This window comes from Nicotiana tabacum, chromosome 23, assembly GCF_000715075.1.
Source record: "Nicotiana tabacum cultivar K326 chromosome 23, ASM71507v2, whole genome shotgun sequence".
Classification (NCBI taxonomy): Eukaryota; Viridiplantae; Streptophyta; class Magnoliopsida; order Solanales; family Solanaceae; genus Nicotiana; species Nicotiana tabacum.
In genome coordinates this window covers 75,598,797-75,670,885 of record NC_134102.1, presented here as the reverse complement: position 1 = coordinate 75,670,885, position 72,089 = coordinate 75,598,797, and the positions used below count along the sequence as shown (strand labels likewise).

The window sequence follows — 72,089 nt, the reverse complement described above, 5'->3', positions numbered from 1 at the left end:
GTATGCTAAGTTGACCAAACTTTTTGCCTTACGACTCAAGGCATCGGCCACCACATTGGCCTTTCTGGGGTGATAGAGAATGGTGATATCATAATCCTTAAGAAACTCCAACCACCTTCATTGCCGCAAGTTAAGATCCTTCTATTTAAACAAAAGTTGTAGACTTCGATGATCGGTGTAAACCTCACACTGGACACCGTACAAGTAATGCCGCCAAATTTTCAAGGCATGAACAATAGCTGCTAACTCAAGATCGCGGACTGGATAATTCTTCTCATGTACCTTTAGTTGTCTGGATGCATAGGCAATCACCCTACCGTCTTGCATAAGTACTGCGCTGAGACCAATCCGCGATGCGTCACAATACACAGTATAAGACTCTGAACCTGTAGGCAACACCAATACTGGAGCTGTAGTCAAAGCTGTCTTGAGCTTCTGAAAGATCTCTTCACATTCATCCGACCACCTGAACGGAGCACCTTTTTGGGTCAATTTAGTGATAGGCAATGCAATAGACGAGAAATCCTCCACGAAACGACGATAATAATCAGCCAAGCCGAGAAAACTCCGAATCTCAGTAACTGAGGATGGTCTGGGTCAATTTTGAACTGCCTATATTTTCTTCGGATCCATCTTAATACCTTCACTGGACACTATATGTAACAAGAATGCCACCGAACTAAGCCATAACTCACACTTAGAGAATTTGGCATAAAGTTTCTCCTCTCTCAGCCTTTGTAATACAATACCCAGGTGTTGTGCATACTCCTCCTGGCTACATTAGTACACCAGAATATCATCAATGAATACCACGACAAATAAATCAAGATATGGCTGAAATACACTATTCATCAAATGCATAAATGCTGCTGGGGCATTGGTTAGCCCAAAAGACATCACAAGTCTCGCACGACCGGTACAGAATCAATAATAGAAGCACCTACATCAACATCTCTCACAAAGGCCAAATATGACAAGCATCCCTTTCCAACCATACGTTGGGCCTTCAAATAAGAAATTACCCTACTAGGAACAAGATCTAGAAAACCCCTCCATTCAACCTTTGGCAACCCCTGTATCGTCAACGTCATGATTTTTGCATGACAGTCTAGAATAGCATGACATGGAGACAACCAATCCATACCTAGGATTACATTGAAATCACCCATACCGAGTAATAAGAGATCGACTCTAGTCTCCAGTTCTCCAATAGTTACTACACACGACCGATACACATGATCCACAGTAATAATATCGCCAACCGGTGTAGATACACAAACAGGTGAAACTAAGGGCTCACAAGGCATATCCATATAATGAGCAAAGTAAAATGATACATATGAATAAGTGGAACCAGGGTCAAATAATATAGAAGCCTCCCTGTGGCACACTGAAACAATACCTATGATTACTGTGTCTGAGGCAACGGCATCTGGCCTGGCAGGAAAAGCATAGAATCGAGCCTGCCAGCCTCCTGATCGGCATCCCTCTCTTGGGCAACCCCTAGCTGCCTGACCCCCACCCCGAGATGGCAGGGCGGGTGGTGTAACTGCTGGTGCTGGTGCCGTCGGTCGAGAACTCTGCTGTGAAACCCCACTCAACAGCCTAGGACACTCTCTCTTGAAATGACCAAATTCTCCACACTCGAAACAACCCTTCCTCTGACGGAACTGCTACTCCTGATAACCCGAGGGATGACATGTAGAAATCTGTGTGGACGAGGAATGATGCGAACTCTACGCTGGTAGTGCACTGAATGAAGACTGGCCTGAGTGAGCACTGTATGAACCATGGCTAGCTGATGCACCACGATGAGCTGGACGACCCGTCTGAGCGTGTCTGTAAGAACGACCCCTACCACGGTGAAACTGACCCCCTGAAGGAACACCACTGTAATCACCCGGACCACGAGGCCTCTTAGCCTCTCTCTCTCTATCCACGTTCCTAGCTACGAACCTTCTCTATCTGCCGAGCAATGTCCACTACCTCATCAAAAGTAGCACCAAATACTCTCTCCCTAGTCATAAGTAACCACAGCTGATATGCGAGGCCAACAATGAACCTCCTAATCCTCTCCCTATCAGTAGGAACCAACCAGACTGCGTGACGAGCCAACTCTAAAAATCTCATCTCGTACCGCATCACGGACATATCACCCTGGCAAAACTGCTCAAACTATCTACGTAGCTCTTCTCTACGGGACTGAGGTACGAACTTCACCAAAAAGACCACGGAGAACTGATGCCAAGTAAGGGGTGCTGCGCCAACAGGCCTACGTCTTTCATAAGTGTCCCACCATCTGAGTGCAGACCTAGAAAACTGAAAAGTAGTGAATGGGACCCCACTGGTCTCCAGAATACCCGCTGTCTGAAGCATCCGTTGACACCTATCCAGAAAATCATGTGCATCCTCTGACTCAGTACCGCAAAATGGTGGAGGTCAAAGCCTCTCAAATCTCTCAAGTCTCCTCTGCTCATCGTTTGCCATAACAGGAACTACCGGGGCCTAAGCAGCTGCAACCGGCTGGGCTGGTAGTGCCCCCGGAATCTGAAGTCCTTGTACTACCTGGTCTGGAGTACAGGCAACGGGGGTATGAGTACCTCCCCCAGCCTGAGAAGTGGCAGGTGCGGCTTGAGCCAAAACCACCTGAGCAAGACCAGTGTAGGCTGCCAATATCTGGGCGAAAGTCTCCTGAATGCCTGCAATCTCAATGGGTACAGTTGGTGCCTGAGCTGATCTTGTCGGCTCAACTATATCTGGAATCTTCTCCTGAGCTAGAATAAATGGTGGTACTACAGGTGTTGTTCCAACTGTGGTTCGAGCTATACCTCGACCTCTACCTCGGCCACGGCCCCGACCTCTCACGGCCTTAACTGGTGGCACTGGTGGCTGACCCTCTGATCCGGTAGTACGTGTCCTCACCATCTGTGAAAGAATAAAATAGCAAAAATTTAGTTTCTAGAATAAACAAATTTGCATGACAGAATACAAAAAAGTGAAATTTTCCTAAGGGTTCTGCAGCCTCTCGAAGATAAGTACAGATGTCTTCGTACCGATCCGCAAGACTCTACTAAACCTGCTCATGACTCGTGAGACCTATGTAACCTAGGCTTTGATACCAACTTATCACGATCCAAAATATCATCCATCGTGATGGCGCCTATCTCAATACTAGGCAAGCCGAAAATCTCAACAAACCACAATTTCTCTCAAGATTGAAAATATAATATCTAAATACAATACAAACACTTCCCAAAACCTGGTGTCACTGAGTACATGAGTATCTAATAGGAATACAAGTCTGAAAAATATTCATACTATAATAGTCTGAGACCAAATACGGTAAACAAAGAGATAGAGAAGGAGAGACAAGGTCTGCGGAACACGACAGCTACCTCAAAATCTCCTGAAAATCAACCGCGCAAAAGGATCAAAACCCGCTATATCCGGGAATACCTGGATCTGCACACGAAGTGCAGGGTGTAGTATGAGTACAACTAACTCAGGAAGTAACAATAATAAATAAGGAATTGAAGATAGTAATGAGCTACATAGTTATGGTTCATTTCCAGTAATTCCAGCAAAGAATAGACATGCTATCAAATCTGGCAGTTTAATGTCAAATCAATTTTTATACAGTTCTTGTTCATGTAATCCGTATATCAACAATCTTTCAGAGATTTCACAACAATGACAGATAGCAACTAAGTGCAACAACAAATGAAAATCAAGTACAACCTCTTAGGACAACAATCACTCACTAGGCTCCCAGCCCTCATCACTCTCTCAATGGGTACCCGCGCTCACTGGGGTGTACAGACTCCGGGGGGGCTCCTTCAGCCCAAGCGCTATAATTTGCACAGACAACTCACGTACCATAATATAATATAAGGATCCGCACGGCCAACTCACGTGTTTCATGGCCAACTCATGTGCTATAGTATATTATAAGGATCTGCACGGCCAAATCTGGATCCGCACGGCCAACTCACGTGCCATAATATAAATATCTGGATCCGCACGGTCAACTCACGTGCTGCACGGACAACTCACGTGCTATAGTATCAATATCTCATAATCAGGCCCTCGGCCTCACTCAGTCATAAATCTCTCCAGTCTCTCGGGCTCTCAATAATCATGAAATCAGCTCAAACAATAATGATATGATGTATCAATAATAATAACAAAGACTGAGATAAAATGTGCAAGTAAAAACTGAGACTGAGTACATATAGCCTTTAGCCAGAAATTCAACAAGTACGCAACCTCTGTGGGTCCCAACAATACTATCACATAGCCTAAGCATGATTCCTAACATGATTTACAGTCAAATTTTATCAACACATAGAGAGTAGATAGCTAACAACAAATTATTCAACTTTACAGTTTCTCGGGACGGACGAAGTCACAATCCCCTCGGTGCGCGCCCATACGCTCGTCACCTAGAATGTGCGTCACCTCTAAAATAATCACATGATACCAAAATCCGAGGTTTAATACCCTCAGGAAACTTACATCAAGCCGTGAAATTCTTATTCTGCAATGTCCTTTCCTCGTGAATTGGTCTCCAAACGCCTCGAATCTGGTCATAAATAATTCGTTTCAGTCAATAAAATTCATTGAAATTAATTCCATAAGAAAATAATGATTTTCCATAAAAATTCAAAAATTAGCTCAAAAATCGCTCGTGGGGCCCACGTCTCGGAACTCGACAAAAGTTACAAAATTCGAAAGCCCATTCAACCACGAGTCTAAACCTACCAATTTTATAAAAATCCGACCCCAACTCGGCCCTCAAATCTTCAATTTAAACCAAGAGGGTTTTCAAATTTTCCCAACTCAATTCACCAATTAAATGATAAAAACAACCATGGATTCAGGTAATTTAACCAATATTGAGTTAAGAACACTTACCCCGTTGTTTCCTCTAAAAATCACCCAAACATCACCTCAATCCGAGCTCCAAATTGTCAAAAACTGAAAATGGGACTAAGTCCCATTTTCAGAACTTAAACTCACTGCCCAGGTTTTTCTTCTTCGCGAACACGATCAGTGCCTTGCGTTCGCGAAACAAAAAATAGCTCCCGTCCAAATTCCTCCTTCGCGAACGCGACATCACCCTCGTGTTCGCGAAGCACAAAATGCCTCTGCCTCAATGCCTTCTATGCGAATGCATTCAACCCATCGCGAACGCGATGCTTCATTCCCCCTCACTACGCAAACACGTACACCAATTGCCTGGGGTCCTCAGCTGCTTCCTCTCCTCTTCGCGAACGCATAACACCTCTCGCGTTCGCGATGCACACCATGTCCACCCTTCGCGAACTTGTTCTTCTCTTCGCGAACGCGAAGTGCAAATATTGCCAGCCTCTCAGTTCCTCTTCACGAACGCGATGAAGGAAACCAGATGGTCCATCAGAAAAATTCCAGCAGAGTTCCAAGTCTAAAATCCAAACCGTTAACCATCCGAAACTCACCTGCGCCCCTCGGGACCTTGACCAAATATACTAGCAAGTCCTAAAATATCAAATATTGCCAACCTCGGGACATTGTTCTTTTGTTTTAAATTTTGAAGGTGAAACAGCCGACTATATTAATGTTGGAGATTCGGACAATGACTCTAGATCTGAAAAAAGGGAAGTAACATTTAATGATTTTGAGCTGCCAAAGAACTTCTCCCAGATTGTTAAGTTCGGCGAGTTTAATGAAGATGAAACAAGGCAGCATGGAAAGCACAAGGCAGCCTGGAAAGCATGTCAGATCCCTCTTTCTCCCTTTTTACAGTTCTGGGGGAAGCACTTCTGTTGGACCTCCAATTTTCCTCATCAAGCATCCATTTACTGGAGTTATTGGCGATGATGTTGATCCTGACTTGTTGGAAAAATTCAATAAGTGGCTATATTTTGTTACCGATACGGTTTCAAATAGGTTAGATTATACAATTTTTTCATATTTTCGGGTGCATTCAATTTTTGGATTTCCAGTTGAAACTACATATTAATTGTAATTGCTATGTTTTTAAATAGGAGAAAGGTGCTTTATTATTTAAAAGATAACCAACTCAAGCCGTGGTATGATCTTGGATAGGAGAAAGTTGATAAAAAGAAGTGATTTTATACTTTGGTACATCCCGGACAAGTTGTAACAACCCGACTTATCGTTTTAAGAATTAACGCCCCATTCAGTGGCTTAAAGTCTCGAATAGATTCGCAATATGTATTATGACCCGCGGGTGTGGTCGAGTTTGATTTACTGAAGATTCGAAATTTAATTAAAAGAGCAATTCTTATTTAGAAGCTTAAATGGAAAGAGTTGACCGGAGAGTTGACTTTTGAGAAAACGACCCCTGAATAGAATTTTGAGGATGGAAATAGCTTTGTATGATAATTTTGGACTTAGGCGTATGTTCGGATTTGGATTTGGAAGTCCGTAGGACAACTGGACACATTTTGGCGAAAGTTAAAAAATATAAGATTTTGGAAAAGTCCGATCAAAGGGTGAATTTTTGATAACGAGGTCGGATTTTAATTCTGGAAATGGGAATAGCTCCATTAAGTTAATTGTGACTTGTGTGCAATTTGAAGTCATTTCGGATTGATTTGATACGTTTCAGTGCAAAATATAGAAGTTGGAAGATTTGAAAACTTATAATTCGATTCGATGCGCGATTCGTAATTTCGGCATTGTTTGACATGGTTTGAAGCCTCGACTAAGTTCGTATTATATTTTAGGACGTGTTGGTTTATTTGGTTGTGGTTTCGAGGGCCTCGGGTGGATTTCGGAAGGTCAACGGATCAATTCGAACTTGAAGAAAAGCTGCTGGAATTTTTGGGCAACTTGCTCTTTTTTTTGCAGGTGCGTGAACAGTACCCGTAGGTGCATGAACAGTGCCCGCAGGTGCGTGAACAGTACCCGCAGGTGCATGAACAGTACCGCATGTGCGTGAACAGTACCTGCAGGTGCGCGAACAGAGCAGCAACATAAGGACAAAAAATCAATCACTTTGTCATTTTCGATTGAGATTTTGGAGCTCGTTTTTTGGGCGATTTTGGAGGAGCTCTTCACGATTTTGACTTGGGTAAGTGTTCTATATCCTAAAGTGTTTATATTTTATGAATCCATAATTATATTCATCATTTAATTCAGATTTAAATAGAGGAAATCAAGATTTTTGCAAAATCTTTCAAAAACAAAAATTTAAGATCTGGAAGTTGAGTTGTTATTGGAATTTGATAAAATTGGTATGGTTGAACTCGTAACAGAATGGGTGTTCGGATTTCATGAACATTATGTCGGGTTTCGAGGGGCCGGCCCCGCGTTGACTTTTATTGATTTTTTGGAATAAATTTTTAAGTCGACATATTATTATCCGGAATTATTTTCGATGAATTTTAATGATGTTATACAATTAATTTGGATAGATTGGAGCGGTCCGGTGGTCAATTCAAGCAAGAAGGATATTTTGTAATATCGGCATAACTTAAAAAAAGGGTAAGTGTCTTGCTTAACCTCGAGTGGGGGAATTACCCCTTAGGCATCGAGTCTTATGTGCCATTTGTGAAATATGAAAAACCGTGTACGTGAGGTGACGAGTACGTACTCAGATTATATGTGCAAATTTTATTGAGTTAAAGTCTTGAGTATATTCTCTAGAAAATTGGATAATTATTGGCATATATTTAATCATCTATTTGTCGCGCCTAAATCCTTGTTGTTGAATCTGTTATTATATGATATTTTGATGTGATTGTTACTTGATTATATACGTAATTCCGTGAATTTGCTGGTTTGATAATTATTGGAATTTAATTTTATTATGGATTTTTCCTCTGCAAATAATTGATTAAATGAGTTTAAGAAGAAGTGTTTATATAATTATTGAAAATTCGGATTTAATGAAGACTTTGCTTTATAATGAGTAATTTTTATCTCTATTATTTGTTTTTGGGTGTTATACATATTGTGTGGAGCCTTTCGGCTATTTGTTGTGAAATTAATTGACTTAGTTGTATCTTTGAATTTTGGTTGTGGCCATTGGGCAAATTATGATATGAATTGATTTTTGTTATGTTGCCGTGATAATTTCTCATGTAAATTGTTGTGTTGTGTGATTTATTATTTTGAGGAGATAAGGGTGGCATTTCACCGATTGATATTATGTGGGTATAAGGGTGGCATTTTACTGTTGTTGTGCTTGTTGGAATATTGTCTGGGCGGAGTGATAAGGGTGGCTATAGGAGCGATAAGGGTGAAAATAGGAGCGATAAGGGTGGCTATTGATATTGTCTGGGCGGAGTGATAAGGATGGCTATAGGAGGGATAAGGGCGACAATAGGAGCGATAAGGGTGGCTATTGTCAGGGACGATATGTGATGATGTGGAGTTATGATGTTGGTGATTTTCATGTGATGTTGTGATTTTCTTGTGTTTATTTTTATACCTTATGTAATTTGTCTTGTTGTTGGTAAATTAATAACAATCTGATTTATGTTGAAATTGAGAGCCTGTGGCTATTGCCATGCGGATTATAAAATAAAATGTGGGCACGAGGTGCCGTGAGTAAATAATGAGGATATTGACACGTGAATTGTCCGTGCAGTTGTGATATGAAATGTGAGCACGAGGTGCTGTGATTAATGATAATAATATTGGCACGCGCACTGTCCGTGCAACTGTGATATGAAAAGTAGGCACGAGGTGCCAGAGAAATATAATGATTTAATTATGGGCACGAAGTGACATGGAAATATGTGAAAATGGGTTGAGACGCGTATTTTTAAGATTATGACCTGAGGTGTCACATGGTGACTTCTTAATTGAAAAGATTATATATTCAAAAATATTTATTTGGAAGGATTTTTACTTAGAAAGCATTATATGAAAGAATTGTGTTTGAAAGATATTTCTTTGAGGAAATTATATTTGAAAAGATTTATTGAAAGAATTATATTTGAAAAATAATTATTTGAGAAAATTATATTTGAAAGAGAGTTATTTGGAAGAATTATATGTGAAAGACATTTACTTGAAGGACTTAGTTTAATTGGGTGTAATTGTACTTATTAATTATTAAGTGATATTAATGGTATTCTTGTTGTCTGTTGTGCATATCACTGGTTGTTTCATGTTGCCCTTATTGTTATTTGTTTCCTATTATTTTGTATATTATATTGCACAAGTTATTAGACTAGTGTGTGTCCTGAGTCTACCTTGTCTCTACTCCACTGAGGTTAGTCTTGATACTTACTGGGTACCGACCGTGGTGTACTCATACTACACTTCTGTACATTTTTGTGCAGAGCCAGATATTGGAGATATCGGGCTTGAGCAGAGTTAAAGCGGGATCGTAATGATTCACGGTAGAGCTGCTTGGTCGTCGCAGTCCCTTGGAGTCTTTTTATTTCATTGTACTGTTAATTTGTAAGCAAACAGTATTGTATATTATGTCCTCGTGATCATTCCATGTATTCAGTTAGAGTTCGTGACTCAGTACTACCAGTCTTGGGAGGTTGTATGTTCATATTTGTTTCGCTGTTAGTTTTGATTACTTATTTAATTTAAAAAAAGACTTCAAAATGTAATTGAAATCGGCTTACCTAGTCTTAGAGACTAGGTGCCATCACGACGCCTGTGGTAGGATTTTGGGTCGTGACAAGTTGGTATTAGAGCTCTAGGTTCATAGGTTCTACGAGTCACGAACGAGTCTAGTAGAGTCTTGCGGATCGGTACGGAGACGTGTGTACTTATCTTCGAGAGGCTACAGAACTGTTAGGAAATTTCCACATCTTTCATTCCTGTCGTGCGGAATTTGTTGAATTTGGAATTTGAACCTTTGTATCTCCATTCTCTCACAGATGGTGAGGACACATACTACTGGGTTAGCTTAGCAGCATCTGCACATACTGCTAGGGCTGCAAGAGGCCGGGGCCGAGGTAGAGGTCGAGATAGAGGTCGAGGAAGGGCACGTGCTGCGACTAGAGCACCTGTCAGAACAACAGTGTTGGGGGACAGGTACCAGAAACACCTGTTGTTACCCCCGGACTTCAGGAGACCTTAGCACAGTTCCTGAGTATGTTTCGTACATTAACTCAGGCGGGATTGATCTCTGTTGCACCAAATATTTCACAGATTGGGGGAGTAGCTCAGACTACTACCACAACTCCAAAGCAGCAGGTTCACGTTGGTCAGGTTCCGAGTGCAATACCGGTACAACCTGTTATTCCGGTTCGGTCTGAGGTCAGGCAAAAGGTATCTGAAGAAGAACAAAAAAGGCTTGAAAGGTTTAAGAGGTATAGTCCACCTACTTTAAGTGGCACAGCTACAAACGATGCCCAAGGATTATTAGAAAATTGTCACTGTATTCTCCGCACCATGGGTATTGTGGAAGTGAGCGGAGTTGCCTTTACTACATTTTAACTGTCAGGCGCAGCGTATCGATGGTGGCAAATCTATGAAGAAGGTAGACCAGCCGATGCAACACCACCATCTTGGTCTCCATTTTCAAAAATGTTCTTGAAAGAGTTTGTTCCCCAGACTCTCCGAGATGCGTGGCGCATAGAGTTTGAATGGTTGCGTCAGGACACTATGACAGTGTCAGAATATGCTATCAGGTTCAGTGAGTTAGCCCGTCATGCACCGATCTTGGTTCCTACAATCAGAGAGCGGGTCCACAGATTCATTGAGGGGCTCGATTATGATATTAAAATATGCATGGCTCGAGAATTGCAAACCGATACTCCATTTCAATAAGTAGTGGAGATTGCAAGGAAGATTGAGGGTGTTTTAGGCGAGGAAAGGAAGTCTAAGGAGGCCAAAAGGTCTCGAAGATCTGGTGGGTTCAATGGATTTTACTCTTCATCTAGGACCCATTATAGTGGAGGCTCGAGCAATCATTTAGCTCAGTCCGCACATCAGATTACTCGGGTGCTCTAGTTTAAAGTGCACCACGACACAAGATTCTTACAGTGGTTATTCCAGTTATCCGGCACAGACTCAGTACGAGCAGCCACGACCTCAGAGGGGTTGTTATGAGTGTGGTGACACTAGGCACATCATGAGAGATTGTCCCATACTCGGGAGGGGTGAATTTTATCAGAGCACTCCAGCTACGAGCTTTATTCCAGTTAATACTCCACGTGCACAGTCAGCTAGGGGTGGAGGACATGCGGGTAGTGGGCGCCTAAGAGGTGGAGGCCTGACCCATTGATATAATATCTATGTTTTGGCTGAGGCCGATACACCAGATGGTGTTATTACAGGTACGATCCCGAATTGTTATAAAATAATATTTTCCCTAAGTTTGATTCAGATCTGAATATTGAGGTGAGTCCTCATATTGTGCTCTGCTTATTGGTGAGATTCGTAAATTTTTGACCCACTTATATGTTTATCCTTGTTGGGAGCTTTGAAGATGTGAGCCCGTGTCTGTCATTTTATTTTTGTACACCATTGAGGGCTATAAGTCCAAAAGTAATTTTTATTATTCATTACAGTGGGTTTAATGTGTTTCGGAATAATTGATTCCAATTTTTATGAATTATATACCCTACCGGTATGAGGGTTCATTATATGTTGTGATAACTGTTTATGAAATATAATGAAAAGAAGAAAGGAAGGAAATTAAAAATTTCAGTTGGCACAATGTGCAACATACTTGTGATTCGGAGTTGAGGACGAGATCCTCGCATTTTTACATGATGTGAAATATTTAAACCGGGCTGCAAGCTACGGTGGAAGTTATGTAAGGGCGAGGTCCTTGTGGTGAAATATTTATGAGTTTAAAATTTTTCCTTTGTGAAATTTAATTGTACAATAGTATTAATAGGGAGTCATGCCTGTTACGCTTATTTGATAATTCTTATATATTTTATGTGCATATTCAGCCATTTTCGTGTGGTAAACATTGAGTTTTAGCCTATGAGATGAGTGCCCAGGTGGCGTTAAATGTGACTCGTTAATCCGAATAAGTAATCATGAGGTCTTCATGCCTCACATTCTGCTGTCAGTGTTATGAAAATTCGAAATGAGGTGGTGGTTAATATGAGATTAATTGATGATGCTGGAATTAATTATAAACAACTTTTAAGACCAGAGATGTGGTGATGAGCATACATATGATGTGCTTCATGGCCTGATATCATTGTGGTAATGCAGTGCTTGTAATGCTGAGATTAGTGTTATTGATATATACATTGTGGTATTTTGTTGGGTTGTGGATGTGTTGTTAGGAGTTATTTTGGTATTACTTTAGCAGGTGGTTAGGCACAATTACAAAGGAGACTCTGCCGAAATGTCTGAAAAATTTGGGAGTTAGAAAAATTTGGAAGATTGATATGTGCGAAAGAAGAGATAAATTATGTTATGTGTTTGATGGTGAATGATCCTAAATGGGGAAGAATGTAACACCCTAGAAAAATTTTGAATTACTTCCACACTATCAAGAAAGCTGATGCGTGCGTAGGCACGAGTTGCTATAGCCGGTTGAGACTAAAATCGTGCGTTGTTGTGAAAATCAAGCCTTTTGAAAAGGTTTAGAGTGTAAGAAATTAGTCTTAAAGTTTACAAATATGGATAAAAAAAATAATCTCAAATGAGATAGTGTTGTCGGGCTTATCTCAAATTCGGTAACGTGGGATCAACCGTGAGTATATGTGTAAAAGTAAAATCATCAATTTGGTAACCTCAGAATAATTCTTAGAACGTTCGAGGACGAACATTTGTTTAAGAGGTGGAGAATGTAATGACTCGACTTGTCTTTTTAAGAATTAAAGCCCCGTTCAGTGGCTTAAGGTATCGAACAGCTTCGTAATATATATTATGACCCGCGGGTGTGGTCGAGTTTGATTTACTGAAGATTCGGAATTTAATTAAAAGAGCAATTCTTATTTAGAAGTTTAAATGGAAAGAGTTAACCAGAGAGTTGACTTTGAGCAAACGATCCCGGAATAGAATTTCGAGGATGACAATAGTTTCGTATGATGATTTCGGACTTAGGCGTATGTTCGGATTTGGATTTGGAAGTCCGTAGGACAATTCGACACATTTTGGCGAAAGTTGGAAAATATAAGATTTTGGAAAAGTCCGAACTAAGGGTGAATTTTTTATAACGAGGTCGGATTTTGATTCCGGAAATGGGAATAGCTCCATTAAGTCAATTATGACTTGTGTGCAAAATTTGAAGTCATTCCGGATTGATTTGATACGTTTCGGTGCAAAATATAGAAGTTGGAAGATTTGAAAACTTATAATTCGATTCTATGCGCGATTCATAATTTCGGCGTTGTTGGACGTGGTTTGAAGACTCAACTAAGTTCATATTGTATTTTGGGACGTATTGGTATATTTGGGTGAGGTTCCGAGGGCCTCGGGTGGATTTCGGAAGGTTAACGGATCAATTCGGACTTGAAGAAAAGCTGTTGGAATTTCTGGGCAACTTGCTCTTTTTTCGCAGGTGCATGAACAGTATCCGCAGGTGCGTGAACAGTACCCGCAGGTACGCGAACAGTGCCCACAGGTGCGAAACTGGGCAGCAACATAAGGACCAAAAGTCAATCACTTTGTCATTTTCGATTGAGATTTTGGAGCTCGGTTTTTTGGCGATTTTAGAGGAGTTCTTCACGATATTGACTTGGGTAAGTGTTCTATATCCTAAAATATTTATATTTCATGAATCCATGATTATATTCATCATTTAATTCGGATTTAAATGGAGAAAATCAAGATTTTTGCAAAATCTTCCGAAAACGAAAATTTAAGATTTGGAGGTTGAGTTGCTATTGGAATTCGATAAAATTGGTATGGTTGAACTCGTATCGGAATGAGTGTTCGGATTTCATGTAAATTATGTCGGGTTTCTAGGATCGGGCCCTGCGTTGACTTTTGTTGACTTTTTAGAATAAATTTTTAAGTCGACATATTATTATTCAGAATTGTTTCCGATGAATTTTAATGAAGATATACAATTAATTTGGATAGATTTGAGCGGTCCGGAGGTCAATCCAAGCAAGAAGGTGATTTTGGAATAACGGCATAACTTCAAAAAAAAGAAGGGTAAGTGTCTTGCTTAACTTCGAGTGGGGAAATTACCCCTTAGGCATCGAGTCTTATGTGCCATTTGTGAAATGTGAAAAGCCGTGTACGCGAGATGACGAGTACGTACTCGGATTATATGTGTAAATTTTATTGAGTTAAAGTCTTGAGCATATTGTGTAGTAATTGAATAATTGTTAGCATATATTTAATCATCTATTTGTCGTACCTAAATCCTTGTTGTTGAATCTGTTGTTATATGATAATTTTATGTGATTGTTACTTTATTATTTACGTAATTTCGTGAATTTGCTGGTTTGATAATTATTGGAATTTAATTTCATCATGGATTTTCCCTCTGCAAATAATTAATTAAATGAGTTTAAGAAGAGGTGTTTATATAATTATTAAAAATTCGGATTTAATGAAGACTTTGCTTTATGTTGAGTAATTGCTATCTCTATTATTTGTTTTTGGGTGTTGTACACATTGTGTGGAGCCTTCGGCTATTTGTTATGAAATTAATTGACTTGGTTGTATCTTGGAAATTTTGGTTGTGGTAATTGGGCAAATTGTGATATGAATTGATTTTTGTTATGTTGCCGTGATAATTTCCCGTGTAAATTATTGTGTTGTGTGATTTATTATTTTGAGGAGATAAGGGTGGCATTTCACCGATTGATATTACGTGGGTATAAGGGTGGCATTTTATTATTGTTGTGCTCGTTAGAATATTGTCTGGGCGGAGCGATAAGGGTGGCGATATGAGAGATAAGGGTGGCTATTGATATTGTCTGGGCGGAGTGATAAGGGTGGCTATAGGAGTGATAAGGGCAGCAATAGGAGTGATAAGGGTGGCTATTGTCAGGGACGATATGTGATGATGTGGAGTTGTGATGTTGGTGATTTTCATGTGATGTTGTGATTTTCTTGTGTTTATTTTTATACCTTGTGTAATTTGTCTTGTTGTTTGTAAATTGAGAGCCTGTGGCTATTGCCAATAATGAAGATATTGACATATGAATTGTCCGGGCAATTGTGATATGAAATGTGAGCACGAGGTGCTGTGATTAATGATAATAATATTGGCACGTGAACTGGCCGCGCAGCTGTGATATGAAAAGTGGGCACGAGGTGCCAGGGAAATATAATAATTTATTTATGGGCACGAAGTGCCATGAAAATATATGAAAATGGGCCGAGACCCGTATTTTTATGATTATGACCTGAGGTGTCACATGATGACTTTTTAATTGAAAAGATTATATATTCAAAAATATTTATTTGGAAGGATTTTTACTTAGAAAGCATTATATGAAAGAATTGTATTTGAAAGATATTTATTTGAGAAAATTATATTAGAAAAGATTTATTGAAAGAATTATATTTGAAAAATAATTATTTGAGAAAACTACATTTAAAAGAGAGTTATTTGGAAGAATTATATGTGAAAGACATTTACTTGAAGGACTTGGTTTAATTGGGTGTAATTGTACTTATTTATTGTTGAGTGATATTAATGGTATTCTTGTTATCTATTGTGCATATCACTGATTGTTTCATGTTGCCCTTATTGTTATTTGTTTCCTATTATTTTGTATATTATATTGCACAGGTTATTAGTCTAGTGAGTGTCTTGACTGTACCTCGTCTCTACTCCACTGAGGTTATTCTTGATACTTACTGGGTACTGACCATGATGTACTCATACTACACTTCTGCATATTTTTGTGCAGAGCCAGGTATTGGAGATATCGGGCTTGAGCATAGTTAAAGCGGGATCGTAAGGATTCAAGGTAGAGCTGCTTGGTCGTCGCAGTCCCTTGGAGTCTTTTCATTTCATTGTATTGTTAATTTGTAATCAAACAGTATTGTATATTCGGTCTTCGTGATCATTCCATGTATTCAGTTAGAGTTCGTGACTCAGTACTACCAGTCTTGGGAGGTTGTATGTTCATATTTGTTCTGCTGTTAGTTTTGATTACTTATTTAATTTTTTTAAAAAAAGCTTCAAAATGTAATTGAAATCGGCTTATCTAGTCTTAGAAACTAGGTGTCATCACGACACATATGGTGGGATTTTTGGTCGTGACAGAAGTCTTCAACGACACGGTAAACACATATCCCGGATGTAGTATTCTGTAATTTACGAAGTCTATAGTGTTTTGGTTTTAAAATTATAGTTAAATTGTATGAAGCATTGACAAATAGTGAAATCTATTTTTTTTTTGCAGCACATTGATGTTATTTTATACTATTTGAGGAAGAGAGGAAAGTATGGTCCTCAAAACAAAACACGGTTTACAACCACTAACTGTATGTTCAAGACTAGAATTGAACAAATTTATGAGAGGTACATTAATGCTCCTGCCGATAAGAAGCTTGTTGTTGTCAAACCCCAGGACATCGTATCAGAATACATATTGGGGTACAGGTTACTTACAAATGTTGCATGGGATAAAGTTAATTTTGTGATTATGCCCATAAATATTGTGGAGAAATTTCATTGGTTGTTGGTTGTGTTTGACATTACCGATAGGGTTTTATATATTTATGATTCTATGGTCTCTTCACGAAATCACAACCTTGTTGAATCTATTGTCAACAAGTTTGCTGTTATGATCCCCCTCTACTTGTCATGCACCGACTTCTATGGCAAGCGTCCAGACAACAACTACAAGAATACAAAGGCATACATTGAAAAAGGTGTTACTGACCCTCTTGACATTCAGTGGTTGGTCGGTGAGATACCCTAGCAGAAAGAGGGATCACTGTATGAAAATATTACTTTTCCTTTTATCTATTTAACAGATTTTATTTTACAATGAATGCTAAATCTTTTTCTCTAAGTTTTTTTTGCAGTGACTGTGGTGTATACGTGGCTGCATTTGCAGAATATGTCAGCATTGGAGAGCTAGCGATTTCAGAGGAAGACCTTTCTGATATTGATCAACACTGTAGACGCTATAGGGCGCTACTTTGGGATTATGCTAAGAAAAAGCAAGAGCTTGGTGAAATTAGTGAAAGTGAGGTGACTGGTAGATTAGCAAGAAAAAAAGGTACACCAGCTGTGAACGAGAAAACACAAGTCCAGAAAAAGAAGAATTAGTTGCCCTTTTCGATAGAAAAATTGCAGTTAAATTGTTTAGTTGTAGCTGGTTTGTAGTAAAGTTGTAGACAATTTATTAACTAAGAACAAGTCAGCTGCAATTTATTTGTGCTACAATTGTTTTACCTTTTGTTTTGTTATTTTGTCTAGAATTCTACTACTTAGAATAGAAAATATCTGTGGTTTTATTTTGGTGGAAAGTTGTTAGTACTTGATCTCGATATTATTAGCATATAATGAATTGTAGTTAAATTATTTAGTTGTAGTTAATTTGTAGTAAAGTTGTATGCAAATTGTTAACTAAGAATAAGTCAGCTGTAATTTATTTGTAGTAGATTTGTGCTATAATTGTTTTACCTTTTATTTTGTTATTTTGTCCAAAATTCTACTACTTAGAATAGAAAGCATCTCTGATTTTTTTTTGGTTGAAAGTTGTTAGTACTTGATCTCGATATTATTAGCATATAATTTCTTTACAGTTTAACTACAATTATGTCTACAACTAATATACAAAAAATACATAATCCATTCAATTTTAAGCATTGTTGTTAGGAAAGGCTGAAATAAATAAACTCAGTAATTGAACAAAACAACTACAAACCAACTGCATTAAGAGTTGAAAAAATTTCATTATACGAGATAGTCTTTATTCAAATTAACAATACAATTACACCTCAACCATAATTCTCCAGAACAGAACAAATACAACTTCATATCTTAAACTACAGATTATCTTCAACAGTACTCAAGAAAAAACAATCTTGTGACTATATCAATTTTTATTTTCTTTTGGGAGCATTCATACAAGATCTTTTGTTATGCCCTTCTAGTCCGCAGTTGCCACATGAAATCTTGTACTTCTTTGCATTTACTTCATCATATGGTTTGTATCTTTATTTTTGAGGTCTCTCTGGCTGTCTTTTCCCAATAGGTGGCATTACAACTTCTTCAACTATATGTTGTGGCACATTCCATTTGCTTTCATCAGGAAGCGGGTCTACTGATATATCATAAGTATGCAAAAGGCACTCCCTCGTGTAATAAGGAGAAAAATAGTTTTCATAAGACTCGTTCCTGTGCCTCAAAGCCGCCAAAGCTTGTGCACAAGAGGTATGCTTTAGGTATGATTTAGGTACCTGAGACCATATGTGATAGCCAATATCGTATAGGTATGCTTTAACATGCGTGTTGATCTCTTCAATCTGTGACATTCTTTCATTAAATTTATCAAGCGTGTATGATCGTGCTGTGGCAAAGTACAATTCGCTTAACTTTAGATGACCGTTCTTGAACTTTGACCTTACATTTGTTCAAATATGCCACATGCAAGCATAATGTGGCATGCCGGTATAAACAGTAGATGTTGCCTTCAAAATACTCTCATCCCAGTCCGAAACAACACACATATTTGATTTTTCACCATACGCATGTTTGAATGCTCAAAAAACCACGTTCATGATGCATCATTTTCTGAATCAACAACGGCGTATGCTAGTGGTTATATGTTACCTATCACACAGGTGGCAAAAAGAAATTCAATTTCTGTAATAAAACTTGAGAGTATAAAAAATACATACTGAAAAACAACTTTATAACAATATTTCTACAATTAATCTATAATATCTATTACATCCATTGTGCTAGCTATTAACATTATTCCCCTATATGCCGACTTCAAGAAGGTGCCATCAACTACTACAACTGGCCTACAATACTCCCAACCCTTGATGGACATACTAAGTGCAACAAATATGTACAAGAAATAGTCATCTTCAGTCTTCTGCAATTTAACTAATGACCCCGGATAAGTTTTCTCCAGAATATACAAATAACTTGGCAAGCGACTGTAGGAATCAACAGGATGACCTCTCAAAAATTCCAAAGCCTTTTTCTTTGCTCTCCAAGCTTGCATGTATGTTAAGTTCACACCATATTCCGACAACATATCAGTTTGTATGTCTTTTGGTGTGTATATTGTTTTAGGATCCATATATTTTGGTATAACCATGCTACCAACTACCATGGCAGTAAGTTTGCGTTGTATGTATGTATTGTCCATCAAAGAGCATGTGTGCAAGCTGTTAAATTTTCGAATCTTGAATAATGCTGATTCATTTATACTGGTGGACTTGAAGTGCCATGTACAATTGTCCCCAACACATACGAGGCAGTAGTTATAGAATAAAAATAATTTAAAAAATGTGATGAAAAATGTAGCTACAAAATAAGAGGCTGCTTAAGCACAAAAATCTTATATTAAATAATTCATATACAAACAAAACTACAAATTATATAAAATTTATATACAAAGAAACTACAAATTGTACAAAAAAAATACAAAAACACTACAAATTAAACAAAAATATGAATTTGACAATTGAACCATTCCTACCTTCTTGCGCTAGACCTTTTCATCCTAAATTGAAACTTATTCATGATAGAATAGTGCTTCATTGCACTGACAATTATTTTTTTGTCTTGGTAGACTTGGCCTACTTTAATAACATTTGGCGTACGTTCTGTTATGATGATACTTTCATATTCCACAATCGCCGGAGATGTTGGCCTATCAATCAACTTCACTGTTTCTGATACTTCTCCAATTTTATTACAATTGCTTGACAATTGAACCACGTTAGACATATGATAATCAGATGAACCTGCACTCAATTAAAAGTATCTACAACCCAGACCTAAATTATAGATAGGTTATAGTAAAATTGTAGAACATGTGAAATTAAATACTGCAATAGACATAACAGTTGAACTACATTTGTTGTGTAGTATCGTTGTAGATATGTTGTAGAAAAATTGTAGAACACATGAAAATGACAAAACATCACCACTGAAAAAATAGAGCAAACCTGTAATTATGCTCGAATTAGAGATACTGCATTCCAAATCGAAATCACGCATTGTTATACACAGCGGATACATTCCTAAGTTTTTGTTTTCCTTTTTTGTCTCCATGTATACTCGAACTTCCATATCATTCCCAATTTCCATTGGAGGATGACGTTCGTTGACATTGTATTTGATTTCACTGATTTTTGCGGAGGTATCGATCATTAGATGCTCTGCAATTGCATAATTCAATTGACTATAATTTGAATCCTCGTTGACTACAATTCCATCAACATTAAAATCTTTGTATCTCCCAATGCTATCCCAGTGACCATTTAGCTGAAGCATAATCGCTAATTTTGACATTATGTCGCGAAATTCAATACAATTGTAGATAATTGTTTGCAAATTTGTTTTCAAAACCTTCGCTTATGGAAAACTAGAGGAAACAGAGAAAATCAGAGAATAGAACTTGATTATGCTGCGATGATAATCAGAGAAAATTGGTGTTAAAGCAGGATTCTACAAATATATTGGCTTGATTAATGTGCGATGATTGCATCAATAAAATCTCTGAAGAATCCTACACGATCCCAAATTCCAGCGTCTAAAAAAGGAAGGCTACTGCAGAAAGGATTCTAGTTTAAATAAATGTATATATTTTGTAGATAAAACTTATTTAGGTAGGATAAATAAATAAACGTGGGCATTTTTAATAATAAAGTTTCAAATAGTGTATAGGACAGAAAAAATCTCATTTTTATAATCTTTTAAGGCCCATAAATCACTATTTATTGTTGTAGAGAAGGCCGAGCAGGAAGTTTGACAAATTAGCAACTCCAAACCCCGGCTGTCAATAATACCCATTGAGTATTGCATCCACCCAATAATTCTCTTTATATAAAACATAATAACTCACTTCCCATAGTTAAATTGTTGCTGCCTCAGTAAAATAAAATCATTGGTATAACACTAGGTCTAATTCATCGAAATTCTCTTTGTAAAATGGTCTTGTAGGAACCAAATTAATTATCATATAAATCAACTTTATTTTACTATAATCCGCAGATAAAATTTCAAACTCACTCGTTATTAAGAGCTGATCCTGTATCGCTCCTTACTATTTTGGAGTACCATTTCTCTGTGTCTATCCCATATGCACAAAAACTTATTAAAATAATAATAACTCGCTTGAGGAAAAAATAACTCAAATTATTTTTCTTCCAACAACTTGCAATAATTAGATGGAGTCTTTTAAACATAATATCTTTAAAGCTAACAAAATTTTATGGGCGTTACGTTCTTCCACTTAAGAATATTCGTCAAGTCTTACCCATGAAAGAAAAAGTGTGAACACTTCATCTTTACATGTTCTCGTCTTCCTATACTTCAAAACTCACGCGCCTCTTCCAAGCCATTTGGATCCAACCAACTCTCATTCCATTAATGCAATATATGTCTCAAGAATCTAATTCGTAAAACTTTAACGATAGTTCAATATAAACTGAGTGCAACTTTTTATGGTAAAATTTATATTTATCCCATATGAAAACCATGCTCATCTTATCAAGTCTCTCAAGCTTACCGAAATCTCAAAAGCATCTCTCCTGTAGTTGGGACTAATACCATTTTTATACATGTCTTATAGCAGCTAACAACAATATCCAATAGTCACAGTTACATAATATGGAGTTTTAGGCGACTCCAGGTGATCCTATTGTACGAAATTGAAGAAAAAAATCTGATTCAAAAGACCAATCTTCCGTGTGTTGTTTACATTGAGCTTTGCACATGTATATATTATACACTTACATATATATATTTATTCCTCCCACACTAACCCACTAACCTATGTCTCCTTATATTATAATTATCTTACTAACCCCATTAATTTATGTCCCCTAACCCATTAATTATGTCCCCTATATTCTAAACACTAATATGCATGACATTCTTCTCCATTCTTCTTCTTCTTCTTCACCCTTCTTCTATATGTCTAAGTAAATGTCCAGAGATTGTTAGAATTAGGATATTGTTTCTGGTTTCTTCTTCCCAACATCCCCCTTCAAGTTGGAGGGTAACTTTGTGACCCCTAACTTGCTCAAAATCTCGAAGTGAGAAACCCCAGAAAGTGGCTTTGTGAAGAGATCCGCCAGTTGGTCTTTAGATGGAACAAAAGAAAGAGTAATTAAACCGGAAAGGAACTGTTGACGCACAAAATGACAGTCAATTTCTACATGTTTTGTGCATTCGTGGAAGACGGGGTTACGGGCGATATGAATGGCTGCCTTGCTGTCAGAGTGAAGAGGTATGGGAAGACTTACTGATGCAGAAAGATCTTCAAGAAGTCAAACTAACCATGTAAGTTCTGCAGTTACTCTTCTCATCGATTTGTATTCTGCCTCTACAGAAGATAGAGAGATTGACACTTGTTTCTTTGATTTCCAGAAAATGGGTGCTCCTCCTACTGTGATGAAAAATCCACTTACGGACCTCCTAGAATCCTTGCAAGAGGCCCAATCAGCATCGCAAAATGCAAGCAAGGAGAATGAGTGTTTTGCTGAGAGAAGTATTCCTTGTCCTGGATCATAGCTCAAATATTTGAGCACTCATAAGGCAGCAGAGAAATGAGACTTACATGGTTTCTGCATGTATTGACTAAGGGTAAGGACTGCGAAAGAAAGGTCAGGCCGAGTGTTAGTGAGATAGTTTAACTTGCCAACCAGATGATGAAATACTGTTGGATATTGCAAAGGGTGCCCATCATCAGCTTGAAGCTTGGAGGAAGGATCAAGAGGAGAACTGACTCGAGGCAAATGAGATACGTCAAATTCCTCCAGCATATCTAGGGTAAATCTCCTTTGGCTTACAATAAAACCTTCTTTTTCTCGCAGAATTTCCATCCCTAAAAAATAATGTATGTCTCCTAGATTTTTTACCTTGAATTCACTGTTTAGAAAACCCTTGATATGCTGAATTTCTTCCAAGTCATCTCCAGTAAGTAGTATGTCATCTACATAGACAGCTAGGATAGAAATCAGGTTTCTTGTCCGTTTAAAAAATAGTGAGTAATCATTTAATGATGAAGAATACCCTTTAAAACTCAAAGCTCCTGCAAGCCTAGCATACCATTGCCTGGAAGCTTGTTTTAAACCATACAATGACTTACTTAGTAAACAAACATGCTTAGGACTAGGAGGTGTTAAGCCTGCTGGAAACCTCATGTACACCTCCTCTTGTAGATCCCCATGTAAAAATGCATTGTTGATATCTAATTGACACACATTCCAATCTCTTTTGGCTGCAATAGTAAGTAAACACCTTATGGTTGTCATTTTCACCACTGGTGAAAAACTCTCACTATAATCTATTCCTTCTCTTTGGACATCCCCCCTGACCACCAGCCTTGCCTTCAACCTTTCAATTCTTCCATCCAATAAATGCTTTACCTTGTACACCCATTTGCAAGGCAGAGCCTTATTTCCTTTAGGTAATTTAACCACATCCCATGTGTGGTTGTCTTCTAGAGCTTTAAGCTCTGAATTCATAGCTTCTATCCAACATGGATGTTGATAAGCCTGTCCAAAATTGTTAGGATCTGTGACAGTAGAGAGGGATTGCAACACATGTTGATTATTGGGTGACAGAGAAAAGAAACAGAATTCCCTAGGCTTACTTGGTTGAGTGAAACAAGCTGCTGCTACATTTGTGAACATGATATTACTGCATACATAATCTTTCAAGTAGGTTGGTTTATTGGAAACTCTTCCTAACTTTCTCAATGGTATAGGTTGCTTGGGTATAGAAACAGGCAAGGTAGTGTGTGGTGTATCTAGGATAGACTGAAAAGGAATTGGGGTAGTAGACAATTGGTGATGAGAGGGAGTATATGAAGAACTTGGTGATGGTAAGGAGAAAATATCACAAACTTCAGGTTCTAAAGAGATGGGTGAGGATTGATCCTGTGATGAAGGTGAATATGTGGGTTCTGTAGTAAATGTTAAGCTTGGGAATATAGGATGTTGTGATGTGCTGGTTTCAACAAAAGGAAAGTGCGATTCATGAAATTTCACATCCCTTGACACAAATACTCTTCCCGTGGACAATTCCAATAGCTTATATCCCTTCTGATGAAGCGGATAACTAAGCAAAACACAAGCAGTTGCCCTATCATTGAACTTGCCTCTTCCCTGGGATATTGTAGAAGCATAACAGATGCATCCAAAATTCCTTAAATGATCATACTTGGGTTTCTCTTGAAATAAAACCTCATATGGTGTCTTTCCTTTAAGGACACTAGAAGGCATCCTATTAATAAGACGTGTGGCAGTTAGGATAGATTCACCCCAATATTACATGTGTAGCTTGGATTGAGACATTAACCCTCTTGCAATCTCTAAGAGGTGTCTATGCTTCCTTTCAACAATTCCATTCTGTTGAGGGGTTGCTACACAAGACAGTTGGTGTAGAATTCCTTCTGAAGCTAGGAAAGCTGCCTCTTGTGTACCTTTTCCCAATTCTAATGCATTGTCAGATCTTATCATTCTGACTTTCACATTGAATTGCCTTTCAACCATAGACAGAAAAGATTTAAGCATAGGAAAAGCATTGCTTTTTGCACTTAATAAAAACGTCCATGTTCCTCTACTATAGTCATCTACTATAGTTAGGAAATATCTAAATCCATTATAAGTATTTGACTTATAAGGTCCCCATGTGTCTACATGTATAAGTTCAAATATATGCTTGGATTTTATGCTACTGATAGGAAAAAGATTCCTAGTTTGCTTAGCCTTATGACAAACATCACAGATAAACTCAAAATTTGGCTTACAATGAAGGAAATCTAAATGTTTCAGTGCTGAAAATGGAAGGTGTCCCAATCTTACATGCCAAAGTTTAACATCAGGAGTACCATTAATTTGAACTGGACTAGAAAAAGAAACAGACTTTGAAACAGAATTTCTTTCTTTCGGAATTGAAGGTACATTACTACTGAATAGCCCCTTAGACTTAAGGCTACTTAGTTCCAATAAGTAGAGTCCCTCTCTAACTTCACCAAAAACTTGTGGACTCTTCATTAAAAGGCCCTGCAACACACACCCAATAGATGTGAATAGGACATCATACTTAAACTGAACACAAAACCTATTAACTGATAATAAGTTATATTTGAAATCTGGAACATGTAACACATTGTTCAGGATATGACCTGGCAGAATAGAAATACTCCCTATATGAGTAACAATCACCTTGAAAGAGTTAGGTAAACTGATATTCAAAGGTACAGGAAGTGGAGTTAGAAACAGGAAAGAATTAGGATCAAAACACATATGCTCTGAGGCACCTTAATCAATGATCCAGGTGTCTAATTTTAGACTAGTAAATACTGAACCTGAGTATTTTAGAATAGTACCAGCATTTGCATTAGCATTGATTCCTGTATTTCCTGCTTGTGCTAACTTTGCCTGCTTATACATGTGCATCATTTCTGCAATTTGTTCCTTACTGAGTTACTGTCCAAAATTACTGTTGTTGAGCTCAGTGCTTTATCCTGCTGAATTCTCACGTTCCTCATGTATTAGAACTGCATTTCCTTTAATTTGAGTCTGCTGACCTTTGTGATTGATGAACTCAAAATCTTCTGGAAATTCAATAATTCTATAGCAATCCTCTTGTGTATGTCCTGCTTTTCCACAATAAGTACAAGACACATTTGGATTGTACTTCTTTTTCCCTTTAAACCTTTGTTGAAGTTTAATAAACTTTTGCCCTGAGTTGTTATATTTGGGTGATATGGCTGCTCCTCTTTGTATTTGGCTTCTAAGTTTCTGATAATTCTTCCCTTGTCCTGTGATCATAAAAGCTGCAAAATCAGCTAGAAGTTGTGAATTAGGCTGCTTGGCCTCTCCAACTGCCATGAATGATACTGATTCAGAATTAAAATGTGCATTTGCATAAACTTCTCTTTGATTTTCATCCTGCAAGAGAAGTGAATAAGCAACATCCATGTTAGGCAAAGGGTTCATGATGAGGATATTTCCTCTTGCTTGTGCATAGATGTCATTTAATCCCATTAGGAATTGGATCAATCTCTGATCCTCAAGAGACTTAGTCAACTTTGTCTTTCCTTCACAAACACAAACATATGAACAACATATGATAACATTTAAAGCATCTAATTCATCCCACAGTCGTTTGAGCTTAGTGAAGTATGCTGCAATGTCACTGTTTCCCTGTACTAAACCTGATAACTCCTTCTGCAGATGATAAAGCTTGGCTCCATTTGATCTCCCAAATCTCTGCTCCAAGCTGTTCCAAAGTTCTTTTGCAGTTTTGGAGTATACCACACTGTCTGCAATATCCTTTGAGAGAGCATTTAGGATCCAAGAGATGACCATGTCATTCACACAACTCCATTGTTCATGGTCTGGAGATTTCAGATCTGGAGATAGACATGCTCCATTGATGAAACCAAGTTTCTTCTTGGCTGACAAAGACAGGAGAATAGATCTCCTCCACCCTGGGTATCCTCTTCCATCAAACATAGTGTTGACTAGAGTCATTCCAGGTGAATCAGAGTTGTTGAGATGATAAGGGTGATTGGCATCATAGCTGACTGATTTTGTAGCATTACTCGTATCACCAGTATACGTGATGGTTGTTTCAGACATTTTAGGTTACTGATTATGATGGTGAATCTGATGTAAATTGACTTGATGGTTGGACTGTTGGATCGAGTTTATTGCTCTGATACCATGTACGAAATTGAAGAAAAAAATCTGATTCAAAAGACCAATCTTCCGTGTGTTGTTTACATTGAGCTTTGCACATGTATATATTATACACTTACATATATATATTTATTCCTCCCACACTAACCCACTAACCTATGTCTCCTTATATTATAATTATCTTACTAACCCCATTAATTTATGTCCCCTAACCCATTAATTATGTCCCCTATATTCTAAACACTAATATGCACGACATTCTTCTCCATTCTTCTTCTTCTTCTTCACCCTTCTTCTATATCTCTAAGTAAATGTCCAGAGATTGTTAGAATTAGGATATTGTTTCTGGTTTCTTCTTCCCAACACCTATACCATCATGCAACAGTTATAAGACTAGGACTTAAATAACGACATAGCACAAAGGTGTGAACATATATGTATGAACATTATTACAATCTGTGGCGTCAACACATAGAGTCTAATAGCCACATCTAATTTTCTATAATACTTGCCCCAACTTCTTGCTCATTATAATTGTTTTTTCACTTCAACTCTCTCAAAGATGAATGATTAGTTCAATTAAATATTTTCCTTCCAGAAACAGTCCTAATTGTACTCGTTATAAGCAACTTTACACTTAAAATCTCTGAAGCAAGGCATCTACATATTTCACATAGAGTAATTACCATGGACAGATGACACTTTGAACATTAAAATAATTATATAAGTACATTAGTCTCCAAGTTATCATTTTAAAAGACATGCACCAATATACAATTGCCTTTCCAATAAAGAGAAAACCAGTGACTACATCATCTACTCAATGAAGTCTTTGCAACTAATTTCACATCAGAAAAATATATTTACGCGTCCTATAGCTAGTCAGTGTTTGGTGCAACTTAATTAGTAATCATGAAATCTCTATACAAAAAGTCCTCTAGCCCATTTCCAGTATAAATTTAATGTAATGTTGCTATAGCACCACACTTTAATCCAACCTAAAGCACAATTGAGCGATCCTTTAACCATGCAGTTATTATCGACTTAATCTAATTCACTTTCCCTGTCACCTTAATGGGTTGTCCCCTGTAATAATATGCGGGCCTGATTAGACAAGATTATTAAATTTAAAGATGTCACCCTCAAAAAATAATAGTTTATGGAGGTACCTTTTTGAATGATTGAAGTTAACAAAAAGAACAATTTTCCTCATTTTCATGAACATGCTTTATGGATGCACATGAGTTATCCATCTTGGCTAAGTTTGTGGTCATTTACAGGACAAGAAGTTTCTGCCTCTTTTAACTCTTGTGGCATGGACATCGTCACCTTCCTTCCTAGAGATAGATTTGTTCAACCGTCACAAGATTTCAAAGATATTTGTGTATGTTCTTACACATGGACATTAATAACTTTCTATAATCTTCTTCCTCTAAACTGGACATGATCCTCCTTATTGGACCAATACCATAAAGGGATCTTACTAGGTTGAGAACTTTCCTTAAAAGGAGCAAGTAAGTTATAGGTATTCACATATACCTCATAGGAACGAAATTGAATTTGCAAAGTCATAACTTTATAATTTGAGTTCTTCTTGTTCATACTCCATATATATTTTCTCAAATATCGTTACTTGAATCGAAAAATGGTTTCCTTTAAACTTCATGTGTCATTCATGTTCAGCATCAATACATCTCACTACTAGAAATCAGGGAAAAACCGACCAAGCAATACCGACTAACGTTGGTCGGTCAACAAAAGCAACCAAAAAGCCATCCAACACGGACAGAAACTGCAAAAAACATATTTTATATATTTTTTTAAATTACATACCAACCAAAGTTGGTCGGTATATTGATAAAAAATTTGACCGAAGTGGTCAGACTTGCTTAGTCAAAGCAACTTTTTAATTACCGACCAACTTTGGTCGGTAATGTGTACCCACTTTTTTAAATTTTAATAATTATATTATTATTTAAAATATTTTATAAAATTTATATTTAAGTTTACCGACCAAAGTTGGTCGGTTATTGCATTGGAAGCATTTACCGACCAACTTTGGTTGGTATATTTTATGTGATGATCCAAAATATCATCTTTAAATTTAATAATTAATTCTGTATTCTAAGACCTCGAAAAGCACTATTTATCATTCCTCGACTTGTGTGCGCAATCCGTATAATTTTTCGGAAAGTTTTTATGTGAAAAATGGACTAAAATGTGAAATAGAGCCTTACTAAGTTGACTTTGGCCAACTTTTTAAATAAACGGACCCGGATCAGTATTTTAACAGTTTCGGTAAGTCTGTATAATGATTTGGGACTTGGGCATATGCCCGAAATTTAATTTGGAGGTCCCTAACTCAAATTATGGCCATTTAACGGAAACTAGAAATTTAAAGGCTAAAGATTTCCAAAGTTGACCACGGATTTGACTTTTTGATATCGGGGTCGGAATCCGATTCCGAAAATTGAAATAGCTCTGTTATGTCTTTTATGACTTGTGTGCAAAATTTGAAGTCGTTCCGGATTCATTTAACATGTTTCGGCACAAGATTTGTAAATTGAAAATTTTGAAACTCAAAAGTTCGAATCGAGGTGTGAATTATAATTTTAGCATTGTTTGATGTGATTTGAGGTCTCGACTAAGTTCATATGATGTTTTAGAACTTGTTGGTATAATTGGTTGAGGTCCTGGGAGGCTCGGGTGGATTCTGGATGGTTAACAGATCAAAATTTGGACTTAAGGAAAAATCTAAAATTTTGGCCTTCTGGTGTACCTGCGGTCCATTTTCCGCAGAAGCGGAAACTGCACCTGGGGTCATTTTTTCGCAGAAGCGAAAATCGCACCTGCGGTCCATTTCCCGCAGAAGCGGAACCGCAGATGCGGAAATGCTGGACATAACGATAAAATCGGGGTTTAGCCATTTTTACTCATTTTTGATTTTTGAGTCTTGCATTTTGGCGATTCCAAAGTGATTTTTCACGTATTTGAATTAGGTAAGTATTCTATAACCAAAAGTGATTATATTTCATAAATCCTTGTCTATATTCATCATTTATTTCGGATTTAAATAGAAGAAATTGAAATTTTTGTAAAACTTTCCAAAAATAAAAATTTATGATTTGAAGATCCATTTGACATCGGAATTGGATAATTTGTATATGGTTAGACTCGTATCAGAATGAGTGTTCGAATTTCATAAGTTTTTCGAGATTCGAGACGTGGGCCCCACTGTCAAATTTTAAAGTGAATTTTAAATTTTATCCGAAAAATTAGTAAATTCATATGGAATTAATTCATATGATTCGTATTTATTATATCGAATTGTTTGTGATTATATTTGAAGCTTTTGGAGACAAATTTATAAGGAAAAGTTGTGGTCGAGTAATTGATGGAAATTGCAAAGCGAGATAAGTGTCGTGGTTATCCTTGACTTGAGGGAATAGAACCCTTAAATTATTTGTTATGTGAAAAGCATGTGAACGACGTATAGGCAAGGTGACAAGTGTCTATATATCGTCAAATTAATTGTTTGCATAATTATTTGAAAATCCTAAATTGTTTTAATACACGAATTAATTATTATAAAAATTATTTTTCTCCTATTCTTTGTCAAATATTAGTTATTGAATTCCTACAATAATTGCTACATGCTTATTTGATTTATGTGCATTAATTGCTACTTGACATTTAACATATTGAATATTAAACTAATATCTAGCATAATATGTTGGACTTTGAAACTCCTACGTATAAATCTCCAACATATTATGCTAGAATTCTACCACATTATGCTGGAATTTCAAACATAAAAAATTTGAACTCCAGCATATTACATTAAAAAATATTCGAATTTTAACTAAGGGTAAATTTTATTTCACATGAAAAGTGGCTAAAATTTGATCAAATTTAAAACTATGGCTAATTATCAATGGGCAGTTGTAAATCAGACCAACTCCGGTAACAAAGTTTTGAGAAAACAATCTCACACCAAATTTTAAAGCATGCTCGCTAGAATTTCAGCAAGTTATGGTGATTGTCACTTTGTCAGATTTATGACAAAATCCTGACGATCACTAGAATTTTCAGCCACAATGTTAGAAAAATCTAGTGATCGTCAGAATTTTGCCACAAATCTTGAAGGATCACCGGTATTTTTCAGCATTATGGCTGAATTCCTGGTGCTTCAAAATTTTGGTAATTGCATTCTGACCGGCGTGTTTTAAAATTCTAGCCCGGGGCTTATTTTCCCCAAGACTTTTACACCAATTGATATGCAAAATAAGACTCGATTAAATAGAATAATCGAGCGGAGACTTAATAGAAGGTTCAATTGAATGCCATAGATACTTTTTGGGTAGGACGCAATTATATGCATGCCCTTTGTAAATAAAACCAAACATAATTAACGTTGATGCGGAAATTACCAGAGAGAGAATGAAACAATTTCCATATATATACCCCTCAAGAAAACTTCCATGCCTTAAAGTAATCAATAACATCAAATATTTTCAAAGAAAATACTAAGTGTAGCTACAAAATAATAAATTGTTATTTGTCATTGTTTGTTTCATAATTAAATCATTATTATTGTATGCTTGTTGTCTTATAGTTTTATATTAATTGTTGCATTTATTGGGGCAATTTCTTCTATAAGAATTGGTAAATAAATATATTGGAGGAGCGGGCTGTACGCCGCAACAAAATTGATTGAAAAGAATATATTGGGGGATCGGGTTGCACGCCCCAACAAACTTATTTAAAGTCCATATTTGGGGATCGGGTTGCACGCCGCAACAGACTTGATTAAAAGTTTATATTGAGGGATTGGGTTGCGCGCTGTAACAAACTTCATTAAAAGTCCATATTGGTGGATCGGGTTGCACGCCGCAATAGACTTGCTTAAAGTCGATATATATATTGGTGGATCTGGTTGCACGCCGCAACAGACTTGCTTAAAAGTCGATATATATATTGGTGGATCTGGTTGCACGCCGCAACAGAATTGAATATGAATATGAGCGGGTTGCACGCTGCAACGGGAATTGGTTGAAATAATAATTGGATATGATTGCTGAGTTGACTTCAACTATAAGAATGAGTTACCGGATTTATTTCTATTATTGTGGTTATTACTATTATTGCGTACAGGGTAATGTAAGTGACCTGCCTTAGCCTCGTCACTACTTCGTCGAGGTTAGGCTCGGCACTTACCAGTACATGGGGTCGGTTGTACTGATACTACACTCTGCACTTCTTGTGCAGATTTCGGAGTTGGTCCCAGCGACGTACCATAGACTTGCTCGGATTTCAGCTACCCAGAGGAGACTTGAGGTATAAGTGCACGGCGTTCTCAATTTTTAAGCTCCCGTCTACTTACTTTAGCTGTGTATTTTATTCAGACAACTATATTTTATTCAGACCTTTATTTGTATTATTCTAGAAGCTCGTGCAGTTGTGATACCAATTTTGGGATGGTATCTAGACACCGTTATTTTATGAAATTTTCATAACATTTCAGACTTTACTTCCGCATTTAATTTTTTATTATTAATAAATTTAAAAATTGTTTTAAAATGGATAATATTCTAACGTTGGCTTGCCTAGCAAGTAAAATGTTCGGCGCCATCACGGTCCAAAGGTGGGAATTTCGGGTCGTGACAGTTGGTATCAGAGCAATAGGTTACATAGGTCTCACGAGTCACGAGCAAGTTTAGTAGAGTCTAAAGGATCGGTACGGAGATGTCTGTACTTATCTCTCAGAGGCTATGAAGTTTAGGAACAATATCACTTCTTTCTTATTCTGTCGTGCGATATTGATTTAGCTTGAAACATATATCTCGTATTCCTTTGTATCTACTCATGTATGATATTGCGCACTCAGTATCAGTTGTGCGTCGACAGATCGTGATGCCGCAGATGGACTACAAAGGAGCCAGAGATGCTCAAACATTTCCTCAACGTGTGGTTCCAACTGAAGATGCGAACGCATTGAGAGATCACCCAGTGAATCATGGGGGGGGGGGGGGGGGACGTACCTTGGTATCTGGTTGATTTATACGAGCTATGAAGGTTAATATTATGCATCATCGGACATGGTGAACTATGACTCTGCGCCGAGTGGGGGAGTCCACTATCAATGGATGGATTGCAGGGTCATGTGTTATATCAGTTTTGGCTTGAAATGTATATATGTGGTACTAAAAGGTTTCCCAATAATTTACACATGTTTAAGGCCTGAGATTTTGTAGAGAATAAGGTGGGACTTGCGGTATGTCCGCTTACTTAATAATCCTATACTTTAGTACCAAAGGAGTTAGAGAAACAACTTTAAATTTACAGAAGGTCTACTCAGCGTTGACGTTATGGTTGTGAATTTTGGGATGCTTCGGAGGAAGTACAGTGGTTGACGAGATTCTGGACTAAGAATTGTTTGTATGGAGCTCTACTTTTGTGATCATTGTATATAAATAGGGGTAAAGGTTACCCCAAAAAAGAATCTAAGAGTATGTTAAGAAATGGGCCAGCTCAACAGTGTTGAATCAGTATAACAAAAGAAGAAATTGGCCTTGGGAGAGATAATTCTCCACAGATGTCTGTGGCCAGCTTATGAAGAGGGCAGACCAGCCAATGCAACACCGCCCACTTGGCTTAGTTCTCAGAAATGCTTTTGAAAGAGTTTGTTTCCCGGACTCTCCGTAATGTATGGCGCATTGGGTTTGAACGGTTGCGTCAGGTCACCGTGACGGTGTCAGAATATGCCATCAGGTTCAATAAGTTAGCCCGTCATATTCCTACTTTGCTTCTATAGCCAAGGAGCGAGTCCACAGACTCATTAAAGGACTCAATTATGATCGTAAAACTTTGTACGACTTGGGAGCTACAGGTTGATACTTCATTTCCGCTAGTGATAGAAATTGCCAAGATATTAGAACGTGTTCGATGTAAGGAAAAAGGAAACTAAGGAGACCAAGATGTCTCGAGGTTCTAGGGGATTCAGTGGATTCTACTCTGCGAGTATAAATCATTATGGCAGGGGCTCGGGTAGTCGGCCATCCCAGTTCGCACATCGGACTAATCGAGGTGCTCCAGTAAGTTCTTTTAATGCACCACTGATATGAGCACATACTCAGTATGAGCAGCCAAACCCGCAAATGGGTTGTTATGAATGCGGTGATACTAGGCACACCATGATAAAATTGTCCCAAACTTGGGAGAAACATATTTCATCAAAGCACTCAGGCTACGTGCCCCATTGCAGTTACTACACCACCCACACGACCAGTTAAGCGTGGAGGACAAGCGGGTAGAAGGCGTCCTAGAGGTGGAGGCCCAATCGTTGATATATTGTTTTATGGTATGGCGGAGGTCGCTACATCAGATGGTGTCGTTACAGGTACGACCTCAATTTAATATAAAGGAATAATTTCCTTAACTTGATCGAGTTCTGAGTATTGAGACGAGTCCTCTTATTGTGCTCCACTTATGAGTGAGCTTCGTAATTCTATAATCTACTTATATGTTTACTCATGTTGGGAGATTCTATGGAGATAACTACGCCTATCATTCCGTGTTGGTCACTAATAAGAGCTGCGAGGCTAAAGGTGGCTTTATGGCACTCATTTTGGTAAGTTTTGATGTAATTTCCGGATAATTAATTACGAATTATGAATTATATGCCCTACCGGTGTGGGGTTCATTATGTGTTGTGATTTTGTGTAACCGAAATTACTTAAAAGGAGAAAATAGAAATTTTCGATTGGCACAATGTGCATATTACTTGTGATTCAGAACTGAGGATGAGATTCTTGCATTTTAATATAAATTGATATGTTTAAATCGGGCTACGAGCTGCGGTGGAAGTTATATAAGGACGAGATCCTTGTGAGGAAAATTCTTGTATTTAAGTTCTCCCTTATTAAATTAATGTTGTACTATAGCAATAATAGGGAGTCATGCATGTTAGGCCTAATTGAAAATTCTTGTATGAAATTCTCTATGCATACTTGCCAAATTTGTGTTGTAATTATTGAGTTTTAACCTACGAGATAGGTGCCCGCCCAAGTGGCGTTAAATGTGACTCGTTAATTCAGGTAAATAATTATGAGGTATGGTTACCATCAGTTGAAGATTATGGCATCTGATGTCCCTAAGACAGCTTTTCGGACTCGGTATGGGCATTACGAATTCCTAGTGATGTCATTTAGGTTGAAAAATGTCCCAGCAGCATTTATGGATTTGATGAATAGGGTGTTCAAGCCCTATTTGGATTCTTTTGTAGTTGTATTCATTGTTGATATCTTGTTTTACTCCAGCAGTCGAGAGGAGCATGAGCAACATCTTCGGGGTATGTTTCATACTTTGAAGAATAATTAGTTATATGCTAAATTTTCAAAATGTGAGTTTTGGTTAGACTCAGTTACCTTTTGGGGGCATGTTGTATCGACAGAAGACATAAATGTGGATCCTAAGAAGATAGAGGCTGTTCAGAATTGGCCTAGACCTACTTCAATTATAGAGATCCGGATTTTCCTGGGTTTAGCAGGTTATTATCGTCGGTTCGTGGAAGGATTTTCATCTATAGCAAGCCCATTGACCAGACTAACCCAGAAAGTTGTCCCATTCAGATGGTCAGACAAGTGTGAGTTGATCTTTCAGAAGCTCAAGACTACTTTGACTACGGCACCAGTGTTGGTATTACCCACAGGTTCAGGATCGTATAGGGTATATTGTGACGCATCTCACATTGGGCTTGGTGCAGAATTAATACAAGATGGAAGGGTGATTGCATATGCGTCGCGGCAGTTGAAAGTTCACGAAACAAATTATCCTATTCATGACTTAGAATTGGCAGCCATTGTTCATGCGCTGAAGATTTGGAGGCATTACCACTACGGTGTCTCGTGTGAGGTATTTACTGATCATCGTAGCCTTCGATATCTGTTCAAACAAAAATATCTTAATTTGAGGCAGAGAAGATGGTTGGAGTTGTTGAAATACTATGATATCACCATTTTGTATCACCCCAGAAAGGCTAATGTGGTGGCCGATGCTTTGAGTAGAAAGGCTGTGAGTATGGGCAGCCTTGCTTATATTTCGGTTGGTGAGAGACCATTAGTTGTAGATGTCCAGACTTTGGCTAATCAGTTCGTGAGGTTAGATATTTCAGATCCCAGTCGGTTTTTAGCTTGCACAGTCGCTCGGTCTTCTTTATATGAGCGCATCAGAGGACGGCAATATGATGATCCTCATTTACTTTTCCTTAAGGAGACAGTGCGGCACGATGATGCCAAACAGGTTGTTTTGGGGGAATATGAAGTTCTACGATTGTAGGGCCATATTTGTGTACCTAATGTGGATGGGCTTCATGAATTAATTCTGGAAAAGGCCCATAGTTTCAGGTATTCTATTCATCCAAGTGCCGCTAAAATGTATCAAGATTTACGGCAACATTATTGGTGGAGGAGAATGAAGAAGGATATAGTTGCATATGTAGCTCGGTGTCTAAATTGTCCGCAAGTCAAGTACGAGCATCAGAGACCTGGTGGTTTGCTTCAGAAGTTAGAAATTCCTGAGTGGCAATGGGAGCGTATCACTTTGGATTTTGTTGTTGGACTCCCACGGACTCAGAGAAAATTTGACGCAGTTTGGGCCATTGTGGACAGGTTGACCAAGTCAGCACATTTCATTCTAGTGGCAGTTACCTATTCTTCAGAAAGGTTAACTGAAATTTACATTCGTGAGATTGTTTGCCTTCACGGTGTGCCCGTGTCTATTATTTCAGATCAATGTACGCAATTTACCTCACACTTCTGGAGGGCTATACAATGGGAGTTAAGTATGCGGGTTGAGTTGAGTACAACATTTCATCCACAGACAGGCGGACAGTCAGAGCGCACCATTCCGATATTGGAAGATATGCTTCGTGCTTGTGTTATAGACTTTGGAGGTTCTTGGGATCAGTTCTTGCCACTTGCGGAGTTTACTTATAATAATAGCTACCAGTCGAGTATTCAGATGGCTTCATATGGAGCATTATACGGAAGGTGATGTTGTTCGCCAGTTTGCTGGTTTGAACCGGGAGAGACTCGGTTGTTGGGTACCGATTTGGTACAGGATGCCTTGGATAAGGTCAAGATTATTCAGGATCGACTTCGCACAGCTCAGTCTAGGAAAAAGAGTTATGCCGACCGTAAAGTTCGTGATATTGCATTCATGGTTTTAGAAAGAATATTACCCCGGGTTTCACCTATGAAAGGTATAATGAGGTTCGGAAAGAAGGGCAAGTTGAGCCCTAGGTATATCGGACCCTTTGAAATTCTTGAAAGGGTGGGTGAAATAGCCTACAGGCTTGCATTACCACCTTGTTTATCAGTGGTTCATCCGGTGTTCCATGTGTCTATGCTCCAGAAATATCATGGTGATCCGTCCCATGTGTTAAATTTCAGCTCAGTCCAATTGGACAAATATTTGACTTATGAGGAGGAGCCGGTGGCTATTTTAGCCCGGCAGGTCCGATAGTTGCGGTCTAAGAGTTATATTTCAGTTCGGGTGCAATGGAGAGGTCACCCGATAGGGGCATCTACCTGGGAGTCCGAGTAGGACATGTGGAGTAAATATCCACACCTTTTCACTAGCTCAGGTATTTGTTTTTTCTAACTTTGTTCGAGGACGAATGTTTGTTTTAGAGGTGGAGAACGTGATGACCCAAAATGTCATCTTTAAATTTAATAATTAATTCTGTATTCTAAGACCTCGAAAATTACTATTCATCATTCCTCAAATTGCATGCGCAGACCGTATAATTTTTCGGAAAGTTTTTATGTAAAAAATGGACTAAAATATAAAATAGAGCCTTAAAACTCAATTGAGTTGACTTTGGTCAATATTTTAGGCAAACAGATCCGGATCAGTATTTTGACAGTTTTGGTAAGTCCGTATAGTGATTTGGGACTTGGGCATATGCCCGGAATTTAATTTGGAGGTCCCTAACTCAAATTATTGCCATTTAACGGAAACTACAAACTTAAAGGCTAAAGATTTCCAAAGTTGACCACGGATTTGACTTTTTGATATCGGGGTCAGAATTCAATTCCGAAAATTGGAATAACTCTGTTATGTCATTTATGACTTGTGTGCAAAATTTGAAGTCGTTCCGGATTCATTTAACATGTTTCGGCACAAGATTTGTAAATTGAAAATTTTGAAACTCAAAAGTTCGAATCGAGGTGTGATTTGTAATTTTAGCGTTGTTTCATGTTATTTGAGGTCTCGACTAAGTTCATATGATGTTTTAGAACTTGTTAGTATAATTAGTTGAGGTCCCGGGGGGCTCGGGTGGATTCCGGATGGTTAAGGATCAAAATTTGGACTTAAGGAAAAATCTGAAATTTTGGCCTTCTGGTGTAATCGCACCTGCAGTCCATTTTCCACAGAAGAAGAAACTGCACCTGCGGTCAATTTTCCACAGAAGCGGAACCGCAAATGCGGTCAAATTTCCGAAGAAGCGGAAATGTTGGACAGAACACATAAAATCGGATTTTAACCATTTTTACTCATTTTTGAGTTTTGGGTCTCGGATTTTGGCGATTCCAAAGCGATTTTTCACGAATTTAAATTGGGTAAGTATTCTATAACCAAAAGTGATTATATTTCATAAATCCATGTCTATATTAATCATTTATTTAGGATTTAGATGGAAGAAATTGGAATTTTTGTAAAACTTTCCAAAAATAAAAATTTATGATTTGAAGATCCATTTGACATCGGAATTGGATAATTTGTATATGGTTGGACTCGTATCAGAATGAGTGTTCGAATTTCGTAGGTTTTTTCGAGATTCGAGACGTGGGCCCCACTGTCAAATTTTAAAGTGAATTTTAAATTTTATCTGAAAAATTAGTAAATTCATATGGAATTAATTCATATGATTCGTATTTATTATATCGAATTGTTTGTGAATATATTTGAAGCTTTTGGAGACAAATTTAAAAGGAAAAGTTGTGGTCGAGTAATTGATTGAAATTGCAAAGCGAGGTAAGTGTCGTGGTTAACCTTGACTTGAGGGAATAGAACCTTTAAATTATTTGTTATGTGAAAGCATGTGAACGACGTATAGGTGAGGTGACGAGTGTCTATACGTAGTCAAATTAATTGTTTGCATAATTATTTGAAAATCCTAAATTATTTTAATATACAAATTAATTGTTATAAAAATTGTTTCTCTCTTATTCTTTGTCAAATATTAGTTCTTGAACTCCTGCAATAATTGCTACATGCTTATTTGATTTATGTGCATTAATTGCTACTTCACATTTAACATATTAAATATTAAACTACCTATTTTCTCCCTGATTTCTATAATAAATTGCTATTTGTCATTGTTTGTTTCATAATTAAATCATAATTATTGTATGCTTGTTTTCTTATAATTTTATATTAATTGTTGCATTTATTGGGGCAATTTCTTCTATAAAAATTGGTAAATGAATATATTGGGGGAGCGGGCTGCACGCCGCAACAAAATTGATTGAAATGAATATATTGGGGGATCGGGTTGCACGCCCCAACAAACTTATTTAAAGTCCATATTTGGGGATTGGGTTGCACGCCGCAACAGACTTGATTAAAAGTTTATATTGGGGGATTGGGTTGCGCGCCGCAACAAACTTGATTAAAAGTCCATATTGGTGGATCGGGTTACACGCCGCAACAGACTTGCTCAAAAGTCAATATATATATTGGTGGATCTGGTTGCACGCCGCAACAGACTTGATTAAAATAAATATATTGTTGGAGCGGGTTGCACGCCGCAAAAGAATTGAATATGAATATATAGTGGGAGCGGGTTGCACTCTGCAACGAGAATTGATTGAAATAATAATTGGAGATGGTTGCTGAGTTGACTTCAACTATAAGAATGAGTTACCTGATTTATTTCTATTATTGTTGTTAATACTATTATTGGGTACAGGGTAATGTAAGTGACCTGCCTTAGCCTCGTCACTATTTCGTCGAGGTTAAGCTCGACACTTACCAGTATATGGGGTCGGTTGTACTGATACTACACTCTGCACTTCTTGTGCAGATTTCGGAGTTGGTCCCAGCGGCGTACCATAGACTTGCTCGGATTTCAGCTACCCAGAGGAGACTTGAGGTATAACTGCACGGCGCCCGCAGTTCTGAAGTCTCCGTCTACTTACTTTAGCTGTGTATTTTATTCAGACAGCTCTATTTTATTCAGACCTTTATTTGTATTATTCTAGAAATTCGTGCACTTGTGACACCAATTCTGGGATGGTATCTAGACACCGTTATTTTATGGAATTTTTACAATATTTCAGACTTTATTTCCGTATTTAATTCTTTGTTATTAATAAATATAAAATTTATTTTAAAATGAATAATATTATTCTAACATTGGCTTGCCTAGCAAGTAAAATGTTAGGCGCCATCACGGACCAAAGGTGGGAATTTCGGGTTATGACATTTTATTTCATGGAAAATAACCGACCAAAGTTGGTCGGTTATTAGGTCAAATATGGTCAAACTTTTGAATCACTTTAATATTTACTATCTAAATAATATAAATATAATCCGTCAATACTTTATTTTGTAATACAAATAATGAATACACTAACATATACTATAACAAACTATATATAGTTAAAGTAGTACAACGAAGTGTGTGTGTATATATATATATATATATATATATATATATATATATATATATATAGAGATAGCCGCATATATTTAAGAACACGAAGCGCTAGGGCCACAGGGTCGGGTTCTTTTGGGGATAGACTTGTGAAGAAGCAATAATCTAATTAGTATATATAATTAATCATCATCAAATATATCTACTTGTAAATTGATTCATTGTCTTATAACTTACTTAGATGTATAGATGAATATTAAAAACAAAACGGTTCGACCTATATCGATGAATATTAAAAACAAAACATCTCGACCTATATCGATTAATCTATGTCATGCATTATTAGTGATGAATAAATGAAATATAGAAGAATTAATACTAAACATCTTTTACATGTATATATATATATATATATATAGATCATAAATTAAAGAAACGAAATAAGTTATTAGCATTAAGTAAACGAGTTAATAGGTCAAACATGGTCAAACTTTTAAATCACATTAATATTTACTATCTAAATAATATAAATGTAATCCGTTAACACTTTATTTTGTAATACAAATAATGAATACACTAACATATACTATAACATGCGATATATAGTTAAAGTAGTACAACGAAGTATATGTGTGTGTGTATATATATACACTATAACAAGCTATATATAGTTAATATACACACACACACACACTTTGTTGTACTACATTAACTATATATAGCTTGTTATAGTATATGTTAGTATATTCATATATATATATATATATATATATATATATATATTATAGGTATAGCCGCATATATATAAGAACATGAAGCTCTAGGGCCACAGGGTCGGGTTCTTTTGGGGATAGACTTGTGAAGAAGGAATAATCTAATTAGTATATATAATTGATCATCATCAAATATATCTATTTGTAAATTGATTCATCGACTTATAACTTATTTAGATGCATCGATGAATATTAAAAACAAAACGTTTCAAATAATAGGTCAAACAACTAAACATATTTAAAATAGAATAATATTGGTTTATCAATTGATACATTTTTCGTACGTAGTAATGTATGTGATTGATCCTCAATTATAATAAAGCGTGTGTGTGTGTGTGAAATTACTCATATATTTAATTATAACTTAGAAAATAAACTTAGATAGATGCTATTATAATTTATTAAAAGTAATTAGTTAATATAATTATTTATAAAGATTATGCTTATAGTTTATAATTATTTATAATAAATATATATGTGAATAAAATAAATACTTATAGTTTATAATAAATTTTTTATAGTTTATAATATTTTAAGAAATAAAAACACAAAAAAACAATTAGTTTTTTCTAAAAAAAATAACTGACCAAAGCTGGTCGGTTAATAGTCAAACAGTCAAACACTTAGTGTACCGACCAAAGATGGTCGGTTAATAGTCAAACAGTCAAACACTTAGTGTATAGACCAAAATTACCGACCAACTTTGGTCGGTAATTCTAATTTTAGATCTGAAAACGGGATTTCCCCGTCATTTCTCTTACTCTCTTCACAAAATTTTCATACTCCTCACTCTCTTCTCCCTCACACACACAACACCCTTCCCCCTCTCCTTCTCTATTTCCCTCACACAAATCCCATTCCCCACCCCACGTAGCCACTGCCCCATGTCGCCACTCCCCTGTCGTCATCGCTGCCACTAACTCCACCATTGCCGCCCCTCCTTCTCCACCTCCTAAAAATTCTAGGTTTGAATTACAACCTATATCTTTTTTGTATAAATTTAATATTCTGTTAATTAGTTATGAATTAGTTAATTAGTTTTTAAATTGATTGTTTAGCTTTGCATTTTATTGAAATCTAGGGTTCAGGTCTTTTTTTAATTGAATTAAATTTAATTGATTACATATGGTGTAAATTGATTGTTTAAGTTTGTATTGCCTTGAACCTTTTGGATATGAATTGAACTTTTAGGATATAAATTGAACTTTTAGTTTATGTTTAAACTCTTAGGATATGAATTGAATTGAGTTTTTAGGATTTGTTCATGTGAATTAAACTTTTAGGGTATGAGTTGAACTTTTTGGATATGAATTGAACTTTTTGGTTATGAATTAAACTTTTAGGATATAAATTGAACTTTTAGTTTATGTTTAAACACTTAGGATATGAATTTTATTGAGTTTTTAGGATTTGTTCTTGTGAATTGAACTTTAGGGTATGGGTTGAACTTTTAGGATATGAAATGAACTTTTTGGATATGAATTGAACTTTTAGGATATAAATTAAACTTTTTGGATATGAATTGAACTTTTAGGATATAAATTGAACTTTTAGTCTATGTTTAAACTCTTAGGATATTTACTATAATTTAATTTTGGTGTCATTAGGAAAAATTAATTATCTTCATTAACTAAAAAAGATTTAATTAATTTCTAATTGTAGAATAAATTAATTTATTCTTGTTTTAATTGTATAGATGGAACATCATACTTGGATGTACAATAGAAATTATCCTAATCGACGAGGATTGCGGCAGGATTTTGTAGAAGGGGTTGATGACTTTATTAGACATGCAATGTCACTTTCACCATACCAAATTGAAGGAGTAATTAGGTGCCCTTGTGTGCAAAATGTGAGGTCAATCGGACGTGATCTGATAGGTTCCGGCGTCGTTTGTAGAAATTGGAAGTTTCAAAGTTCATTAGGCTTGAATCTATGTGTGATTCGTATTTTTAGTATTGTTGGATGTGATTTGAAGACTAAACTATATTGCATCAGTTCTTTTTGGAAAATTGAAACTTATATAAAACCTATTTTTTTCCTACAATTATCTTGTAACATATAATACCACTGAAATCTTCACAGCAATCGTCTCCTTGTTGTATAACATTTTCTTGTTGAATGAGAGATTGTATTTTTGTAGTCTCCTTCTCCTCATTTAAATTCTCTCCAGGAATGCCAACTTTAGTATCCTATTTTGGAGAGTCCACATGTATAGTTTCCTTCTTTGTTACAATAAATGTGTACAACTTAAGACAATTGTAGATATTTTGTAATAAACATTAACAACACTGTAGATAAATTGTAGTTTAATTGTAGTAAATTTAGTGAAATGTTGTCCTGCAGATGATATGCAAAATGTAATGTGAAATATGATGATAAAATGTACTAAATCATACCTGCATTTTTTTCATCCAATGCCCCTTGAAATTGGGAAGATAAGTCAACACCTATAGGAACATTTTCCTCAATTTGAGTGGCATTCATATGTCATGTATCTAAGAAAACCATTAGAAATATAATGTAGATTATTTGTTGGTAATTTAGGCGATATGTAGATATATTATAAATATAATGTAGATATAATGTTAATATAATGTAGATACGTGTTTAATTGCTGCTGGGCAACACTGGTTTAGCACTACTGCCCGGAATGTCTTGATTGTTCTTTTCTTTGTAATGCTCATAATTTTTTGTAGAACTGCCAGTAAGCTGCAAGCAGAATTTGTTAGGCTATATACTTTATGAATGATAATAGGAACTTAGACATAGTAAAAATTGTTGTCCAAAATGAATATATTTCGAATGAAACCTTAGCATCAATGTTATCCTTTTAACTATTTATTGCCTGTAAAACAGAGTTGATGGAATCATTGAGTAGCAGTCGAATGCTACCTAATTCTTCAAAAACCTCTTTTTTGAAAGTTCCAAGATCTAAACCAACCTACATATTAAAATAGAAAGAGTTAACGAAATAATTTGCATAACATAAATTAAAGAAACCCTCTAGGATTTTATACCTCTTTCTTGAAGGTTCTAAGGTCTGAACCCACCTACATATTAAAATAGAAAGAGTTAACAAAATAATTTGCATAACATATATTAAAGAAACCGTCTAGGATTATGTATAGATGTTACCTTATCAACATCTTTTCTTAATTTTTTTATTTGTTTCACAATATCTTGCTTGTCATCTATTCCCATTGCATGCTTATGTCTTGATGGAGATGGAGCATATGTCGGATGCTCGCCTTTTGTATCAGCTTCTTCAAGGATGTATTCAACTTTATCTGACAAATTCATTCTTAAAAGATCTTCTGGTGCTTCAATTATGTTGGTGAACTGAGCGGAAAAAAATGTGAGGGACCTAGTCATAATATGTATAAAATGTGTAGATAATTTGTATTAAATTGGCTGTCCAAAAGTGAAAATTATTTACCTTGATCCATGATGGTTTGATCATTCTATCTTCCAATATAGATAACCGTATCGTGTCCTTATTAGCTGTCCAGTTAAGTATGCGTGGGATCGAGTTACCAACCCTTGTAGCTATATCCGTGTTGACTCTAGAGCAACACTCATACAACCTTATTTGTATAGCTAGTGCAAAACCTCGAATGACATAAAAATGCACAGAAGGGTTGAGCTTGTGCCTAATGGACTGAAACAATTGTGTATAAGATTCGATACCCTATGCGTAGTACGCATACTGCCCCGAGTCCATCAATTAGAACCTAAAATGGTCTATCAAACCTAAATTATCTTTGTCTGAAGGATAGAGAAAGAATTCTATCAGATAGAGAATAGATAGTTTGACTGCATCCTCATCGTTCACCCAGCTACGGCTGGGTACAATTTGTTTTAAGTATGACTTCTCAACCTTTTTCTTGTTCGGAAAATAGTTCTTCATTATGTTACTGTCATACTTAGTTGTGTAACCAAAGTCTGTTACTTCTGTAAAATATCTAAGGCCACTGATCAGGGCGAACTCTCTCAACCCAAAGTTCAGCCTCTCACCCTTTATCTCTGCTGTAAAAAAGTCGGAACCAGATGCGTTCAATTCATACTTCATGAGAAGGTGAATTGCCTGATGTTGGATACATATTTTGGGTAAGGAAAGAAAATGCCCAAAACATGTCTTTTTAAACAACTTTATCCCATTTTCAGACAGTAAATCCTTGATTTGGCCAGGAATATCAGGGTCGGATAATGTCTAGAACCTAGTGATGCCATAATTAACATCATGTGGTATAAAAAATGTTCGATTCTGTACCAAAATAAACAATTCAAAACTAGAAAATAAAATAACTATATTTCTACTACATTTTAGCTACAATCAGAAAAATATTAATACATTGCATACAGGTAAGTTTCAACATTAGTAAACATATATAACAACTGACTACATTGAAGCTACAAATGCACTAATAAAATTATGTTTAGAGCAAGAAATTAGAAATTAAGAACTAGACATAATATATACAATTTCTCTACAGTAAATGAAACTAACATCTACAAAATAGAGCAAATAATAACCAATAAAACTAACTAAATCATGTAGTACACTCCCTAACTAAATAATTTTGAATAATATACAAGAAACCTACAATTTAGAAGGGAATATAGAAAAATTGTTAAGCTATAACAAATCTACATAATGTAGACAAAATTTCTACAAATACAAAAAAATAAAAATTATGTATGTTCATGAGAATGAGAACAAGTTTTTAAACTTTAAAAAAAACAATGGAACTACTAAAATTTTACCTTCTCAAATGACTGTTGGGTATAGTTTTAGCTTATTTTTGAACCTTCTTCTTTTTTGAAGGTTTAAAAGTAGGAGAAACTCTGATTTATTTTTGCAACTTTTGTGATAACTTCTTCTTTGACGAAATCATCATCGGAAGCAATTTCTTTGCCCTTCCACTTTACAGATTTACCAGATGTCGAGGCTTTACCAGCATCCCTATCATGCTTATGTTTTGTTTGAGCTTTTGCCCTAGCTTCACAAGGGGAAAGCTTGGGCTTTGACTCTGGTTTTGCATGTGCCGAATTTAAAACTTTTTGGGTGAATCCTGTAAGATAAAACCCAAATCAAAAGTAGGAATATCATATACTTTAGCTTTTTTAGGGCTAATCTTCAAAAGTGCTTTCTTCATTATTGAAAGTTAAGGAAAAATTTAAGCAACTACAATTTGGGTTAGGATTTAGAGCTGGAATCTGTAAAGAACGAGAGAAATTTTTGAAGAAGAGTGAAAACGGGCGTTAATGGAGGGAAATATTGAAGAAACGTGGGGGGTATGGAGAGAGAAACGTGGGGGAGTGGGATATGTACGTTTGAGTGATTATAGGAGTTAATTTATTCTCATTAAATTCCTAAAATGTACATAATTGGTAATTTATATATGACTATGTAATTAAATTAAAACTTGAGTAGGGAGGGTAATAAAGTTTCAAATAATGTATAGGAATGTAAAAATTCCTATAAAAATTGTGGACCAAGTCCACCCTACTGTACAAAAGGCAGCAGTAGAATATGGGTCTGTAGCGATCACTTTGTAAAAGGAGTTGGGGATGTCAATACAAAACATTTAGCTTGATAAGTTCGCCGGAAAGAAATAAATGCAGTATCACCAACATGATTTAAGAGGGTATTGAGCAGAAGAGATGAGCTTCTCTTAGCCAAGCTTCAATCGAAGGCAGTTTAACATGACAACAACCACAAAATTATATATTTCCATTTCAAGTCTTTAAAGTAATTCATAGGATCTCCTTGTGATTTTTATTACTCTCTGAAATTGCGTATGAATATTTGAGAATTATTTGGTAGTATTTCGATCTAGATGATGAGATTACGCCATCACTACTAGAAATTCGGACAAAATCGTCCAAAAAATCCGATCAAAGTTGGTCGATAATGGCCAATAACCGTCCAAAACGTGACTATTTAAGTGTGAACAGTATTTTGAAGGTTGGAAAGGCGTACCGACCAAAGTTGGTCGGAAATTACCGACCAACTTTGGTCGGTCAGTTAAATTCAAAAAAACAATTATTGCCGAAAAAATCGACCAAAATTGGTCGGTTTTTCCGACCAAAGTTGGTCGGTATTTTAATTATGTAATTAAAAAATGCACCATCTGGGAATCAAACTGGGGTCTGTACTGTGGCGGGATACTATTCTACCACTAGACCATTGGTGCATTTCGTTTTAAGACTGTCTTTTATTTCATTTATACTCTTTAATTGTATTTTCGCACGAAAATAACCGACCAAAGTTGGTCGGTTTTATTAAAAAATAATATTACCAACCAAAGTTGGTCGGTTTTTTAAAATGACCGGCCGAATTAACCGACCGATATTGGTCGATTTTTTTAATATTAAATTTAATTTATTTTAAATAAAAAACCGACCAAAGTTGGTCGGTTTCTTGAAAAATAAATTTCGCGGGACTCAAAAATAGTTTCCCGCATTTTTGCACCAAAGAAAACCGACCAAAGTTGGTCGGTTTCGTAAAAAAATATTTAAAAATAAAATATTTTGAAAAATCGAACCATTTTGATCGGATTTTTGGCCGGTTTTTGCCATGGTCGACTTTTGCCCAATTTCTAGTACTGCATGGATATGATTCAATTGGAAGAATTCAAACTTGAAAATTGTGAGAACCCTAAGCCATAAATTGGAAAATTCAGAAATTATTGACTTTGCATCTTGTGTTTTATGTGTCTGTGATTAGACGATACTTTCATGATAAGAGTCATTATTCAGTCCAAGAAAGTGAACTAACTAATGAGAAAGGTCCAATATCTATTCTTAATAGACAAGTGCGGTGATAAAGGTCGAAGAAGATTACTTAAGTGGAAGTGTCTCTACGTCACGACCCAATTTAGGACAGTGACCGGCGCTTAGGAGCAAATGCTCCCAAGTAAGCCTTATTGGTATTTTACAGAAAAACGGATAAAGTTTTCCTTATTTTTGGACTATCCAAAAAACAAATTTATGTCTCAAAATTAACAACCAACCATCCATAAAAACTGTTCTATGTCTTTATCTAAAGCTCTGGCGAAAATAGGAGATTTATAGGAGACTAGAGAGAGAAACCTTCTTATGGCTGCGCCGGCCGGTGACCAGCCTGTTTCGACGGCTGGTCAGCCTACTCCCAATCCCATAACAACTTATAGTCCTATTACTTAGACTTTAGATTATATAAATATCCTTAAACCTAATGCATTGAATGCTGCCATGCATACGTCGACGTCCAGTTCAAAAGGTGTCGAGCTAATCCCCATGAAACTTGTTACTTACCTTCATGGGCAGCCATTAATCAAGTGGACTGAAGCAGAAGTGGAAAGACTAAACATTATTGAGGGACTGCAATATGCAGTACTTGGAAAATTTTCATATGGTTGGCCAGACTTGCAAGAGATAAGTCGCATTCTTCCTACTCAATGTAGTATAAAAGGTGAGTGTAATATTGGTTTGCTTAGAGATCGTCATATGTTAATTAGGTTAACATTTCTTGAGGACTATGCTAATCTGACCGCTAAAGGTGCATATTATTTGAAAGCTAAGGATGGTTATGAATACCAAATGCGATCTTTAATCTTTGATACTAAGTTTAAACCTGGTGAAGAGACACCTAAGGTAATGGCATAGATTTCTTTTCCAAATTTGCTGCCTACTTTCTTTGTGTAGGAGTGTTTGTTCTCATTGGCATCAGCTGTGGGTGTCCCATTACACTTAGATATGGCTACTGTAAATAAGACAAGGCCAATTTGTGCAAGGGTTACGGTCCAGGTGGATCTATTAGATGAGCTGCCCAAAAGAGTGAGAATAGATATCAAAGATGAAGATAATGGTACTGTTAGAACTGAATGGGTGAAGGTCCAATATGACTATATACCAAAGTACTGTAAGGAGTGCAAGCTGCAAGGTCATGATGAGGAAACATGTTGGAGGTTGCATCCAAAATTATTTGTGAAAGTTGATAGAGAGAAACAAGCTCCTACTGCTAAGGGTACAGATTAGAACTCTCAGAAGAATCCAATTATGATCCTATCTAGTGGGAAAATGGTTAGGAATGTTGGAGAACAATGGAAAGAAGTTAGGGATAATTGAGTGAGGAAAGGTCAAGGTACCTCAGGGATTAAGATGGTTCCAATTACTACTACTCATGTTACTACTGTTCCTGCTTAACAAATTCAGACTACAAATACGTTTGCTGCATTGGAGAATGAAGAAGATGAGACAAATGAGAATAATCAACTAGCATTAGTGAATACCAACAATGTTCAGAACAATCCAAATCCTATTTCTAAGGAAACTGGGAGAAGTTTAAACCCTGCAGCACCTATGTTTACTCCTAGTTCAACAGGGATTGAGGCCGCCAAGAGGCTACTGTTACAAAGGAAGACAATCATGATGTGGAGAAGGGACAGGAAACAGTGAAAGAAACTACAGCTCAATGGGTTAGTAGAACTTTTGGAGCCAACAATGTCATCACAGGAAATTGATTCTGAGGCACTAGCTGAGCAGGAAATGTTGAAGAAAAAAATCAATTTTTCAGGTGGAAGGTTATGGTGTGATCAGACAGAGGAGGATTCAGATGAAGGAGATTTATCTTAAGGATATGAGGAGGAAGATAATGCTACATTGGAAACTGATGATGAGCCATAAGGTGAAGAAATAAGTGTGAATGGAAAGACTAACAAGGATGATGTACAAACAGATGAGAAGATTACAAAAATTAATGACACTTCAGTTGAGGTGGAAGTTTCAGACTCTTCTATACATAAAATACCAATGAATGAATCAATTGATCTTGGAGATCCTGGTGGAGGTGAGAAGCAGCAAATTGCAGATAAGGAGAACAAAAATCAAACTCACGAGCAGTTGGAACTGATAGGCATAATGAAGTCATTACAAGTCCAAATGTTGCTGAACAAATGATCAAAGAAACTACAAGTAGATCTGCAACAAAAACTTTTATTCCTAAGCTAAATAATAATCAGATTGTGGCACTCGAATAATAGAAAGAAATGGAGGACAATTCTGGAGGTAAGGGAAGAGATTTAGATGCAGAATCAACATATCAAAATTTCAGGAATGTTTCTAGACAAGGGGATTTATCACCTATACACATGGAGAAAGGTATAGAAAAAAGAGGTAAATGAGCTGCTAGAGGCAGAAAAAAGTAGGTCAAGGAGGTTCATAGTGTGTAGCCACCTGGGGTCCAAACACGGAGAACTGTTTCTAAATCCATCAATTAGAGATGAATGCTCTTATATGGAATATTAGATCAGTTAATACTCAAGGAGCTTTTAAAAGGCTCATCACAATGCAAATAAAATTTCATTTTCATTTTATTGGGATCATGGAACCAATGCAACAGCCAAGGAAGTTAGAGAAGTACAGAAGGCAGATTGGATTTGCACGGGCAATTGTGAATACCTCTAAAAGGATTTGGGCTTTTATTGATGAAAGATTTAATGTAACAGTAGTGATTGATATGGTGCAATATTTAACTTTGAAGTTATATGATACTAAAGATCACAAAGAGTTCATTCTTACTCTTATTTATGCTAAGTGTGATCACATTGAAAGAATTGAGCTTTGGGATTCTTTGCATTATTGGGCTCGAGATATGACTACACCATGGCTAGTGGGGTTGATTTGAATGTTATTTGGGATGAAGAAGAGAAATTTGGAGGGCTACCAGTTTCACTAAATGAAGAAAATGACTTCAGGCACTGTATGAACACTTATAATCTTACTGATATGGGCTTTAAAGGAAGTATATATACTTGGTGGAATGGAAGAGCTGAAGAAGATTGCATTTTCAAGAGATTAGATCGAGTGTTTGCAAACATGGAGCTACAACAGTTATGGCCAGGATTGGAGATCACTCATTTGTCTAAGATTGGGTCAGACCATTGTCCTTTGTTACTTACATATAATCCAGATTCAGTACCAATTAAGAAAAGCTTCAGATTTCTTAAGTTCTGGACAGAACATGAGTCGTATAAGATAGTGGTGAAGGAGAATTGGCAAGCAGATTTTCATGCAAATCCATTCATTCTTTTCAATCACAAGATTAAGAGATTAAAGAAGGCATTATCCACATGGAGTAGGGCAACATTTGGTGATATTTTTCAGAAGATAGATAGTCTGGAGGAAGTTGTTAGAGTGCATGAAGTACAGTTTGAACTAAATCCTATGCGGCAAAATAGGGAGAGGCTTTAAAAGGTCCAGGCAGAGTTGATCAAATATCTAACATTAGAGGAGAAGTTCTGGAAACAGAAATCTAGAATGACATGGTTCAATGATGGAGATAGAAATACCAAGTTCTTTCATGCACACGTAAATAGGAAGAGAAAGAGATTGCAATTGAAAAGAATCCAAAAACAGTGATGGTTCCTAGATTAAAGATAATGAGGCAGTGGCTGATGAGGCTGTGAAGTTTTTTCAAGCATAGTTTCATGAAGATGTAGTTCCTTCAGAATTTGGAATCATTGATCATGTACCTCACATGGTGGATATGGAGCAGAATCAAGAAGTATTAAGGCAGCCTACTAGAGAAGAGGTGAAGTAGGCAGTGTATCGGCTAAATGGTGACAATACTGGAGGGCCGGATGGATTCAATGGTAGCTTCTTTCACTCTTGCTGGGACATTGTTGGAGATAATGTGGTGGAGATAGTGAAGGTATTTGTTAATGGGCAGGAACTACCTAGGTTTATCACTCACAAAAACCTAGTTCTATTACCTAAGAAGAAGGAAGTGCACACCTTTTCTGATATGCGACCTTTAAGTCTCAGTAACTTCATAAATAAAGTGTTCTCCAGAGTCATATATGACAGGTTAGTTGGCCTTCTACCTAATCTAATCTCGGATGAACAGACTGGATTTGTGAAAGGTATAAGCTTTGTGGAGAATGTTCTATTGACTCAGGAAATTATCACTGATATCAGATTGAGAACTAAGGTAGGTCTTAATGTTGTAATCAAGCTGGATTTGACTAAGGCGTATGACAGACTTTCATGGACATTTCTAACCAAAATGTTGAGGAAGATGGGCTTTGCTGAGAGGTTCATTGGCTGGGTGTTTGGAATCATATCAAACAATTGGTATTCAGTGCTTATCAATGGGCAACCGCATGGATTTTTCAAGTCTACAAGAGGAGTTAAGCAGGGAGATCCTCTATCTCCTGCACTTTTCATCTTAGCAGTTGAGGCAATGTCAAGAGGATTGAATGCTCTCCATTTGAATCTATACTTTTTGTGGATTTGGTTTGCCAAAGTGGAGTTCTAATATCAAACATTTGGCGTATGCAGATGACACTATAATATTCTCTTCTTAATGTGAAATTTCATTAAGATTAATCATGGAAGTTTGAACAGATTATGAAGCAGCATCAGGTTAGTTAATTAATAAAATCAAATTTGCCGTGTATATGCATCATCTCACAAATGAAGAAGTAGTGAGGAAGGTGGAAAGGATTATTGGGATTACTAGGTAGGATTTTCCATTCAATTACTTGAGATATCCAATATTTTATGCTAGAAGAAAGATGGAATTTTATCAAGGACTCATGAACAAGGTGTTGAATAAAATGCAGTCATGGAAGGGCAAGCTTTTATCTATAGGAGGCAGGGCAGTATTGATATCACATATGTTACAAAACATGCCTATTCACCTGTTGTCAACAGTTAATACACCAACATCTGTGATCAACAAACTTCATAAACTCATGGCAAGACTTTTTTGGAGTAATTCGATTGAGGGTGGAAGCAGACACTGGGATTCTTGGGACACATTATGTTTTCCACAAGAAGAAGGGGGAATAGGATTTAGATCACTCCATGATGTGTCTAAAGCATTATTTTACAAGCTATGGTGGAATTTTCATACTAAACCATCCTTATGGAGCTCATTCATGAGCCAAAAATATTGCAAGAAGATGAATTCTATTGTAGTTCCTTGGAGAAAAAATGGTTCTCATGTTTGGAGAAAAATGATAAAATACAGGGATCATATTGAGCACCAAATAGCATGGCAATCAAAGATGAGATCCTCCTTGTTTTGGTTTGAGAATTAGACTGAATTAGGGGCCCTCTATTTCATCACTCCACCAGATTTCTTCTGCGATGAATCTGTCCAGAATGTTTGGGAAGTAGTTCGAAGTGGAGCATGGGATGATCATAGGTTAAGGATGTTGTTGCCTGAAGATTTGGCTAATCATATTATTTAGAACATCAAGCCTCCTATTGATAATATGGTAATGGACAAGCCATATTAGATGCTCGAAACAAGGGGAGAGTTTAGTGTTAAATCTGCATGGGAATATGTCAAGAAGAGGAAGGAACCCTGCAATGCATATAGGATGATTTGGGTGAAGGGACTGCCTTTCAAAGTGTCATTCTTTATGTGGAAAGTGTGGAAGAATAAGCTGCCCTTAGATGATTTTTTCAAAATGCTAGGATATTTAATGGCTTCTAGGTATTGGTGTTGTGTGCAACCTCTGGAGGAAACACTACTACACTTATTTTTCAAGTCATATGCTGCCAGGAAAGTATGGTACTATTTTCTTTCATGTGCAGGTATAAATGTTGAAGGACTGACTTTGCACCAAGCTGTGGTGAAGTGTTGGAAAACACAGGTGATTCCAAGACAACAACTAATAATGCAGGCTCTACCATCGATCATTGTGTGGGAATTATAGAAAAGGAGAAACTGCTACAAATATGGAGATGCAGTATCAATGAATAGGGTCATCTATCAGGTATCAACCACTCTTCGATATCTGGTAAAGGTCAGAGAGCCTAGCCTTCAAAATGTCCCACATAAATGGACATATTTGATTCATATGATGGAGCAATATACTCCTAAACTGAAGTACACGAAGGTATTGTGGGAGCTTCCAGAGCATGGATGGATAAAAGTTAACACAGATAGAGCATCGAGGGGCAATACAGGTAGGAGTTCTTTTGGATATGTATTGAGGAATGAAGAAGGAAATGTTGTGTATGCATGTGGCAAGGAAATACCAGAAGGGACAAACACAGAAGCTGAGGTGAGAGCCATCTTAGAAGCATTGAAATACTGTGTGGAGCATTAATATATTCTTATTGATTTGCATACTTATTCAATGCTTGTTAAGAATGTAATTCAAGGGAAATGGAGTACACCATGGTCTGTGACTGTGTATGTTGAGGAGATACGGGAGTTGATGGGGAGATGTCATTTGAAAATCTCACATACACTCAGAGAAGATAACCAGTTGGCAATTTACACCATGGTCTGTGACTGTGTATGTTGAGAAGATAAGGGAGTTGATGGGGAGATGTCATTTTAAAATCTCACATACACTCAAAGAAGATAACCAGTTGGCAAATCACATTGCCAACTATGCTCTGAATAATGGACCTATGGAATGTAGCAATTTTGGAGAGCTGGATGTCAAATGGAGAAGAATTGTCAATAGTGATAAGTTGCAATGCCCATATTTAAGAGTAAAGTTTTCAAGGAGTTAGGAAGAGAGGAGGAAAGGGTTAGCAGGAGAAGAGAGAAGTCTTGGAATATACACGATCATCATGCTCAACTCCTTATGGAGGAGAGTATGGTGACCATAATTTTTGCGAACCTAGTTTTCTTTTTTGCATGAAACATTACTGTAACTATGCTCTATTCCTTGAACAACTCTCATTTGGTGGTATTAGTACTATGTACTCATTCCAATGAGAGGGAAGTAGGGGTAGGCACAAGCATGGCATTGGTGATACTTAGGAGACAGTTGAGTGATTACGACATTATAGGGGAACTTTGGCATGAGAATTTTCATGTCCACTGTTCTACTGTGTTAAAGATAGTAATCAACTCAGCAATTGTTTACAAAATACAAGTTGACAAGGTTAGAATCAAACACAAGAAACAAACACTGCCCAGAATTCCATGGACGAGGCAGTGTATTTTGAAGCACTTCACATGGTACATAAGCTGGACAACATGTAGCTTCTCTACACCTACAACATTAGTGATATGCAAGGAAAAGGTTTCAAGAAGAGATTCACACATAGGGCTAGGAATCGAGCTGCTATTCTGGACACAGGAGGTCATGGTCATAACACTGCCCAGTTTTATATGGGCGAGGCACTGCTTTTCAAAGGCCTATATGGGCTACAAGAGATGGACAACAAAGAGTTGCTTAGCATCAACAACACCTATAACACATAAGGAAGGTATTCCATGGGGAGCTTCACATTCAAAGGCAGGGATCATGAACAAAATCTGGGCTCAAAATGGCATAGTCACCAAGCACATTAAGTACTAGACACTTGAAAAAATGCAATGTTTGGCTGCAGATCTGGGTATCGCAAATATTTACAAGTACTCAACATATGAGAATGCACTCTTTCATGCAAAGGATATAATCACCACAAGGTCGAAAATCACAAACAAGCAGGGCCAATATGGCAAACACACAAGAATTATTGCGAATTGTGGCTATCTTTAGCAACTTTTTAGTACATAATGTGATATCAATTTTGAGCACATCACTCAAGATTGATAGTAGGGAGTATGTAATTTCATTACATAGGCAGCTACACTACTTAGACTCATTGACATTATGTTTTCTTTATTTTTAGATATATATAAAAACCAGCCCTAGACACCTCGCCTAGTGGATTTATTTAAAAGAAAAAAAAAACCAACCATCCTGATATCAAACCAACCAACCAACAACTTATCAATTAACCAAAATAAGTCTCCACCCTTAAGGACCTGTCACGACCCAATTTAGGATCATGACTGGCACTTAGTAGCAACTTTGATAAGAATGAGCGATACTCAACATAAGTCTATAATAACAAAAGAATACTCATGATACTAAAAGAATGACTATGGAGCGACTCTAAGAGTTCCAAAAAAAGGACCATAACAATAAATAAAATCTCCGCCCACGCGAACAAGTGTGAGGCTCACCAAGAAATATCAACTTATACGCTCTAATTAACGAAATCCTCGCCTGCGTCACCTGCTGTCTCTGTAAAATAAAACAGCGGGGAGTGAGTCGGTAGTTCAGTGAGTAATAACACTTAACCACAACCGTTTTTAATTGGGGATAAGTCAGAAAATATACTAGTATATTAAACATAAACTATCATAAGAATGCCTTTTCAGAAACAATAAACAATTTTCAGTCTCCTCATGTTTTGCTTGTAATAAAATACAATTAACAATTCAATAATAAGCTCGGTAGACATTGTATAATATCAATATTCATATTTGGGATGTTTCAAAGAACGGATCATATAATCGGTATAATTGTGGACTTCTTCGCAAGAAGTCAAATATAATGGTAGTCCCTACTCGAGGGAAATCAGTAACGGTATGCTAGTTATACCTTTCCACTAGCAAGGGCTGTAATAGCAATCGGTAATTACAAGGTGCATGTCATGACCCGAAATTCCCACCTTCGGACCATGATGGCGCCTAATATATCACTTGCTAGGAAAGCCAACGTTAGAATAATATTACCCAATTTTTAAACGATTTTTAAATTATTAATAATCAAAGAAACAAATGCGGAAGCAAAGTTTAAAATATAGTGAATAATCCATAAAACAACAACGGTGTCTAAATACTATCCCAGAATTGGTGTCACAAGTACACGAGCTTCTAGAATTATACAAATAAAGGTCTGAAATAAAATAAAGCTGTCTGGAAATAAACACATAGCTAAAGAAAAATAGACGGGGACTTCAGAACTGCGAACGCCGTGCAGTTATGCCTCAAGTCTCCTCTGAGTAGCTGAAATTCGAGCAAGTCTATGGTACGCCACTGGGACCAACTCCAAAATCTGCACAAGAAGTGCAGAGTGTAGTATCAGTACAACCGACCCCATGTACTGGTAAGTGCTGAGCCTAACTTCGACGAAGTAGTGACGAGGCTAAGGCGGGTCACTTACATTACCTGTACGCAATGTTAGTAACAACAACAATAATAGAAATAGATCAGGTAATTTATTTATAATAATTGAAGCCAACTCCGCAGTCATAACCAATTGTCATTCCATTGATTCTATTGCAGTGTGCAACCCGCTCTCACAATATATTCACATTCAAATTCTATTGCAGCGTGCAACCTGCACTTACAATATATTCACATTCAATTCTGTTATGGCATGCAACCCGTTCCTCCAATATATTCATTTTAATCAAGTCTATTATATATTTATTTCAATCAAGTATATATAGATATTTTAATAAGTCTGTTGCGGCGTGCAATACGATCCCCCAATATTGACTTTCAATAAGTCTATTGCGGCGTGCAACCCGATCCTCCAATATAGACTTTTGAATAAGTTTGTTGCGGCGTGCAACCCGATCCTCCAATATGGACTTTTTAATAAGTTTGTTGCGGCGTGCAACCCGATCCTCCAATATGGACTTTTTAATAAGTCTGTTGCGGCGTGCAACCCGATCCTCCAATATGGACTTTTTAATAAGCCTGTTGCGGCGCGCAACCCGATCCTCCAATTTATCAATTTCAATCAATTTTTATAGAAACAATTTCCCCAATAAATGCAACAATTGATATAAAATTATAAGACAACAAGCATAAAATAATTATGATTTAATCATGAAACAAACAATAACAAATAGCAAATTATTATGAAAATCAGGAAGAAAATAGGCAGTTTAATATTTAATATGCTAAATGTCAAATAACAATTAAAACACATAATTCAAATAGCATGTAACAATTAATGCAGGAATTCAAGAATTAATATTTGACAAAGAATAGGAGAGAAACAATTATTATAATAATTAATTTATGATTTAAAATAATTTATGATTTTTCAAATAAGCAGACAAATAATTAATTTGACGACGTATAGACACTCGGCACCTCGCCTATACGTCGTTCACATGCAATTCACATAACAAATAATTTAAGGGTTCTATTCCCTCAAGTCAAGGTTAACTACGATACTTACCTCGCTTTGCAAATTCTAATTAATTAATCGACCACAACTTTTTCTTTTAAATTTGACTCTAAAAGCTTCAAATCAATTCACAAACAATTCGATATACTCAATATGAATCATAGAAATTAATTTCATATGAATTTACAAATTTTCCGGATAAAAATCCATAATTCATTAAAATATTTGGCAGTGGAACCCACATCTCAAATCCCGAAAAAACTTACGAAATCCAAACACTCATTCCGAGACTAGTCCAACCATACAAAAATTATTCAATTCCGATGTCAAATGGACTTTCAAATCTTAAATTTTCATTTTTGGAAGATTTTATAAAAATCTGATTTTTCTTCCATAAATTCACAGATTCATGATATAATTGAGTATGAAATCATGAAATATAATCAATATAGGATAAGGAACACTTACCCTAATGTTTTACCGTAAAAATCGCCCAAAACGCGCCTTACCCGAGCTCAAAAATGGAAAAGAGTTGAAAATGGGTCGAAACCCTATTTCCAGAACTTAAGTTATGTTTCTGGGATTTTTACCCTTCGCGAACGCGGTCAGTGCCTCGTGTTCGCAAAGCACAAATTTGTGCTGTCCAATTTTACTCTCCGCGAACGCGAGGCTTGCCTGGCTTGGCCTTTGAGAATGCTAGATGCCCTTCGCGAATGCGAAGGCTAATTTACCTGGCCAGCTTCCTTCCCTTCGCGAACGCGAGGCTTCGATCGCGAACGCGAAGCTTCTCACCTCAAGCGTTCGCGAACGCGGCCCCCTCTTCGTCAACGTGAAAAGTAATTTTCATCTGCCTCTAGTTTCTTCTTCGCGAACGCGAGCCCCCTCTCGCGAACGCGAAGAAGGATACCAGAAGCACATTTCTGCAGTTTTTCCCAAGTCCAAAAATGATCCGTTAACCACCCGAAACCAACTCGAGCCCTCGGGGCACCAAACCAAACATGCACCCAAGTCCTAAAACATCATACAAACTTGCTCGCACGATCAAATAGCCAAAATAACACCATGGACTATGAATCGGACACCAAATCAAAGGAAATTTTCAAGAAAACTTTAAAACTTATATTTTTACAACCGGACGTCCGACTCACGTGAAATCAACTCCAATTCTCACCAAATTCGGCAGACAAGTCATAAATATTATAGTGGACCTACACCGGGCTCCGGAACCAAAATACGGACCCGAGGTCAATAAATCCAACATCAGTAATTTTTTAAAAATCATTAAGCTTTAAAGCTTTTAAATTTTCATCAAAATTCAATATCTCGAGCTAGGGACCTCGGAATTCGATTTCGGGCATACGAACAAGTCCCAAATCACGATACAGACCTACCGAAATTGTCAAAACACTGATCCGGGTTCATTTGCTCAAAATATTGACTAAAGTCAACTCACTTGAGTTTTTAAAGCTCTATTTCACATTTTAATCCATTTTTCACATAAAAAAACTTTTCGGAAAATTGTACGGACTGCGCACGCAAGTCGGGGAATGATAAATGGTGCTTTTCGAGGTCTTAGAACACAGAATTACTTATTAAATTTAAAGATGACATTTTGGGTCATCACATTCTCCACCTCTAAAACAAATGTTCGTCCTCGAACGAAGTTAGAAAAAACGTACCTGAGCTGGTGAATAAGTGTGGATATTTATTCCGCATGTCCGACTCGGACTCCCAGGTAGATGCCTCTACCGGATGACCTCTCCATTGCACTCGAACTGAAGGATAACTCTTAGACCTCAACTGCCGTACCTGCCGAGCTAGAATAGCCATCGGCTCCTCCTCGTAAGTCAAATCTTTGTCCAATTGGACTGAGCTAAAATCTAACACATGGGACGGATCACCATGATATTTTCGGAGCATAGACACATGGAACATATGGTGAACTGCTGATAAACTAGGTGGTAATGCAAGCCTGTAGGCTACTTTACCACCCTTTCAAGAATTTCAAAGGGTCCGATATACCTAGGGCTCAACTTGCCCTTCTTTCCGAACCTCATTACACCTTTCATAGGTGAAGCTCGGAGCAATATTCTTTCTCCAACCATGAATGTAATATCACGAACTTTACGGTCGGCAAAATCTTTTTTCCTAGACTGAGCTGTACGAAGTCGATCCTGAATAATCTTGACCTTATCTAAGGCATCCTGTACCAAATCGGTACCCAACAACTGAGCCTCTCCCGGTTCAAACAAGCCAACAGGCGAACGACATCACCTTCCGTATAATGCCTTATATGGAGCCATCTGAATGCTCGACTGGTAGCTACTATTATAAGCAAACTCCGCAAGTGGCAAGAAATGATCCCAAGAACCTCCAAAGTCTATAACACAAGCGCGAAGCATATCTTCCAATATCTGAATAATGCACTCTGACTGTCCGTCTGCCTGTGGATGAAATGCTATGCTCAACTCCACCTGCGTGCCTAACGCACGCTGTATAGCCCTCCAGAAATGTGAGGTAAACTGCGTACCTCGATCTGAAATAATAGACACGGGCACACCGTGAAGGCGGACAATCTCACGAATGTAAATTTTAGCTAACCTCTCTGAAGAGTAGGTAACTGTAACTGGAATGAAATGTGCTGACTTGGTTAACCTGTCCACAATGACCCAAACTGCATCAAAGTTTCTCTGAGTCCGTGGGAGCCCAACAATAAAATCCATAGTGATACACTCTCACTTCCACTCAGGAATTTCTAACTTCTGAAGCAAACCACCAGGTATCTGATGCTCGTACTTAACTTACTGACAATTCAGACACCGAGCTACATATGAAACTATATCCTTTTTCATTCTCCTCCACCAATAATGTTGCCGCAAATCTTGATACATTTTGGCGGTACCTGGATGAATAGAATACCTAGAACTGTGTGCTTCTTCAAGAATTAATTCACGAAGCCCATCCACATTAGGCACACAAATACGACCCTGCATTTGCAGAACCCCATATTCCCCGCACAACAACCTATTTGGCATCACAGTGCCACACGATGTCCTTAAGGACAAGTAAATGAGGATCATCATACTGCCTCTCTCTGATGCGCTCATAGAAAGAAGACCGAGCGACTGTGCAAGCTAGAACCCGACTGGGTTCTAAAATATCTAACCTCATGAACTGATTAGCCAAAGTCTGAACATTTGTAGCTAATGGCCTCTCACCAACCGGAATATATGCAAGATTGCCCATACTCACAGCCTTTCTACTCAAAGCATCGGCCACCACATTGGCCTTTCCGGGGTGATACAAAATGGTGATATCATAGTCTTTCAACAACTCCAACCATCTTCTCTGCCTCAAATTAAGATCCTTTTGTTTGAACAGATACTGAAGGCTACGTTGATCAGTAAATACCTCACACGAGACACCGTAGAGGTAATGCCTCCAAATCTTCAGCGCATGAACAATGGCTGCCAATTCTAAGTCATGAACATGATAATTCTTCTCTTAAACTTTCAACTGCCGTGACACATATGCAATTACCTTTCCATCTTGCATTAATACGACACCAAGCCCAATGTGAGATGCGTCACAATATACCGTATACAATCCAGAACCTGTGGGTAATACCAACACTGGCGCCCTCGTCAAAGTGGTCTTGAGCTTCTGAAAGCTCAACTCACACTCGTCTGACCATCTGAATGGGACACCTTTCTGGGTCAATCTGGTCAATGGGCTTGCTATAGATGAAAACCCTTCCACGAACCGACGATAATGACCTGCTAAACCGAGGAAACTCCAGATCTTTGTAACTGAAGTAGGTCTAGGCCAATTCTGAACATCCTCAATCTTCTTAGGGTCCACCTTTATGCCTTCTGCCGATACAACATGCCCTAAAAAGGCAACTGAGTCTAATCAAAACTCACATTTTGAAAACTTGGCATATAACTGATTATTCTTCAAGGTGTGAAGTACACTTCGAAGATGCTACTCATGTTCCTCTCGACTGCTGGAGTAAATCAAGATATCATCAATGAATACAACCACAAAAGAATCCAAATAAGGCTTGAACACCCGATTCATCAAATCCATAAATGTTGTTGGGGCAATTTGTCAACCCAAATGACATCACTAGGAATTCGTAATGCCCATACCGAGTTCGAAAAGCTGCTTTAGGACATCAGATGCCCTAATCTTCAACTGATGGTAACCAAACCTCAAATCGATCTTCGAAAATACCTTGGCATCCTGAAGCTGATCAAATAAGTCATCAATTCTTGGTAGCGGATATTTGTTTTTGATAGTGGCCTTATTCAACTGCCGATAGTCTATACACATCCACAATAATACTGGTGCGCCCCAGGGCGAGACACTGGGTCTAATGAATCCCTGATCAAGCAAGTCGTGTAACTGCTCTTTCAATTCTTTCAACTCCGTTGGGGCCATACGGTATGGTGGAATAGAAATGGGCTGAGTACCCGGAGCCAAATCAATACAGAAGTCAATATCTCTGTCGGGTGGCATCCCCGACAAATCTGCAGGAAATACTTCTGAAAATTCACAAACAACTGGTACTGAGTCCATAGAAGGAACATTGCACTGGGATCGCGAATATAAACCAAATAGGCTAGACATCCTTTCTCTACAATACGCCGAGTTTTCATATAAGAAATAACCCTGCTGGCAGAATGACCAGGAGTTCCTTCCACTCTAACCGAGGTAACCTCGGCATAGCTAGGGTCACTGTCTTGGCATGACAATCCAATATAGCATGATAAGGAGACAGCCAATTCATACCCAAGATGACATCAAAATCTACCATATCAAGAAGTAAAAGATCCACACTAGTCTCACAATTACCAATAGCAACCACACACGAATGATATACATGATCTACTACAACGGAGTCTCCCACCGGTGTAGATACACAAACAAAATCACTCAGAGAATCACAAGGCATAACCAAATATGAAGCAAAATAGGAGGACACATACGAATAAGTAGATCCTGGATTAAATAGAACTGAAGCATCTCTATGGCAAACTGGAATAATACCTGTGATCACAGCATCAGATGACTCGGACTCAGGCCTAGCTGGAAAAGCATAAAATCGGGGCTAGGCACCACCACTCTGAACTGCGTCCCTGGGACGGCCTCTAACTGACTGGCCTCCACCTGTAATGGTATGACCTCCACCTCTAATGGCCTGACCTCCACCTCTAATGACCTGGCCTCCACATCTAGCTGCCTGACCTCTACCTCTACCTGGCTGAGCAGGCGGTGAAGCAACCGGTGCCGGTATGATGGCATGCGAATCCTGTCGATATCTGTTACTCGCCAATCTAGGGCAATACCTCATGATATGACCAATGTTCCCACACTCATAACACCCATCCTGATGCCGTGGCTGCTGAAGTTAAAGCTGACCCAGATGGGCCGGATAACCGCTGTAGTAACTCTGGAGTGGTGGTGCACTGATAGGAGCTGAATGTGCACTAAATGCTGGCTGTCCATAGTAAGGCATAATAGGACCGTGACTCCCTGAAGCACCGGGAAAAGCATGAAGTGCTGAATGAAATGGTTTGGGAGGATGACCCCTACCAAAATTACCTTTTTTCATAAAAGCTCTTAAACCTTTAAAGGCTATGTGTGTTTGCTGAAACCAAAAAGCAAACATGATAGCTTGTGAAGTTAAAGTAATGAAATTATAGAACTAGAATTAAAGTTAAGTTAGGTTAAAAATATTGAATGGTTATTGCAAACTTATACAGAGTGAGTTTCTTCCTTTATCGAGTTAGTTATTTAGAATCAATATTTATCAATTTCAAGAGTTTAAATTTTAGTTTTAGAGCTTAAATATAATATTTTACTCATTAAGATGGGGTACACGTACAACGCGTGTATCCTAAGACTAGTATTACTAATATTAGTCAAATGCTACCAATATTAGCTAATTAGCTATTTGTAGCCAAAATAAGGTCAAATTTTTGCTTTCTTTTGAGTGGGTATTATTGGAATAGATTTGGTACATCTTAAAGAGTTTAAATCTCATTTTTAGGATGATTTGATTGAGTTTTGAGGTAGTTTGAATTGAAAATTCGAAGTAGAAGATGAGCATGGAAAAAGATAATATGTATATCACAGTGTGTATCACACACACACACACATATATATATATATATATATATATATATATATATATATATATATATATATATAAAATGTGTATCACATGTATATCCATGTACATCTGAGTGATACATGTATCGCAGAAAAAAATTTAAACTAGATTTTAACTATGAATATTTGATACCAAACTAGTCAAAATTACCTTCAATCTTCCTTAAAATTTGTATATTGCCTCATATATATATTTTTAACAAATTCCAATCATACCCATTAAAACACAATTGCCTAATTTTTTTAATATTATAAATTATTGGTAATGAATTTTGATGCCAAACTAGTTTAACTCACCTTCAGAATTTGTATATTGCCTCATCTATGTGTTTTCAACGAATCGCAACATTATCCATTGAAAATAATCTTTTTTTGCCTATGTCTTTTTGAATATTGTATATATAACGACCCGACCGATCGTTTTGAGTTCTAGCATGTCATTCGGCGGTTTGAGACCTTGAGTAGCTTCACTTTATATATTATGACTTGTGCGTGTAGTCGGTTTTAACTTTCGAGAAGTTCAGTCTTGATGTGGAAGAATAATTCTCAATTCGGAAGCTTTAAGTTGGAAGAGTTTATCAAAGTTTGACTTCTGAGTAAACGACCTTGGAATCGAGATTTGGAGGTTCCTATAGATTCGTAAGGTGATTTCAGATTTGGGTTTCAGGTTGAGCATCGGTTTGTCCGAGAGTGATTTGGCGCTTATTATCGAAAATTTGCATTTTGAAGGTTTTCAAATTTACTAAGTCTGACTTGGAGTAGACCTTGGTGTTATTGGACTCTGGGCGGTGTCCTGGGACCTTGGATAGGTTTATTTTATTGATTGGAACTTGTGTGTGAAGTTTGGTCGTGATCCGAAATGTCTAAATGTGATTCGGATACGTTTGGTGAAGTTTGAAGGTTTGAAAGTTAACAGAAGGATTTTGATCGATGATTCATGGTTTTGATGTTATTCATGGTATTTCGAGCCTTTGGATAAGTTTAAATAAGGTATGTGGACTGGTTGGTATGATTGGACGGGGTATCGGGGGCCCGGGTGTATTTCGAGGTAGTGTTGGACCAAGTTGGTGTGTTTTGATGTTTCTGGTTTCTGGTGCTGGTGTTGTGCTTCGCGAACGCTATGAGAGTCACGCCTTCGTGATGAAGGAATTGGGGGCTGCTACTTTGAGCATCACGATCGCGATAGGGGAGTCGCGAATGCAGAGAAGGAACTTGGGGGCCAGAGATTTTTTCCTTACGCGAATACGACATGGAGGACGCGAACACGAGGAATAAGGGGTTGGGCGGATTTCCCTACGTGAACGCGGAAAGGAGACCGTGTATGCGAACAAGGGGTTCATGGCAGAGGACTTTTGGCCATCGCAAACACGGTTGGCCGTACGCAAATGCGCAGGTTTGGAGGGTAATGCTCCGTGATTGCGAAGAAGGATGCCTGGGCAGTGTATAAGAATGCAAATCGGAATTTGGGTCATTTTTATCCCATTTCTCTCATTAGAGCCAATTTTGGGGCGATTTTGAAGGAGCTTTTTCATCATCCATCATAAGGTAAGTGATTCCTATCATCATCCATCATAAGGTAAGTGATTCCTACTCATTGTTAACTAAATACATGGATTATAAATGGACTTTAACATGAAAACTTCACTAACATGAAATTGTGAGATTTTGGAGAAAAATCTAGAAATAGTACTTTTGAGTTTTGACCATGAATTTAGACATGGAATTGAGAATAAATTATAAATCTGAGATCGTGGTGCTATGGGTAATATTTATCTTTAAGAATTTTTGGAATTTCGGCACGTGGGCCCGGGGTTGACTTTGTTGACTTTTCGTGTGGAGTTGAAAATTATTTTAATTGTTAAATTATGAGTCTTTGAGTATTTTTTGATTGGTTTGCACGTTTTTGGACTAGTTTTAGATCGTTTGGCATTGGTTTGCAGTGTTAGAGAGGCGTTGGAGCCGGTTATCGGATTTCAGAGCGAGGTAAGTCTCCTGTATAACCTTGTAAGAGAGAATTTACCTTGTAGGTGCTATATTTCTTACGTGCGTATGCTAGATTCTTGATCATGTCCGGGTAGACTTAGGATCACACCATATTTTAATTGTACTACTTGAGTTATTCTTGGCTCCTTATACTCCCTTTTACGGAATCCTCCCGCATTGTGCGTATTCGTCCGAAAGTTTTTTGAATTTGATAACACATACGTATATTTGTGAGTGGGGCCAGTGACCCGTCAAAGTTTCATATTCTTATAGGATCGGATGAACACCTCAGCAGTATTCTTATGGGATCGAGTCGTTAGCCTCGGCAATATCATGTAACATATTGTGGGATTGAGTCATTCGCCTCGGCAGTTCTATGAAACTCTCTTATGGGATCGAGATGTTCGCCTCGGCAGAATAGTGTGTAATATTAGATACGGAGTCAGCGTACTTATGAGTCCTTCTGACTTGAGATGTGACATTTTATCTAGTGTTGTCCATTATGTATTTTATTCAAGGTAGTATCCGGCATTTAAGGACTTCGTATTTACTCTTTTGTTGAGGATCGTGTTATGCATGTATATCTGTTTTGTTGCTTTTACCTGCTATGCCTTATACCTGTCTACTTTTATTGTACTTTGATTATTCGATTACTAGTAAGCGTCGATATTGACCCCTCGTCACTACTTCTTCTAGGTTAGGCTAGATACTTACTGGGTACGAGTTGATTTACGTACTCATACTACACTTCTGAACTAATTGTGCAGGTACTGGACAGGTATATTTGGTGGTCATCTTGGCGCATAGGCATAGCTGCTGAAAGGACTTTGTAGGTGATTTGCATTCCATGTTACAATCCGCAGCACACGAAGTCCTCATTTCATTCATTACTATATCCTGTCTATTTTATATTCTAGACAGATGTTGTATTAGTATTGTACTTCCTAGTAGATGCTCATCATTTGTGACACGGGGTTTTGGGTATTTTTAGTAGATATTCATGGTTGTACCTAATGTTTTTATCATTTTTCTTCATGTTTTATTTATACTCTATGACTTGATAAGGAAGCACATGTATTTCCATGGTTTCCAAATTTAATTCCATATACTTAATGTAATTCCTGATTTTAAAAGTTCAAATATGGATAATAAAGTTAGAGGTTTATTATTGGCTTGCCTAATGGCATCGTTGGGCGCCATCACAACCTATGGTGGGAATTGGGTCGTGATAACTTGGTATCAGAGCATTAGGTTCACTTAGGTCTCACGAGTCATGAGAAAGTCTAGTAGAGTCTGGAGGATCAGTAGGAGACGTCTGTACTTATCTTCGAGAGGTTACATGGCTGTTAGGAGAACTTCCCTTTCTTGATTCCTTACGCGCAACTTGATTTCAGTTCCTTCCTACTCATTCGAATACGATGTTGAGCACTTGATATTAGTTGGGCATCGAGGAGTTTTGGCGGTGCTATAGATGTGGTGCAGGATATTTTCCCTGCATTATGAGGGAAGACTACTATCATTGCCTCGTGGAAGGGTGTTCGATCTTTTCAGCCAGTGTTGGTGTTGTTCATGATTTTGGGGCTCTAAATAGTGCATTGTGATGTTTCTAGTGTTGTTATCGTGCAATGTTCGTGTATAGGGTAGGGTGTTTACTTATGTGTTGCGGAAGTGAATGCTTCAGGAGGAGGATTATTCGATTTGTGATTGTAAGATTCAGTATTTAATTCCATCACGGGAGAGGTAATTGGACTATGGATGTTCAGTCTTTGGTTAACGGAGTTGCGAGATTGGATATTTCTGAACTTGGTAGGATTCTTATTTGTGTGGTGGTGTCATTGTCCTTGTTTGAATGTATTAAGTCACAATTGATATAAAATTATAAGACAACAAACATACAATAATTGTGATTTAATCATGAAACAAACAATGACAAATATCACATTATTATGGAAATCTGGGAGAAAATAGGCAGTTTAATATTTAATATGCTAAATGTCAAATAACAATTAAAACACATAATTCAAATAGCATGTAACAATTAATGCACGTATTCAAGAATTAATATTTGACAAAGAATATGAGAGAAACAATTATTATAATAATTAATTTATGATTTAAAATAATTTATAATTTTTCAAGTAAGCAGACAAATAATTAATTTGACAACGTATAAACACTCGTCACCTCGCCTATACGTCGTTCACATGCAATTTACATAACAAATAATTTAAGGATTTTATTCCCTCAAGTCAAGGTTAACCACGACACTTACCTCGCTTTGCAAATTCTAATTAATTACTCGACCACAACTTTTCCTTTTAAATTTATCTCCAAAAGCTTCAAATCTATTCACAAATAATTCGATATACTCAATATGAATCATAGGAATTAATTCCATATGAATTTATAAATTTTTCGGATAAAAATTCAAAATTTATTAAAATATTCGGAAGAGGGACCCACGTCTCAAATCCCAAAAAACTTACGAAATCCGAACACTTATTCCGAGACGAGTCCAACCATATAAAAATTATCCAATTCTGATGTCAAATGGACCTTCAAATCTTAAATTTTTGTTTTTGGAAGATTTTACAAAAATCTGATTTTTCTTCCATAAATTCACGGATTCATAACATAATTGAGTATGAAATCATGAAATATAATCAATATAGGATAAGGAACATTTACCCCAATATTTTTCCCATAAAAATCACCCAAAAATCGCCTTACCCGAGCTCAAAAATGAAAAAGAGTTGAAAATGGGTCGAAACCCCATTTTCAAAACTTAAGTTCTGTTTCTGGGATTTTTACTCTCCGCGAACGCGGTCAGTGCCTCGCGTTCGCGAAGCACAAATTTGTGCTGTCTAATTTTACTCTTCACGAACGCGAGGGCTACCTCGCAAACGCGATGCTTGCCTGGCTTGGCCTTCGCGAACGTGAGATGCCCTTCGCGAACGCGAAGGCTAATTTTCCTGGCCAGCCTCCTTCCCTTCGCGAACGCGAGACTTCGATCGCGAACGCGAAGCTTCGCACCTCAAGCCTTCGCGAACGCAGCCCCCTCTTCGCGAACGCGAAGAGTAATTTTCATCTGCCTCTAGTTTCTTCTTCGTGAATGCGAGCCCCCTCTCGCGAACGCGAAGAAGGATACCAGAAGCAGATTTCTGTAGTTTTTCCCAAGTCCAAAAATGATCCATTAACCACCCGAAACCAACCCGAGCCCTCGGGGCACCAAACCAAACATGTACCCAAATCCTAAAACATCATACGAACTTGCTCGCGTGATCAAATCGCCAAAATAACACTAAGAACAACGAATCGGACACCAAATCAAAGAAAATTTCCAAGAAAACTTTAAAACTTATATTTTTACAACCGGACGTCCGACTCACTTCAAATCAACTCCGATTCTCACCAAATTCAGCAAAAAAGTCATAAATATTATAGTGAACCTATACTGGGCTCCGGAACTAAAATACGGACCCGTGGTCAATAAATCCAACATCAGTAATTTCTTAAAAATCATCAAGCTTTCAAACTTTTAAATTTTCATCAAAATTTCATATCTCGAGGTAGGGTCCTCGGAATTCGATTACAGGCATACTCCCAAGTCCCAAATCACGATACAGACCGACCGAAATTATTAAAATACTGATGCGAATCCGTTTGCTCAAAATATTGACTAAAGTCAACTCAGTTGAGTTTTTAAACCTCTATTTCACATTTTTAATCCATTTTTCACATAAAAAACTTTTCGGAAAATTGTATTGACTGCGCACGCAAGTCGAGGAATGATAAATGGTGCCTTTCGAGGTCTTAGAATACATAATTACTTATTAAATTTAAAGATGACATTTTGGGTCATCGTAGTGCACCAGGTCTAACGAGCCCGCTGTTAGTTACGGGATCCTTCAATGTCTACTCCCATTAATACATGTCTATGTAATCCGTATACTCGTAGAAACATATTTAAAAATAATATAGGGTATTTCGATTCTTATCAAATCATGTAATTTTATTTTGATAACAGTAAATTCAAGTAACGGTAAAACATATCTAGTGAAATATTTCAAACAATGGTAATCATCTCAAATAACTATTTCGGTATCATATCGAGTAAACGACTTGTCCCACATGCAACACAAAATAATCGGTAACATATTAAAAATCATTTGTAAATCATGCAAGTTATGAAAACACAAGTTGCGATAAGATTACTACTCACAGTACTCGTGCTGAAATACCGATTGCTTCACCTCGAGCAAACGTACAATTTCCTCCAATCAATCTATAATCATATAATATTGATCACGTGTCAATGCCTCATTTAGGCTAATTCATCACTAATTTAGAATACCCAATCCTCCAAGTTTTATATTTGACTCTTAATTCGCCGGATTATATTTACCCACGCGATGAGTAATTACTAATATATCAACTCCAACCTATTCATATAATTTATTAATCCAATTTCATAAAGTTCTATGGATTCTTCAGAAAGATAATTCTCAATTACGTGAATGAACCAGTGAAATTTCTATTATTTTGTAGAATCTTTAAATCATGGAAAACGAAATTAAAATCTACAGAAGAAGAAGTTCAGGTATTACCCGTAAGAATCTATTTGTGCTTTAAGGTTTATCAACTGCATCAACTTCTTCCTCCTACTTTTCTCTTTTCTTTCCTTCTTTTCCTGCTTCTGTTATCGTTTTCTTTTCTTTCCAATTTAATAATTCGATTGCGAGTGTATTTAGGACCTATTCTTTAAGATTGTATTGCGGCAGGAGCCTTTGCTTCGTAACCCCTACCTTAATCCCTATTCTTTGTTTTTTTTGGGCTTTACCAAGTCTTTCCCATGGGTTTTGGCCATTATCCTTTTTTTTTTTTGGTTCAATTATTTTGGCTAAATGACTATTGTGTCCTTTAAATTATGAGGTATTACATTGTGGCAACCATCCGATGAGAGAAGATACACTCAAGTCTGAGGTAGGCAAGCATAGTAGCTACCAGCATCTATTTGAGAGGTGCACCTCTAACTATGATGTTTTCGTCGCTTGATTTAATCCTATGAAGTTGTTGAGATAGTGGAATTCATGCAAATAACATTATGGTTATTAGAGTTATTCTAATAATGTTATTAGAAATTCTTATAGAGATAATTATAATTATTATTTACATGTATGTGCCTAGATATGTATTTACATGTAGAAATAATATTATTTGTATATTGAGGAATATAAATTATGTGATGTGAGTTATTTAAGTGATTTTTGGACCTATTTACATGCGTACATATTAGCTGGGGAATAAAATAAATCTGGATAATATATAAGGGATTTTTTACACAAATAGCCGTCCAAATTAATTGTTTACTTTTTTAAACCTTATACATAAATTATACATTGATTATACATAATTATACACATTTAATATATAAATTATGCATCTAATATACATTCGCTGGCTATTTTTAGTTTAAGTTGTAGGGTGGTCGACTATTTGGATTAATTCTTCTAATATATAAGGATGAAGAATTGGGCAGAATCAATGTTATTCTTGTTGGGTAAATAAGGTCTTGGTTCCTAAAAAACTAAAATCACACAAACAGAAAATTATCGAAAATCATTAGACGGCTAAACTGAAATTTAGGAAAGACCATAGCTGCTACTTGTATAACACTTGGTATTATCATCAACTAAGTAGAATTTTGGGGTAATAAGGATCAATCAATGTGGCGTCAGTGATCAATGAAAGGAACTAAAGAAACTTCTATTTCAGTTGTGCAGTCGGCAAGTCACAAGGTATTTGAGTACTTTTTATGTTGTAATTATTACTTTA

General features: G+C 37.1%; 2 protein-coding genes and 1 long non-coding RNA gene across 3 annotated transcripts; 1 reads left to right on the top strand and 2 right to left on the bottom strand.

Annotated features, from left to right (window-relative positions):
* Positions 1 to 25,530: 25,530 nt before the first annotated feature.
* LOC142177224 (uncharacterized) lies at positions 25,531 to 26,655 on the bottom strand. The gene has a single exon (XM_075245694.1). It carries the CDS (start codon positions 26,653 to 26,655, stop codon positions 25,531 to 25,533), a length of 1,125 nt encoding a protein of 374 aa, XP_075101795.1.
* Positions 26,656 to 50,802: 24,147 nt separating this feature from the next.
* LOC142177223 (uncharacterized) lies at positions 50,803 to 51,390 on the top strand. Its single transcript, XM_075245693.1, has one exon. It carries the CDS (start codon positions 50,803 to 50,805, stop codon positions 51,388 to 51,390), a length of 588 nt encoding a protein of 195 aa, XP_075101794.1.
* Positions 51,391 to 56,771: 5,381 nt separating this feature from the next.
* Positions 56,772 to 71,101, bottom strand: LOC142176990 (uncharacterized). The gene is made up of 4 exons (XR_012705771.1): positions 70,862 to 71,101; positions 70,477 to 70,539; positions 63,147 to 63,747; positions 56,772 to 57,005 (listed from the first exon to the last, which is right to left on the bottom strand). It is a non-coding gene; the product is annotated as an uncharacterized LOC142176990 (long non-coding RNA).
* Between the last annotated feature and the right edge of the window lie 988 nt (positions 71,102 to 72,089).

Coding starts and splice junctions, on each gene's coding strand:
- LOC142177224 (XM_075245694.1), bottom strand. CDS start 26,655: ATGTCTGAAACAACCATCACGTATACTGGTGATACGAGTAATGCTACA.
- LOC142177223 (XM_075245693.1), top strand. CDS start 50,803: ATGGCTAGTGGGGTTGATTTGAATGTTATTTGGGATGAAGAAGAGAAA.